The sequence below is a fragment of the Theropithecus gelada genome, chromosome 1 (assembly GCF_003255815.1).
Source record: "Theropithecus gelada isolate Dixy chromosome 1, Tgel_1.0, whole genome shotgun sequence".
Classification (NCBI taxonomy): Eukaryota; Metazoa; Chordata; class Mammalia; order Primates; family Cercopithecidae; genus Theropithecus; species Theropithecus gelada.
Window position 1 is genome coordinate 140,183,728 of NC_037668.1, and position 71,346 is coordinate 140,255,073.

The following is a 71,346-nucleotide window of genomic DNA, read 5'->3' on the forward strand; positions in this document are numbered from 1 at the left end:
TAAATGTGTTTTAAACAGATTTAATTGCATTGGGTACTGTGCTAAGTGTAGCACAAAGATTACAGTGATCCTCCCTTGATATAATACCTACAAGTGAATATTCTAAGACAGTCCCTGGAAAGGAAGACACATAGACAGTCCTACAGAATCCAGAATAGGTATCAGGATTAAAATAGACCAGCCATGGAAGAAAGAATCAAAGGGTGAGAGACAATGGTAAGTTCACATGCATGGGGCTTTTAGAGAGAGCAGGGATGGGTGTTCTTTGCCCCAGAAATGTAGACAAAACTTCCACAAGCTATATTCTCATTAGCCTGGGATGTCTCCAGCTGACAATGACAGTGGGATTACATCATATGAATTGTGTGTGGTGACCAGAAGTCAATGGCTAAGAGAACCAAGAGGCTGCTTGGGGACACTAATGGGTTTGGAGGGTGGAATCCAGAGACGTGGGTTAGAATTTCTGTTCCAGCCCCTGTTTGGTGGGTGTGTCGTACTGCAAGTTTGCTGACACAAGTCTCAGTTTCCTCATCCTGAAAGAGGGGGTGATGCCTATTTTGTTGAGTTGATTTGAGCCATAAATAAGGTAAGGACTGGTAAGTGACATATAACAGGGCCTCATTAGAAATGAGTCCCCTGCCCTCTCCTTCTTCTCCACCTCTATGATGCCAACTGTAGTTGCTACACACTTTTCCTAAAGGGTAGGGTGTAGTTTTGTTGATAGAGTGGGAGCAGTTGCTGGACAGACATGAAGTGCTAAACATTAACACTGATGGGCTGAGCCTTGTCTTATCCAGAAGGGAAGCAACATGGTAATTACATATTACCTAGATGGTACTTTCTGTTCCACAATTGAGCCCCCTGGCTGCCTCTGAGTGTAGACTTTGGGTGGGAGGTGGGGAAGAAGGCTGCCCTCTGGGACTGGCAGTTTTAGCAACCATGCCAAAACAAGCCATGCACCTGTGTTCCCTGCAGGCTTTAAAAAGAAACATTTAGTTACATATTCTGAATTAAGAGAGATGGTGGCAACCCAGGTGGAGAGAAGGGTATTTAAGCACAGCAGAGTCCCCACCATGGGGCTGTGGGCCTGTGGCAGACAGCAAGAGAGACACGGAAGATAGGCTTCCGCACCCCTCCAGCCGATGGGAACAGTCAGTGCCAGCAGAGGCTTTATCTCGTCTTGCCTCAGTCCGGCCTGTGGCAATTCAGTAACTGGAACGAGAGTTTACTACCTTCTGACCTTTAGGAGAATATATACGACACAGTTTCATGATTCACACATTCATTTACTTAATGGGGAGAGATACAAGGAGAAGTTAAATACACTTCCTGCCTTCAGGAGTGCAGATGCCCATAACATGGGAACGCAATGACAGATGTATGTGGGGACTGCCCTAGGAAGTTTTGCTAGGGATGAGCAAGAACAGGCCACTCTCAAAAGAAGGGGGAGGCATTCCAAGCAACAAGAGAGGAAAAGGCTTATCTGAGGACTCATCAGAAATTTAGTAGAACTGAGGGTGGAGGGGGTGGGAAAGAGAAGGCAGGTGTAGGAAAGAGAAAAGGGCGTTGAGCCTACCAGAAATCCCTTAGGGTGAGTTTTTGAAGGCCTTGTCTGTGACATGTTACGAAGTTTGGTTTTTTCCTGTAGATAAATATTTCAGGACTCCCTACATATCCAAACGCATTTTAGGCTAATTTTTAAAGACAGTTATTCATTAGCAAACATTAAAATAAATGTGAATAATAATCACGTCCTGAATAGTCCAAGGACCTTTAAGTTTTAGGGTTAATCCAGCAGGTTAGATTTTTCAGTTAGAATAGCATGGATGAAAAGACGGAGATATGTCTTTTATGTTTAAATGTGCACTATAGGATGATTCAAAGGATTTAGGTGGTTAGAGAAAAAACAACAAATGCATTAAAAAATTATCGACACATCTACTACTGAAAACACTCTTTCATCTATTTTTTTTTTTTTTTGAGACGGAGTCTCGCTCTGTAGCCCAGGCTGGAGTGCAGTGGCCGGATCTCAGCTCACTGCAAGCTCCGCCTCCCGGGTTCACGCCATTCTCCGGCCTCAGCCTCCCGAGTAGCTGGGACTACACGCGCCTGCCACCTCGCCCGGCTAGTTTTTTGTATTTCTTAGTAGAGACGGGGTTTCACTGTGTTAGCCAGGATGGTCTCGATCTCCTGACCTCGTGATCCGCCCGTCTCGGCCTCCCAAAGTGCTGGGATTACAGGCTTGAGCCACCGCGCCCGGCCTCTTTCATCTATTTATAGTTGACTAAAAATGGTGACTTAATGAACTGGAAATAAAATGATTACACTAAGGGTTATGATTGCCTGATATGTTCTAACATGTATTTAATCCTCACAATTAATTAATGTACCTTGTGCGGAATGGGTACACTTTTTTTTTTTTTTTGAGACAGAGTTTCACTCTTGTTGCCCAGGCTGGAGTGCAGTGGCAGGATCTTGGTTCACTGCAACCTCTGCTTCCCGGGTTCAAGCAATTCTTCTGCCTCAGTCTCCCGAGTAGCTGGGATTACACGCACATGCCACCATGCCTGGCTAATTTTTGTATTTTTAGTAGAGATGGGTTTCGCCATGTTAGCCAGGCTGGCCAAACTCCTGACCTCAAGTGATCTGCCTGCTTTGGCCTCCCACAGTGCTGGGATTACAGGTGTGAGCCACCGCGCCTGGCTAGAATGGGTACTTTTTATCCCCATTTTACAGATGAGGAAATCAGGATCTAGAGAACTTGCTGGATAAGGGCTGAGTGGCAGCACTGGAGCTTCAGACACTGCATTCCTGGCCCATTGTCACTTCCATGGTCACTTTCTGCCCTTTAGTTAAAGCAGGAGGATCTTTTGATAGATCAAATGATATTAATACCATTCTGATAGTTTTTTCCTATTATGAGCTGTTACTCCACCCCAGCCAGGCTGGTCTTCTCACTAATTTCTCCTTTTACTGAGTGTTGGAACAATCTTAGAATTGTCTCCCTCCCTCTCTCCACCTAATCAATCAATCACCAAATCAATCAATTAATTCAACAAATAATCACCTGTTATGTGCCAAGAACTATCAACAAAAGCAACATAGACCTGGTTTTGCTAGAATTATAACTTAGTAAATTCTGGTACTGAATTCTGTTCCTCTTTCCGGCTGGCAATAAGTAATGTAAATCAAGGTTGCATGTGCTTATGCATCTGACCTTGCTAATGCAGGTGCCTGCTCTAGAACCTATGATGGGAACATATGCTTTGGAGTCCAGAAGAACTTGGTTTGAAGCACAGCTTGCCACACACTGTGTGACCTTTCTGATTCTCAGTGTCCTCATTCGGTTTAAATGTCTTTTACCTTTAGTTTTCTTTATTATTATGTTTTAAAAAGTAAATTTCCTTAGAAGTTTTCAGAATACATTAATTCTACAGCCAGTAAAGGAATAGTTTTCCAAAGCAAGAAAACAGTTAATCTCATGATGCTCTGGCCAGAGTGGAGGAGACGGCTGCATGGTAGCAGCCACTCCCATGCCTGACAGCCCCCTTTCCCTACCCTCCTACCTCTTGGCAAGTATCTTCAGCCTGGCCAGCAGGTATGAACCATTAATCTAAGGCTCAACGTATTGTCGGTCCTTTGGGAAGACACTCAGGTGCTGCACAAGCTTCAAAACAGCTTTCTAGTATTTCTCTCTATAAATCAAGTAAGTGGTTTAAAGCCTCAGATAGGAAACCGTGAAGGAAAAGAAATCATTAAGGTCACCATGACCTGTCTTTTTGCCAGAGGTTCTCCAACTGGAGCCTGCTTCTATCAGAATCCTCTGGATAGCTGGATGGCTGAGCCCACTCCAAGCTTCAGGCTTCAGGAGCAGACCTGAGAAGCTGTATTCATTTCTTTCTCTCTCTCTTTCTCTCTTTCTTTCTTTTGTTTTGGTGGAGTTTTGCTCTATCGCCCAGGCTGGAGTGCAGTGGGACAATCTCGGCTCACTGCAACCTCTGCCTCCTAGGTTTAAGCGATTCTTCTGCCTCAGCCTCCTGAGTAGTTGGGATTACAGGCGTGCACTACCATGCCCGGCTAATTTTTGTATTTTTATTAGAGATAGGGTTTTGTCATGTTGGCCAGGCTGGTCTCGAATTCCTGACCTTAAGTGATCTGCCCGCCTCGGCCTCCTAAAGTACTGGGATTACAGGCGTGAGCCACTGTGCCCAGCCAGAAGTTGCATTTCTAAGAAGCTCCCAGGGGAAGCCGTGCTGCTGAGCAAGGACCATACCTTGAGAACTCCTGCACTTTGCTAATTGGTTTGGGAGGCAATGGAACCAGACTGCCTTGGGTAACTCTGGGGAAGTATTAACCTCCTCAGTTTCTTCAACTAGAAGATCACCTACCTGGGACAGTTTTTATGAGGGTAAATCAGTTAGAACACAGGGAGCACTCCGAGCAGCAACTGGGTGAGGTAAAAACTGAATAAATAAAGGTTATTTATCATTTTTATTACATCGTATCCTACTGCTGCTTTTTTCCCTCTATCGTCGTCATTAAAGCACACATATCCCACGTCTTCTAAGTTCCTCCACTGAAGCAGTATACTTAGCTTCATCTATTCAAATAGTTTCCCCTTTTAAATTATGTATTAAATAAATAAATATTTAATATTGAAAATGTTTAACTAGGCTGGATGTGGTGGTGCATGCCTGTAACCCCAGCTACTTGCGGCTGAGGTGAGAGGATTACTTGAATCCCGGAGGTGGAGGCTGTAGTGAGCCAAGATCGTGCCATTGTGCACCAGCCTGGGTGACAGAGGGAGACACCATCTCAAGAAAAAAAAAAAAAAGAAAGAAAAAGAAAATAAGAAGAGAGGATAAGTGCTGCAAATATACATACAGTATGCAGAAGTTTCAAATAATGTTAAAATCGCTATTGAGATGGACATAATTAATGCATCATGTTAATTGCGAGCTCCATTTCTGTGTGAATAGAAACCATACCAAACACCATCAATCGAAATGTGTTTTTATCAGACAACTTTTGAGGTACCTCTACCTTGTGAATAAAGGCTTTCTGCAGTTTGCAGCATACAGAAGTTTGTTCCTTATGTAACAGTACCAAAGGAATCCAGCTGGATCTCATGCCACGTGAAATTTTACCTACACCTCTTTCCTGAAAGAGATGTTTTAATCCTGGGAGCCAAGATCCTCTGGAGACCAGGGCCAAATAACTGCCACATTGGAATGCATTCCACTGGGGGTTCCTGTATTTCATATATGAAAGCTTCCTGGCCGCATGTGTGTTTTGGTTGGCTTTAGTCGCAGTACTGAAGGGTTTTGCTTTGCTTTCGTCATGTAAATGACGAAAGGGAAAGGGACTTCGCCACTCATGGCCTCGTTAACAACCATGGTGCCAAGATGTGGACCTTTAAGTGACTTTTAGTTTATAGATTCTGAAAACCCACAACTTGCTAGTTGTGAGTGACAAGCATCTTTCTGAGAACTTTCTGAGAATTCCCCACTTCCAAGTTTACACAGCCTTTTGTAGTCTTAAAAAAAGAAGAGAAAAATACCAAACAGTTCCTTTGTTGAGAAAGCAGCCTACATATAGATCTGATTTTTCATGGTATGTTTGAGTCCACGAAGTAGAAATGAACAAAAATTATTGCTTAGTTTGCCTGATGTCAAATCAGTTTTGTTTTAAAAATGTCTTTAGTAATTAGGTAAAATGTTAGCTAAGCTGACTTTAGTTAATTTACAAAGTTTTGACTTCATTTTGTTATGATGAGACTTTATAAACCTGATCTTTAAAATAAGCCTTTTACAATTTTTAAAAATTTAGTTTTTGAGACAGTTTCACTCTTCTTGCCCAGGCTGGGCGGAAGTGGCGTGATCTCAGCTCATTGCAACCTTCGCCTCCCTGGTTCAAGCAATTCTTCTGCTTCAGCCTCCTGAGTAGCTGGGACTACAGGTGCTCGCCACCATGCCCAGCTAATTTTTGTATTTTTAGTAGAGACGGGATTTCACCATGTTGGCCAAGTTGGTCTCGAACTCCTGACCTCAGGTGATCCAACCACCTCGGCCTCCCAAAGTGCTGGGATTATAGGCATGAGCCACCACGCCTGGCCAGGTGTTTTTTTTGTTTTTTGGAAACGAATCTTCTTTTATTTCACAAGTGGAAATCTTCCAGGAAATGTCTACCTCAAGGGAAATCCAGTGACATCTTGATTCTGGGTAGAACATATGAGAAACGAATAGTGTAGCACTGCTTGGCTATTTGGGATAGGATCTGTCTTAGGTCCCCATAAGCGCTTTTATTTCTTGTAATTTACTGCAAAACTCTATGAGGTAGGACTAATATTATCTTACGTTAAGGGTTAAGACAACTGAGACTTGAGGATTTGTCAAAAATAAAAGATTTTCTGACTTTGGAGTGCAATGTGCATTTCTGTTGCACAGATCTCCACCAAGGGCAAATTCGATGACAATGACAATTCGATGTCAGAACTTGTTCTCAGGAAAGGCTCTTATGAACTCATTCACACTGCATGTGAATGACTGAGAAAACTCGATGTATTCACTTTTTTTTTTTTTTTAATTTAAAGAAGTAAACCTGGGTGTTTTGTAGTTCTGAGTATGAGAGAACGAAAGCTGAAGCTTGGCTATAGATGAAAACTTCTATTCATTATTCCAATTTAACAGACAGTGCTTCCAAAATAGCAATTCACCTAAATATACCTAGTTAGGGTGTTAAGAAATACTTTGATTAAAACCACACTGCAAAATAGGGAACTTCAATGGACTGCTTTAAACTCTCGACCTCAGAGGAAGGAAATCAACTAACTGATAATGAAAACTAGCAGGAAAAAAAAAAAGTTTAGGATCCGTAACAGATTCGGAGTCAACAATGACATGATTCAGCATTTTGGGGTTCAATTAAAACCAGGCTTGTGGGTTGCCGGTCAAGTTGTGTTTCAGTGTGTAACGCATAAAACTTCTTGTTCCACGCTCCGCGGTGTTGGGGATTTTCTACTGCATCTCTACAGCATCTCGGGTAACAATCGAGCCCCTCCTCGCAGCGTGGGTCGTAGGAGTCCTCGGCCATTCTTCCTCCTCCCTCCCGCCGCCGGCCCCAGCATCCGTCCGGGTCCGCTTCTACGCAGGTTCAGCGGTCGCGGAGACAAAAGCGCCCCTGCTCGTCTTCGGTGCCGCTGCTTGGTCCAGGGGCTTCTGTGGGATTTTAAAACGCTGAGGAGGACACTCACAGTGTTTTACCGAGAAACGCTTTCGAGCTCGGATCTTTGGTGATCACTTTAAGAACGTATTAGTTTTCTTTGTAGCTTAAAAAGAAAAAATCTCGTTCGCCAAGCCACCTGGCACCCCAGACACTCTGCTGCGAGCGCCGGGAGGGAAAGGGCGGGAGCGCGCAGGCTCCGTGGGCTGCGAAGGCGCCTGGGCAGCCTAGATAAGGCAGCAGCAAACGCCAGGCGTCGTACCGCCCCACCAGGCTGAGTTTCCCGGCTTGCAGGCCTCCGCGCGGGGCGGGGCGGGGCGGACGCGCCACTGCGCGCGACCAATCGACAGCGCCGGGGATGATTCAAAAGGCCGAGGAGCCAATGGGAGCCCCGGGCGGCCTCGCCGGAGGGAAGGGAAGGCGAGGGGAGGGGAGAAGCGAGGCGAGGCGGGGCCGGTGAAGCGCGCGCCCGTCTTGCGGGACCGCCGGGCGCGAGAGCGCGGCCTGGCAGCGTCGCGCGCGCGGAACTGCCGCCGGGTTGCTGTGCGACTGTTCTCCCGGAGCCGTCCGTGTTGCCGCCGGAGCCTGGCGCAGGTGAGCGCTTCCACCCCCGTCCTGCTCCCAGCTCCCCGCGGCACGGCCTTCGAGGGGCCCCTGTGGGAGGAGGCCTGAGGCGGGCGCAGCGGCAGGGCCGGGGTCCCTGGGCGCGGGGCCTGGCGCGGCGGCCTTCCCCTCCTCTCCTCGCCTCCTCGTGTGCTCCCCTCCTCGCCCCCTCGCCTCTTCTGGTCCAGTCGGGTGGTCAGGGCGGCGGCGGGCAAGGCTGGAACTCGCCCAAGCCGGGCGCGCTGTGGAAATGCAGCTGCGGGTTTTAAACTGCGGACGTTTCCCTCCATGTTGGCGGCGCGGCGCTGCGGCGGTGGGGAGGGTTCGTGGGCGCCTTTGTCCCGCCCCGCCGCAGCCTGGTTCCCGGCCCCTCCGAGCGCCTGTCTGACAGATGAGCGGGCGGCCCCGTGGTCCTGCAGTAGCGAGGCTGACGGGGCACGGCGGCCTGGCAGGACGGGGAAGGGGCAGCGGCCGAGGTGGGCTTAGATTCGCGCTGCTTGTCACTGGCTTTGAGTCTTCGCGGTTTGGTGGTTCTCCAGGCGCACTGCAGGGCTGCTCGCTCCGATGCGTTGAATTCTTTCGCCCGGACAGTCTCAGAAAAACGGGTATTTAGGCGGGTATGCGTGCTCTTGCTAAAGCACGGTCCTGCTTTTTCACCTTTTTGAAGGTTCAGAAAAATGTTCTCCTAATGACAGCCAGCCTCGCACTGCCAGCAGCCTCAAGGGGCACTTAGTAAGCACTTGCTTTCGGAGGGCTTTGTTGCAGGCGCTTTCCCCGAGTGATTACGGGGCCCGGTCGGGTGTTCGGACGAGGGCGCGGTAGATACCGTGGGGCGCGCGTGGGCACCTGCAGCGAGAGGCGCGGCGCCTGGGCAATGCCAGGGTGGACAGGCCCCCGGGGACCTTGCACATAAACACGTGTAGATCTGTAGTTATGCATTGTAGTAACTGCTGTGTAGGACAAGATGGAGCTACGGAGAAGAGCAGAGGGATCCTAATTTAGACTAGGCAACAAGTCCAGTTTAAGTTTAGTTTCTCAGGGCTGCCTGGGAAGAGGGAGAACAACGAGCAGGAGGGGAATGATGAGCTGCCCAAGGGTGTTTATAGGGAAGAAGGCGCTTCTGCCTTTACAGCCAGGAAGGTGGCCTTTCTATTGCTTCATGAAGCAAAGGGCGTGGAACAAGGCCCAGGGTTCCTGTTTGCCTTTTGCCTAGTAGGGCTACCGGGGCTCAGGTGTGAAAAGGAAGCTGTCAAACTTCATTCAAGCGTCTTGCTCTATGCCTCGTTTATATGAATTTGGAGAAGTGAAGGAAAGATAGCCGGAGACCCCTGTAATGCTAATGAGTAGAGAACAGCAGCAAAAAATGGTTGTGTTCATAAACAGTAACATACTGGAGCTAGAATATGTGAGGATTGCAGTGCCAGTTGACTCTGAAGTTAGCGGGCATCTGGTTTAATAGAGTAAAGCCTGAGGGTCTCCGTGTTTTTCCTGTTTATCGCAATGAGGACATTGTGTTCAGTGAACAAAATTTTTCTTTACAAACGCACTTGTCTAAAACATCTCTTGTAAGAAAAGCCTGTGTGTATCTTGACTCCTGTAGGTGAGTGCATAGTGACATGCACAAATGTGGGACTTTTGTGTGCCATCCTGGCTATTTCACTCCTGTGGGGGAGTAGATTAGGATGTGATTGCACTGTATCCTCACGTTTGACAATGGTGTGTGGATCTTGTGCAAAGTGGGGGTGCACATCATATTGCTGCCTTCATCTTTTGGAGCATTTACGTTTAAGATAATGATCTTCTAAGAAGAATGCTGGTTCATGTTGTTTTTCAAGCAAATCCTAATTCTTCTTTTAAAAAATTAAGCTTTAGAGACCTAACAGGTATCCACCATATGCATTAATTTGTTTAACCCAAAATATTTAATAACAATCTTTTTGGCACTGGCCTGCGTTTATATTACACAGACACTGTGTATGTGGTGTGTAAGTGCAATGGAAAGATGCCCGTAAATAAGTTTTTTTTTTTTTTGAGACGGAGTCTGGCTCTGTCACCCAGGCTGGAGTGCAGTGGCGCGATCTCGGCTCACTGCAAGCTCCGCCTCTCGGGTTTACGCCATTCTCCTGCCTCAGCCTCCCGAGTAGCTGGGACTACAGGCGCCCGCCACCTCTCCCGGCTAGTTTTTTGTATTTTTAAGTAGAGACGGGGTTTCACTGTGTTAGCCAGGATGGTCTCGATCTCCTGACCTCGTGATCCGCCCGTCTCGGCCTCCCAAAGTGCTGGGATTACAGGCTTGAGCCACCGCGCCCGGCCAAGCCCGTAAATAAATTTTTAAGAACACGCAAAAACTGTTCAAGGGTCTTTTAAAACCTCAAGTAGCCCCTGCGTCCTGAAGGGCTTGTATTTCAAAAGTTTATAAAGCGTTGTTTGCAACTTGAGCATCTTCCTGTAGGAAGACATAATTGCCTTCTTTTAACCCTGGCTGACCAGTGTAGGAGAGCTAGTAGTAAGAGTGGTTTGATTTTGGGGGGTCTAGGGAGGGGAAGGGGCTCAAGAGAAGAGAGAGGGAGGGTACATTTCCTTCCTCTTTCTTTGTACTTGAAGGCTCTGAGTTAAATGTTGAAATAGGCAAAGTTGGATGTTGTCACCTTCCGTTTTTATGCCCCTCCTCATGCAGAGGTGTTCACTACCCCCCTGCTCCCTAAGTGCCCCTCAGGTGACTCAGCCAGGCCTGACTTCATCCAGAAAACTTGTGGGCTCCTCCCCACTACTCCAAGCCCAAACCCATTCATTACCCCAGTGATGCCATCTCAGGTAGGTGTAGGGAAGAAAGCTGGCTCTCTTACCTGAGGTGTTAATTGACTGACATCCTCTAATCACCAGATAACTACTTGTGTTTTCTTTCATCTACCAACCTAGCTGCCATCTCTGTAAACTAGTAGAGCTTGTTAAGTTTTTTCTCAGACGATTAACAGTGAAAAAAGGTGATGCTTAGGAAAGGCCTTCCCCACCCTGCCTCCCCCCCGACCCTCCCACTACTTCCTTGGAGTAGGTAATTCAACTTTCTCCTTAATTCCAGAGTCTTCAAAGGTTCATAAATGTTGCTTTTATTGTATCATCAGCTCTTAACAGGAGCTAGTGAGGAATGTACATTGATATGCTTGGACAATACATCAGGAAGTGCTTAGTTGGTGAAATGAAGGTGCTTTGGGGGAGAGCTCCTATCTGTACTACTGGCTGCCCCTTGAACTTGGCCCCAGCTAGTTTATGCAGTACTGGGGAAGGTTGGCAGCCCTGGTTTTGTTGTGTGGAAATATGAATCCGCTGGTCAGCGGATGGAGTGGCATTACTGTCTGGCAGCTGGAAGTACCCAGCTATCAATTGATATTTCAGAAAGGGTGGCAGACAGGCCTCACGTAAGTGGCAGTTCTTGCAGATAGATTGTGGATTCTTGGAGTATTGTGGGACTTTGTGGGCCATGTTTTGAAACAGAGGAAAAGAATCTTATAATTGGGGGTTGATGTCTGCTGTAGACTTGAGAGAGGTGAGCTTGGATGAAGGCAAGGTACACCCTGACTTAGGTGGGTGGTTGGCAGAGTTACTTGGTATGCATTTGTACTTTAGCTGCAAGAGTTGAAAGCTAAATAACCCCCAAATTTATTCATTACAGACTTGGAATTATTTTTCTTACTGTTGGTGGGTTATAGTCATGTTAATTGTACATCCTTGATTTTCCCAGTCTGTTTTATAGTTTACTGTTTTTAATAAAGTCAATTTGTTAAAAATACAATTAAATGCATTTTTAAAGCCATTGTAAGTTGTGATGCAAATTTGCAAATGAGAAAATGTGTCCTTTGTGAGATTGTGCCTCATTTTTTGATTAACAAGAACTATGATCATGTAGGTGGGTAACATTTTACGTAGTGCAAACTTATGGCGCCTATATACATTGTTATAATTAATCTTTAGTGTCACTTACATAGATACCGCGGTGGCTAAATCATCTTCTAAAATGATTCCAAATGAGATTGAATGTAGCCTTTCTGGCCCTAAATCCTGACCAGTCAATTCTGGAAAGTTGCATTTTAGTGATCAGCCTGTGGAAAAAGACAAATACATAAATGTATATGTATTGACTCAAATTTTTTTTCTTTAAAACTATTCAGGCTAATTATAGAAAATGCCAAGTAGGAAATTTGCCGATGGTGAAGTGGTAAGAGGTCGATGGCCTGGGAGTTCACTTTACTATGAAGTAGAAATTCTGAGCCACGACAGCACCTCCCAGCTTTACACTGTAAAGTATAAAGATGGAACAGAGCTTGAATTGAAAGAGAATGATATTAAGGTAAGTGTTCCTTTGGCTTGTCAGAGTATGTTTACCATAAGTGGGAAATAACTCTTAAGTACAGTTTCTAAGCTTAGGATAGTCAGTTCAGCTTGGTGTGGAGGCAGAGGGTTGAGCTCTTGCTTTGGGTCACATACCGTTTTTGACTCTTGGAATGTATGAATGAGGCATAGTGCCTTGTTCTCAAGAAGCTCACACTTATTGGGAAAGACAGCCATTTGCATCTGTTGGTCCCCTGGGTTTACTGCTTTCTGTGCCTGGAGTTTGTTATGGGTGGTGTTGAGTATATCAAGGGTTAGAGAAGATCCCTGGGCTTCAGGGGAGGCTTTCAGAGGCAGTGACACCTGAGCCAAGTGCTGAGAACAAATAGGAAAAACTCAGCTGATAATGGGGCTGCTTCTGCAGAGAGTGCAGTATGCCAAAGTTGGGGGTCTGGGGACACCGTCAGCTAAGTGCTGGAAGGGAGTGGTAGGGGAGGGCTAAGCAGGAGCCAGGCTGGAGGGGCTTTTATATTCCATGCCCAAGGGTTTGGGCTTCATCCTGAACACCAAGGATTTAATAAGGAGAGTGACATTAATTAGATTCGAGTCTAGCCCAGGGCTTTTCAACCTGTCAGGTGAGTGTCTGGGTTTTAAGATATCTGATCCATAGTATACAAGCATTTATGTAAAATGCCATAAAAATGAATTACTAGAAAAATAAAGACATGCAAAATAAAAGCCTCACAGTTTTACTGTCAGATTCGATAGATGTGAGATTACTTTGTCAAAATGCTATAAACATTTCTATATGCCTATTTCTTGATTTTGGTACTTGCGCAGATTAGTAACAAGCATTTCTAGGACCCATGGCCGAGGACGACACTTTGAGTGCTCTAGACCAGGAATAAAGCAACAGATAGTAAATATTTTAGGCTTTATGGGAGCAACTCCAGGCAGTATGGAAGGGAGCAGACATTGCAGTGTTCCAATACAACTATGGATACTGAAATTAGAATTTTGGATAATTTTCACGTCAGGAAATACTATTCTTTTGATTTTGTTTGTAATTATTTAAGGATGTAAAAGCCATTCTTAGTAGGAAGGCCACACAAAAAATGGGGTGAGGGACTTGGCCTGGGGCATATTTTGTCTACATCCCTAGAAGCAACATAAGGAGATTTGGAGTAGGTGGGGACACGGTGAAACAGTTCCCAGTCATCCAAGCTCATGTTTTATTTTCAAGATTTGCTTATGTGTTTTGTTCAGAGTGAAACTGTGGTATTATTATTTTTTTGTCTGTGTGCTAATTTCTTTTGTCTTATCCTCTTAGTTTTAATCCATGTTAATTATTACCCTTCTTGCATATGGTGTTGGAAATAAGTACAGCTAATTGGTTTAGATTCATTCATTTCATGGAAATACCTTCGAAGAACAAGAATGGAAAGGCTGCATTTGTCTCATGAAAGGTGGATCATTATGAAAGCATTTTCTGCTGGCTTCATCTGATCCATTCTTAGATCCTAAGATTTCCCATGATGATTTTAGAGTTAATGGTAGCAGTTCTTGCCTTTGTTATCCTCTTCTAGTTTGGGTTTGTCTGTATGTGTTATGATTTGTGGTAAAGGTCTTTGCCTTCTTCTCCCTTTCTAGCCTTTAACTTCCTTTAGGCAAAGGAAAGGTGGCTCAACTTCTAGTTCCCCTTCCAGACGCCGAGGGAGTCGATCAAGGTCACGCTCCAGATCCCCTGGTCGACCACCTAAAAGTGCCCGCCGATCTGCTTCTGCTTCCCACCAGGCCAACATTAAGGAAGCAAGGAGGGAAGTGGAAGTTAAATTGACTCCGCTGATTCTGGTACTTGTGTTTATCCTTATACAGCCTTTTGTCTTCCCCTTTATGTATGTATTTACTCGAATTACTTGCAGTTAATAATATTAAAATGTCAGTGAAGTATCAAATCTAAGGCGATGACTTTGGAAGATTTCATAAAAAACAAATGTTTGGAATAGAAAGTTTTAAATATCAATGGAAAAGAATGTCCTTGAGTTACCAGAAATGCTGTTTAATATTTTAGTTTTTAAAAAAGCAGTGTTCAAATTTGAAATAGATGGAGCTTGTAGATTGAACTGAGTAAGGTTTTTACAATGTATGAAAGTTCATATCATGTATGAAATGGTAAGACAAAACCCGTATTACAGAAACATTCTTACTCTTAGTATCATTATACTTGATCACTTTACCTAGTCAAAGATGATGATTTTAGTGGAATTACTTTCAAGGTGTAAGCTTTGAAATATCAGGGTGCATGGAGCCTGTAAATCTTGTCCAAAGAGTATTTAGATAGTAGACGAAAGAGTAAGTATTTTAAGTAAAAAGAATAAAAGTAATCTTCTATTCACTTAATGTTAACCTCTTTTCTGGATAGAATGCACACAGACTTTTAATAAACTTTAAAAGCTGGATTATGTACATACTGTTCTGTAGTCAACTTTAAGAGATTTTAAAATATTGGGGATAACCTTTCAGAGCGTATTTTTCTACATCATTTTTGTTGTATTCTATAGTTATGGATATATAGTAAATTGTATAGATGTAACTTAATCGTTAAAGTCAGCTCCCTCATTGATAGACATTTAGTGTTTTTCCTTCCATATTTTCACTATTACAAACAAGTATTTTTATATAACATCTGATTATTTCCTTAGGTGCAAGTGGAACTGCTAGGTCAGCTATATGGTGCAGATCTGAGGCTTTTAATACATATTGCCAGATTGCGTCAAGAACGTTTATAGTAGTATCAGTGTATGAATGCCCAGTTTCTCATTCTGAGTATTATAATTTTTTTTTTTTTTTTGGGCGAATGTGGCTGTCAGACATTTTCAACTTACTGTTCTAACTTACATTTTGAATTTGGACATTTTAACTATTAGTGGCTCTCTACTACCCAGGGACTCCAGGAACAGATGCTGTTAATATTTAAAATATTAAAATGACTGCTGTATTTTTATAGTGTAATCTTATGGTCCTGGTGTCACAAGAACAACAGACTGGCTTTGCTTCTTACTAGTAGAGCCTTGAGCCTACTCTATATTGCACAAGTGCCCACTATTTCTTAATTTTCCATTGTTGGCTGTTTTGGAGCAGTGAATGTCTTTTTGAATGTCTTTTGTTTTTTATCCAGTTAATGAACTAATTTACCAATTTTTACTTTATCTGCCTTTTGTAGTAAATACCCATACAGTCTATCAATGAAATTATAACATTCAGTCTAATTACATGAAAGATGAAAGATTTTTTTATTTTTTTGAGGCAAAGTTTCATTCTTGTTGCCCAGGCTGGAGTGCAATGGTGCAGTCTTGGCTCACTGCAACCTCTGTCTCTGGGTTCCAGAGATTTTCCTGCCTCAGCCTCCCTAGTAGCTGGAATTACAGGTGCCTGCCACCATGCGTGGCTAATGTTTTTATATTTTTATTAGAGACGGTTTCACCATGTTGGCCAGGTTGGTCTTGAACTCCTGAGCTCAGGTGATCTACCCGCCTGGGCCTCCCAAAGTGCTTGGGATTACAGGTGTGAGCCACTGTGCCGGCCAGATAAAATATTTTATGTAGAAATCTACATTATAAGATCCAGTATTTCAGAGACTGGGGAATTCTAGTCAGTTTTATTCCTCTTCATTTTTAACAAAATGAGGGTTAAATTCTTCAGAATTAAGGCTGTGAAAAATCGGTTTTATTGCTTGATTTCAAAATAGTAAGTTTTTATCATCATGTTTCTTTTGAATAAGTTACAGTTCTTTTGATTAAATGTTTATATTCTTCAATTTAGAAGCCATTTGGAAATAGTATCAGCAGATATAACGGGGAGTCCGAGCACACTGAAAGAAATGACGTACCTCATAAAAATACACAGGTGGGAAAGTGTTCACTCTCATCTTGGTTGATTTTTTTTTGGGTTAAAAGTGACTCTCCCTCGAGAAGCACATTGAAAATTATAATATTTTATAACCTGTTCTAAAATTCTGTCCTTAAATTAAGACTGAATATAATTTCACAAATTTATTCTAATTAGTATACAGCTGTACTGAGATGCTGAAATAGTTAATGCAGTAGCATTAGTGGTAATTGTTCACTACAGATATTTAATTTTTAAATTTTTCATTTAGGAAAAATTCAATTTGTCACAAGAAAGCAGTTACATATCTACACAGTATAGCCTTCGTCCAAGAAGAGAAGAAGTCAAATTAAAAGAAATAGATTCTAAGGAAGAAAAATTCATTGCAAAAGAACTGGCAGTGAGAACTTTTGAAGTGACCCCCATCCGGGCAAAGGATTTGGAGTTTGGAGGAGTACCTGGTAGGCCTCAGAGCTGGGCCCAGAGAGGGCAGGTGGGGTGGGCTAGGGGTGGTTGCCACAAGGTGAATTGGAAAGGCCTCTCTGAAGACATCTGAGGCAGGCAAGGTGGGAATTTGTGGAAGAGTCTTCCAGAGAAGGAGCAGTGGGTGCAAAGGCCTGAGGTGAGGGTATTTTGGGGGGATTATGGAGTAGAAATGATGCCATTGTAGCTGTGTTTAAAAGTTTTAGCAGTCTGTTCAGAGGATTTGGGCACAGAAGTACAAAGAAGTGATGAAGGTTGATCTGGGAGTTTGTATAGCATAGATGGTTACCTATCAGGGAGAGAGAGCTCTGCTGATAATCAGACCTGAGGCGGCAGGGCCTAGTAGCCTGGAAGTCAGCTGCCTGCATAAAATGGGATCCCAAGGCTGCCCTACCTGCTAGGCAGGTTGATTGTAAGGGTCAAAGATCTGAAGTGTGCAGAGTTTTGGAGTTATTAAGTGGGTGGAACTGATGAAATTTTATGAGCTAGTAAAAGAAAAGACTTCTTGTCTGAATGGCTCAAAATCCTGCATGGCTTAATTGCTTTGTATTTTGTTACAACCTTTGGCTAGCTGGTCTATTACAGATACTGTCCAGCATCACTTAAAATCTGCACACATTACATGAACGTGACACTATTTTAGTTGTTAGAAACTTAGGAATATAAAGCTTTTTGTTACGATTAGGCTGATAATTTTTAGATATTCTGATCTTCAGTTTGCTGGAGTTTCAACACATTTGCTCCTTAGTGGTTGGAGGTCAAATGTTTTAGAGTTTGGTTTCTGAGGTGGGTGTAGCTATTCAGTGTTGGACCCCTGTTTGTTTGTTTGTTTGTTCTTTTCTTTTTTTTTTTTAAAACTACTTTGATGCCCATGGTTGCCTGGCCACCAGAGCTGACAGGTAGAGATGGGAGTTTTTGATGGTACATTAGAAATTGGTTTCAGACAGCTAGCCATATATGAGTTCTGATCTTAAAAAAACTAACATGACAGCACTTTGGGAGGCCAAGATGGGCGGATCATGAGGTCAGGAGATTGAGACCATCCTGGCTAACACGGTGAAACCCTGTCTCTACTCAAAAAAAAAATACAAAAAACTAGCTGAGCGAGGTAGCAGGCATCTGTAGTCCTAGCTACTCGGGAGGCTGAGGCAGGAGAATGGCGTAAACCCGGGAGGCGGAGCTTGCAGTGAGCTGAGATCCGGCCACTGCACTCCAGCCTGGGCGACAGAGCGAGACTCTGTCAAAAAAAAAAAAAAAAAAAAAAAAAAAAAACACCAAAAAACTAACATGATGCTTAAATGAATAAACCAGATTGAAATTTGAGCCTCAAATGTTCATGAATTGTTTGCAGGTGTGTTTCTCATCATGTTTGGCCTGCCTGTGTTCCTCTTCCTGTTGCTGTTGATATGTAAACAGAAAGATCCCAGTCTTCTGAATTTCCCTCCTCCTTTGCCAGCTTTGTATGAGTTATGGGAAACCAGAGTATTTGGGGTCTACCTCCTGTGGATTTTGATTCAAGTCCTGTTCTACCTACTGCCAATTGGAAAGGTACGTTTATGGTAATTCTGTTTTGTTTTAATAGGATGAGGTCTCGCTATATTGCCCAGGTGGGTCTCCAACTTCTGGGCTCAAGTGATCCTCTTGCCACAGCCTCCTGAGTCACTGGGACCACAGGCGTGTGCCATGCTGCCCAGCCTTACAGTAGTTCAGAGGTTAGAGGCTGCTGTTGGTCAAAACTCCCAAAACTTAGTTCATGAAGCCATTTCTCTTGTGCTGTCTATATAACACTTGCTTATTAAGAGGAGCTTAAAAAAATCTGATTGAGATTTCTTGTGTAACTTTTCAAACCAAATGGAAAAGAATAGGCTGTTTTGCAAAGCAGCCTGACTCTCAGTGGAGATTGCTGTGGAAAAAAAATTCACTCTCAGTATGCGTTATTTCAGATGCAGCCTTTTAAATGATTAATTGATAGGCTGCTGGGCTCGATGGACTTTAGTCTACATCTTTTACTTTAAAAAAGTATGAAAAGTTTCTAATTTTCATCTCTTGTTGTCAAATGTTTCAAACGGTTTCAAATGTTGTCAAATGGTTTCAGATGTTCTTGTTGTCAAGAACATTTTATGTTGTTTTCAGATTCCTGCAATATCTTTAAAATTTGTCTCTCCATTGCTAAGTGTAGTTTTTTCTTCTTTCAGTAGAATCCTTTACTTGGATATATTTAAAGAAACATGAGATTACCTAAGTAATAAATCATTTATTTAAAGATCTTATTCTTAGGGCTTTGCAAGTTTGCCAATTGTCTGTAAACCAAAGGATCACTTTTACTGGTGAATGCCAGTAATAGGAGGGTAGAGCTGCAGGCTTAATACTGTGGAGTGAGACCATAACTTTAGTGGCCCTAGCAAGGATTTTTGTGATAAAGACCTTCAGTCATTTTTACGTTAAGGCTCTACAGTTAAATTCAGATTCATTCAGGGTAAGGTGATTTCAGAGTATCAAGGAAAGCAGTTTTGTGTTTAAAGTCATATATGTATATACTCATAGACTAAAGTGACTAAAAGCATATATATTAAAATATATTAATATTATACTGTCATCCCTTGATATCTTTGGGGAGTGGTTCCAGGACCTCCTGTACATACCAAAATCTGAGGATGCTCAAGTCCCTGATAAGAAATGGTGTAGTATTTGCATATAACCTGTGTACATCCTCCTTGTATACTTTGTTACCTCTAGGTTACTTACAATACCTAATACAACATAGGTGCCATGTAAATAGTTACTATACTGTATTAGGGAATAATGACAAGAAAAAGAAGTCTGTACATATTCAGTGCAGATGCAATTTTTTCCCAAATATTTTGGATCTGTGGTTGGTTGAATCCGTCGATGTGGATCTCACGGATACGGAGGGCTGACTGTATATTTGGATCTGTATATTCACAGATTAAAGCCCAACACAGCATTTACTAGACACCTTTAATAGATAAGGATCATCTGAAATTAGCATGTGGGATTTTACTAATCCTGCGATCTCAAACAGCTTTTACATTTCTCCTGGGAGAGGAGGAATACTGGCTAGTGAAATCTGTAGCTAATGATAGGATAAAGTAGGTTAGCCAAGAGCAAATGATACTATATTTATATTTTACAGTTTGAAATGAATTGCTACATTTCTGAATAGTTATTTTGTGGGGTAAAATGTGACTACATTGAGCAAGTGGACTTTTTACTCAGCCAGTTCAGTTGGGTACCATGCTGAATGCTGTGGGTGATGCCGAATGAAGAGAGGAGATGGTTCTGATGCATGATGCATGCTCACAGTCTCTCTCTTTTTTTTTTCTTGAGACAGTGTCTTGCCCTGTCGCCCAGGCTGGCATGCAGTGGCACAATCTGCAACCTCCTCCTCCTGGGCTGAAGTCATCTTCCCACCTCAGACTCCCGAGTAGCTGGGACCACAGGCGCGTGCCACCAGGCGTGGCTAATTTTTGTATTTTGTATTTTGGTAGAGAGGGGATTTCGCCATGTTGCCCAGGCTTGTCTTCAACTCCTGGACTCAAGTGATCCTCCCACCTTGACCTCTCAAAGTGCTGGGATTACAGGCACGAGTCACCACACCTGGCCTCTCACAATCTCTTATTGCAGATAAAAGAATCACATGAAATGGTTAAATAACTGACTGGGCAATATATGTATAATATATAGCAGAGCAAGTAAGCATATGAGTACGCGCCATCAAATAGCACTTGGGTCAGAGTAGAGTGGGTCAACAGGGTAGAGCCCAGTTGAAAAGGACCCCACAAATGGAAGACAGTGGAATCATACTGTTACTTTGTAAGTGTTGGGCAGCCATTGGTAGGTGTTTGAGCTAGGGGTCCACTAGATACAAAGGTATTTAAGCCCATTTAGTCTTGAGGTGGTACACAGGAGTGTTGCCGGGAGCGTGGCTGTTGCAGTTGCTGGGTCCTACACTAGGAAGTCATTACTGAATTTGTATTTAAGATAAATTCCTGAAGGTGGAATTGCATCATTAAAAGGCTTGCCACTAGGGTTTTTGAAATATATTACAAAATTTCCCTATTACAAGATATCTTCCTTCTTGGGTGTGTTGAAAATTAAGTGATATTAGAAGATATATATGTATGTGTATATATATGTATATATGATGGTGATGTGCTTTGTAAATTTGTAAATTTTTTTTCTTTTAAGGTTGTAGAAGGAACGCCTCTTATTGATGGAAGAAGACTCAAGTATAGATTAAATGGTGATTTTCTTTTTTTAAGACTCAAATTGATGATTTGATAGCTTAAACTTCTAAGTGTTAAACTGTTAAAGCTGATTAGACCAGAGTAGTAAGTGGTAAATTATCTCTTGGTAGTCGGAAGGGCAACTGTTTATACCTGTAGCCAACATGTATAAATTATGCCATGTAAAGTAACATAGCCTCTTAGTCACTCTTGTCCACTCTCCAGTTTTATTTTCTTAGTAGTGTTCATCACTGTTAGAAATCATTGCACTTGTCTAAGATTTTATCACCCTGAGGTGTTACACGGATGCGGGCATTCAGGCCACTCCTGCTATTGAGCTGCTCTTGCCCTCGCTCATGTCCTCTGGGCTGTCCCTTGAATATTCGTCACACACTCTTCCTGGGCCTTTGCCTGGAAAACTTACCCCCAAATGTCTGACACCTGCATCTTCACCTCCATCTCGTCTCTGCTGAGAGAAACCTTCAGGTCCTTTTCTCTCCCCTTCTCTGTTTTATTTTTCTGTCTGACATTTATGCTTCCACATATCAGTGTATTTGTCTCTTCATTAGGATGTCTCCACTAGAATGTGGCTTTATAGGCTAGGACTTGGCTGTGTTCATTGTGACGTGCTTCGTGCCAGGAAAATGGGCACATAGTGGGTGCTCATTCATATGTGAGGGCTGGATGGATGAGTTGTGAGCTCACTGAGCAGCTCAATAAATGGGTAGACCTTGCTCCCTCTGGGTCCAGCACCTGGCACTATAAGAGCATATGCTGAGTGCATCAGTCCAGCTTTGCCGTTTGAAGACTTTGGCAAAGTACAGATCTATTTTGTAGTCATCCTTGAATGATTTTCCATTTGACGAGATGGAGTAGAGTGTTTTCCTTTTCTTGAGAATTACATTATATATTTTAATGGTTGAACTTTTTATCCTTTCAATTCTTCATTTTCTAACTTTGGATCTTTGTTTAGAAACTTACCCAGCATCTACTCTGTCTGCAATCACTCTCCTGGGTTCTAAAAGGGAAGCCAAAGATAGTTTAGACACCTTCTGCCGTTTAGTGCCAGTCACGTGACAAGGCATCTGACCTAGCTCCAGCATCTGACCCCTGATGGATGCTTAATACTTGTCGTTGGTATTGTTAGACTTTTTGTTGCTTTTACCAAATTCTTTGCTGATAGAGCGAGTTTTAGAACCTTTGGCACCCTCCCTCCCTCTGGTGGTTCACTTGCCACACCAGGGAAGGTGAGTCTGGGGCGAGGTGGGTTGTTGACTTTGCTGCCGGGACCTTTGATTTCAGTGTTTTGTGTGTTTCTCTGCAGGCACCGATTCTTTTCTAAGTAGTCTTGTGTTACATTTTCACTTCCCTCTGAGGGGTGTGGTACATACAGAGACTGAGCACAGTGCTTGGACATGGAGCTCTTGTAGCCAGTGGGGGAGTGGCTGGCCAAGTTGCTTGATCCTTTTTAAAAATGTCCTCATCTAATTACTCGGGTTCAAGTATTGAGGTTTCTTTTCATGAATTTTACCATTATTAACTAAGGAGATTCCTAAGACATTTTGGATGATTATTTTTAATCCACGTGGACTAGAGAGCAAAAGACTGCTTCATCTAACCATTCTTTTTTAAAATATACATTTTATGAAAGGTAAATGAATATCTTTAAAAGTCAGAATTTAAAATTAGAAGTTATTATTTGGAGTATTTGTGGAAAATGTGGATTCAGATCAGTTGAGACAACTATTTTATTTTACAAAAGGTTTGGTTTTAGAATTCTCAAATAAATAACAGCTACTTCTTTTTTGCGTTTGACCATTTATCCTAATGTGATTTGATGACTTTTTAGGAGCACAGCTCTTTCAGGCACTCAGCTCCCTTGAAAGCAAAACTATTTCTTTCTTTTTTTTTCTTTCTTTTTTTTTTTTTGAGACAGAGTCTTGCTCTGTTGCCCAGGCTGGAGTGCAGTGGCGTGATCTCGGCTTACTGCAACCTCTTCCTCCCGGGTTCATGCCATTCTCATGCTCAGCCTCCCGAGTAGCTGGGACTACAGGCGCCTGCCACCATGCCTGGCTAATTTTTTTTGTATTTTTAGTAAAGACAGGGTTTGACCGTGTTAGCCAGGATGGTCTCGATCTCCTGACCTCGTGATCCGCCCGCCTCGGCCTCCCAAAGTGCTGGGATTACAGGCATGAGCCACCGCGCCCAGCCACAAAACTATTTTTTTAGCCAAAAGGAAAAATTGAATCTCCCAGTGAGCCTTTCTGTGTGGCAGCAGGACTAGCCTGGAACGAGAGTTCTTTGGAGCCTCACAGGGTGGGTGCTTTTTAACTTGGCATTGCCCGTGAATGTGCCCACCTGCTGTCCCTACCCCATGGGTACTCACAGTCCTGCCTGGCCTCCAGCATTTGTGTTGTGGCGTCTTCTCTGCGGGTGGCATCTTAAGAACTCTGTTCTGGATGATAGAGTTTAACTAGAATCTTTTGAAACCATTATTGACAAGTATAAATATTTATAATTTTGTAACTACTAACCTAGCTCAGTGCCTGGCCCCTGGTGAGTGCATAATACCCTCCCTTTAGGTAATGGCATTAGACTTTAAAATGTGTGTTTGGCTCAGCTCTGTTAATAATTAGCCATTTGACTTTGTGCCTGAGAGTTTGGATTGTGGGAATTTTCAGGTTGCACTTCTTGTCAGTTTTCCCTTAATTAAAAGCAAATAATGACCATTTGAACTGAAGAAGAATCAATATGTTAAACTATTTGGAAAGTTCTACAAGAGATAATGGTATGTATATTGAAGATTATACCTCAGGACATTGCTTATTTGCATATTTGTGTGTATTTAGTCTGAATAATGATATTAAGACTTTAAAAATGAACGTTGTATTGTTTCATAATGGCGTACGTCTCCTGTGAGCCTTGGGTTAACATAAATTTTCCCCTTCCTTTTTTTTTTTTTTTTTTTTTTTTAAAGGATTCTATGCTTTTATCCTGACATCTGCAGTCATCGGAGCATCTCTCTTCCAGGGCGTAGAGTTTCATTATGTGTACAGTCATTTTCTTCAGTTTGCACTTGGGGCCACTGTTTTTTGTGTGGTCTTGAGTGTGTATCTCTACATGCGCTCTTTGAAAGCACCCCAGAATGACCTGTCGCCTGCCAGCTCTGGTGAGCAGTGATGAATCGCGTGTTGGATGAATGCGTCCTAGAGCCCTCCAGCAGCCATTTCCAGATTTGAGTAGATTGCTTTTTTTCTAACTTCATTTTTTGGGAAATGAAGAGAAGAAAAAATGAAAAGATGAAGAAAAAAGTTAAAGAGATATGAATTTAAAAGAAGAAAATGTTTTTGTTTTTCCTTCATACTTTCTTATTCATTTCTTTTTTTTGCAGTTGCTTGATGACAGTAAGACGTTTAGTAAACTTACAGGCGTTTTGACTTATGACAAATATTATTTCTTTGTCCAAAATAGTAAATACTCTTTAAAAAGCAAAAACAAAACAACAGAGGTTGCTGGCTGGGCGAGGTGGCTCACACCTGTAATCCCAGTACTTTGGGAGGCCAAGGCAGGCAGATCACTTGAGATCAGGAGTTTGAGACCAGCCTGGCCAATATGGTGAAACCGCGTCTCTACTAAAAATACAAAAATCAGCTGGGCGTGGTGGCACATGCCTGTAATGCCAGCTACTCGGGAGGCTTAGGCAGGAGAATCACTTGAGCATGGGAGGCGGACGTTGCAGTGAGCTGAGACTGTGGCACTGCACTCTAGCCTGGGCCACAGAGCGAGGCTCCATCTCAAAACAAAAGACAAAAGAAACGAGAGGTTACAAATTGGTTGATGCTGAGCTAAAGTATTTTAAAAAATGTCGCCTATCTAAAAAAATTGTGAGTGTAAAGTCCTTTGGGGGGCCCCCATGATTTTGGTTGTTTTTTAAGAAACCTGGGGTATCTGGGTCCCCGGCTCCACAAAGGCTGTAGTAACTGCCCTTTCAGTTGGGCAGGCGTCTCCCCTAGTCTGTGCCGTCCCGTCTACCTCTCATCACCAGAGCTCTGCTCAGGCACTTGCAGGCAGTTGAATTGTGAGCCTGGATAGTGGGCAGCAGTGCAGTTTTAAAGCCTCCTGACTGGGTTTGGAACACTGTTTGGGTAAACACTTTTCCCTTCTCAGGAAATGCTGTCTATGATTTCTTCATTGGCCGTGAATTAAACCCTCGAATTGGTACTTTTGATCTCAAATACTTTTGTGAATTGCGCCCCGGATTGATTGGATGGGTATGTCTTTTTTTTTTTCTTTCTAAATTTCAATTCAATAGGTCTAATTAATTGCTAGAAAGAAATGTAGACCATTTAAAAATAAGCAGTGGGTGGTATATTTTTAGGGATAATTATGGCTTTCCATAAATCTATCAAAATATTTTCTTGTAAATATTTTCCAGAGGTTTAAGATATGACAAGTATCTTTTCTTTGCTTTATTATCAGTTTATATTTATATAGGAAAGTGATAGTGTGGATGCATTTTCCTCTTTTTTAAAACCTTATTTTTACCTAGTTTTAGGCTTGGAGTTGCAGATATATAGCAAAGAGTTCCCTTCCACCCTTCACTCTATTTCTCACAACGTTAACCTCAGAGGAAACCAGTGTGTAATGATGAAGAACTGCAGATTAACATAGCGACAGCATTAGTTACCGAGTCCGCAGGCCTCAGTTGAGTTCACCAGTCTTTCCGCTGTTGTCCTTTTTCTGTTCCAGGAACCTCGACAGGACTCTACGATGCATTTGGTTGTTACGTCTTCTGAGTCTTCTCTAGTCTAATAGTTGTTTAGGCTTTCCTTGTCTCTCATGACCTTGATACTTTTTGGAAAGTACTGGTTGGTTATTTTGTAAGAGTGTCCCTCAGTTTGGGTCATTCCAGTGTTCTCTTTGATTGGGGTGAAGTTATGCACTGTGACAGGAACACAGAAATGATAACTGTGTCCTTAGTGCATTGGGTCCAGGGGCCCATGGTGCTGAGATGTCTTATTCTTGGTGGCGGGTAGGTGTTAAGGTGGCATCTGCCAGGTGTCTCAGCTGTGAAGCTCACTCATGCCTTTGTAGTGCTAAGATCCCTGGGGAGGTGCTTTGAGGCTATATACTTTCCCCTTTTATTTCAGGTGGTTATTAACTTGGTGATGCTTTTGGCTGAAATGAAAATACAAGACCGTGCTATTCCATCCTTGGCCATGATTTTGGTTAATAGTTTCCAGCTTCTCTATGTGGTGGACGCTCTCTGGAATGAGGTAATTACTTTTAAGAGCCGAGGCCTTGGAGTCAGATGGCTTTGAGTGGGTGAGTGACCTGTCAGAGCGTCGGCTTCTTGCACACAAAGTGAGGGGAGCACGGCCTGCCTCCAAGGCTGCTTGTGAGGACGATGAGGCCATCCATGCGAAGCTGAGGAGGGAGCGCTGACAGGTGGGAAGTTTCTAGGCATTTGGGAGTGCTTTGGTGTTTATCAGCTGATCTTGTGTTTAAAAGTAATATTCTCAATATAAGATTGGTGGATCTTGGGTTTGTTTTTGTGGGCGGTGGTAATTATGGTATCACATGAAAATGGATGGATTATTACCAAATTAGAATGGTGTTTCTTGGATTGTCAAGAGTCACCTGGTTTTTAAATAATGGGGGAGGTGTTTTATTGTTAGTATTTTAAAATACAAAGACTAGCTCTAATTAGATGAAAGTAAAATCAGAAATCAAGATGCATTGAGGAAGCCAGTTGAAATAAGGCTAAGTTTTCATCTCGTGTCTTTTTTCGTACATTGATTAGTCTTTCTGCTAGTTGAAGACTGGTAAATGTTTTGTTTGTTTTCTCTGTCTCAACCAGCATATTCCTTTAAAAATTTTTTTCTTCCTCAGGCTTATTTTACAAGTATTTTATCATATTTACTGTTATCTTTGTAATCATCTCCAAATTCCACGTCTAGTTTTCTTTCCATATTAAAAACAAATCTGGCAGCTGTACATCATAAAGTTCCAAAACAAGTTTTAATGACAGTGTGTTGAGACAGTCTGCTGACATTTTGAGAGAAGACCTTTTCTCTTTGAGCCTGGAACATTAAAAAAAAAAGTGTATTATTTGGCCATCATTACTATATATCTCCCCCACCCCTGCCGGCTGGTCTTTAATTGTGGCCTTCTATGCAAAATTGCAGAGAATATTGAGTCAGAACAACTTCGCAAGTTTGATATTGGTGTTTGATGATCTTCTTGTTATTTAGGAAGATTAGGGTCACTTTGAGGTAAACCTCAATTACAAGTGGTGGGATTAGTGCTATCCGCTAATTACGGGTTCCTGTTGCCCTCCTACCACTTCACAGACCGTGGCTCAGAGCCTGGGAAGCTGTGAAGGTGTTGATAGCACTTCAAATTGACTTTAAAAATTCCAAGTCGATCCAAAATTAAACATGTTTTTGAAATTAAAAAACAACTCTTTTGTAAATGCACTTACTATTACCAGTGTAGCTTTGTTTGCTGTTATAGAATGAATCGCCAAAAGAGCGTATAGGTAACAGTTTGCAAATCAAATGATATTTCACTGTTTTGCTCACCTCAGGCTTCTTTAAAACTTCCTTTCTAGTAGTTTTCCATTGATAAGTGATCATTTTGTCTGGTTTCATCTGTTAATAGCTTTCTGCCATGTTGTGGTCTTCACTTTTTAATTGGCTTAGAAGTTCATATTTTCTATAGGTTTAGCCAAACACTGACCTCTGTTAAAAGAAAATTTTTTTGCATTTTAAGGCAAAATTAACATAGCCCAGGGGTAGAAAACTAGAGTTAGGAAATTGTTTTCTCTCTGTTCTCAGTATCTCAGCCAGATGATGATAATCTTCTTGAGGAAGTATTGTATTTTATGATTTCTGTAGCATTCTGGCATGCCACTGGGCAATTAGCAGATGCTTAATAACTTTTTTGTTAGGTCACTTGATAGAAATCCCTCGTATTCACGAATGTGCTATACCTTAAGAAAATGGAGACTACCAGTTTAAATATGTATGACCCTTCCTCTGAGTCCAGCCTGTGAAAACCTTGGGGCTCAGGAGCTGGTGGGGCTAAGGTCCTCCCCCTGACCTGGCACCGGGTGCTTACCCTTTGCCCTTTCACTGCTACTCACCACACCTGCTTTTATCTGCTCCCTCCATTTTGTCACCTTTATCCTCTTTTGGACCAGGAATCAGATCACAGGCCTTGAGAGAGAAGAATAAGACACTCTCGGGGACAGAAAGTTAAAACACCATGTGTCCTCACTTACATGTGAGAGCTAAAAAAGTTGATGTCATAGAAGTACAAAGTAGAACGAACAGAGGATGTGGGAAGGTGGGAAGGGTAGGGAGAAGGGAAAGATAGGGAGGGAGAGGTTTGCTAAAGGATATAAAATTACCACTTGATAAGAGGAGTAAGTTCTAAGTTCTAGTATTCTGTACTGCTGTAGGATGACTATAGTTAACAGTGATACATAGTTGCAAATAGCTAGAAGGATATTGAATATTCCTAACACAAAGAAATAGTGTGTTTGAGATGATGGATATGCTAATTATCCGGATTGGATTACTATATATTACATATATGGCAGCATCACTGTGTACCCCATAAATATGTACAATTATTACATGTCAATTTGTTTTAAAGAGAATAAAGAACTCTGGTAACTAAAGAGTATAAGCCTAAGGAGGTAGATTTTGTGGGATTGGTTTTTCTGTTCCATATGACATCTGTTTTTCTGTTCCATGGCCTATTTGCTTTCTTTTCTGGAAAAAATCCTATTTGGAGGTACCACTCTTTTACTTTAACCTAGAACTTTGATTCTCCAACAAAGCTTATACTGGCTAATTTTTCTTTTTCTTTTCTTTCTTTCTTTTTCTTTTTTTTTTTTTTTTTGGAGACAGAGTCTTGCTCTGTCGTCCAGGCTGAAGTGCAGTGATGCAATCTCAGCTCACCACAACCTCCGCCTCCTGGGTTCAAGTGATTCTCCTGCCTCAGCCTCCTGAGTAGCTGGGACTACATGCACCCGCCACCATGCTTGGCTAATTTTTTTTTTTTTTTTTTTTTGTATTTTTAGTAGAGACAGGGTTTCACTATGTTGGCCAGTTTGGTCTCGAACTCTTGACCTTGTGATCCACCCGCCTCAGCCTCCCAAAGTGCTGGGATTACAGGTGTGAGCCACCGCGCCCGGCCTATACTGGCTAATTTTTCAACATCAGTGGTCTGTACTGAGGTTCCAGGTAGTTTGGAGATTCCCTCAGGCCAGACCTTCAGAGTGTTGACCTTAGCGGTATGTCTGTATTCTAGAGTCTGGCCTGCCCCTTATCCTGGTCCAGAGGCGAACTGGCTCACGCTAAGCAAATCACCGGGGAGTAATGCACTTTTATTAATTTGCATGAGAAGTGAAGCTGTCAGTTCACCATGTTGCCAGGCAGCTTAATTTCTTCTGTGGAAAATCTACATGAAAAGCCAGATTATGATCAGAAATTAGATTGGTGCATGTGGAATTGAAACAAAAAGAGTTGGTGATCATATTCCTTCAGCAAACATATTTTGAACACTTCTCTCCATGGCGGACACTGTGCTAGTTACTGGGGTGGCAAAGGTAAAAACACACAGCCTCTGTCTTTTAGAGGCTTTTAGTATAGTGGAGAGTGACTAGACAAGTACAGTAACCCAATTGCTGTAGCCTACTGGTGGGTGGTGACATCTGAGAAGTGCCCAGGTCTGAGCCCTACTGGTGGGTGGTGACATCTGAGAAGTGCCCAGGTTGGAGGAGGGGTTGCCAGCAGAGGGGAGGGCCTGGGCATGGGAAATGCTTTAGAGATCTGTTATCTCGGGAACATGAGCGAGAGGCTAGCGTGACAGGAGAATGTGACGGCAGAAAGACCTAGCAGGCCAGCGGAACCAAATCTCTCTCCCGTTTAACAAAAAAATGTTGGTTGTGGACCTGCCCATAGCACTTTATACATTTGCCTGTAAACTAGTACTTTATTTGAATACTTTAAACATAGAAGCTCTTTCTCCCTTTCCCCTGTCTGTATCCTTATAGGAAGCGTTGTTGACGACCATGGACATCATCCATGATGGATTTGGATTCATGCTGGCTTTTGGAGATTTGGTGTGGGTTCCGTTTATTTACAGCTTCCAAGCCTTTTACTTAGTCAGTCATCCAAACGAAGTGTCTTGGCCAATGGCTTCTCTAATTATTGTTCTGAAACGTGAGTATTAATTTTAGTCTCAGTTTAATTTATTAAATATTATGTACTGAGGCTTTTATGCTTTGATGTCTGCATATTTGAAACATGCCATTTTGAATGGTCAGCATTAGCTCAATTCGAAGCCATTTATGATGAGTAATAAAAAGTCTGCATTTTGCAAAGAGAATGGATGGTTCGTACCTGGGTTCTCAGTAGTACTTGAAACAGATTATTTTAAACGAACCACCTTGCTTTTAAATTTAATAAATTTAAGTTGGTTAAATTTGTTTTTGGTAACCTTACGTTTTTTCTCTTGAGTGCCTGCTTTTTCTGGTAGGCATCTTATAAAGAAGATTGATCTTGCCTTCATAGAGCTTGCGTTCTAGCAGGAGAAATAAGACATGAGTGAGCACCAAGAGGGGCTTAGATGATGGGTGTTTAAGGTAGAGAACTTCTCTCTGGGGAGCTTTAGTGTGAACTTTTTGGAGGATATGGTGTTTGATTTGAGTTTTAGAGGGTAAAATGGTATGGAGAGATCCAAAAGTCAGGCACTGGAACAGCTCAGCAGGGGTGTATGGTGGGGAAGTGTGAGATGAGGTTGGGAAAGACGGAGAAGTCCAGTTTGGCTGCAGTTGCAGTTCACCAGGGTCAGTCATGTATTTTACTTCAGGATGAATTTTCTTTGTCCTTACCCTGTTCATTAAACCCTTAAACACTTGTACTAGAGGTTGGGTAGGGAAAATTAGCAGTGAACTTCAAATATAGATAGTTTTGCTACACTAGTTAGTATCTGTGGTAGAAGAAGAAATTCTAACCATTGGTTAAAATTAAGATTTATTTTCACCAGTGATTTGGTTGTCCATGTCCATTTTATGATTCAAGACAGTATATTTTATAGTTCAGCTAAAAATGGGGGATGTCTTAGTCTGTTTTGTGCTGCTCAAACAGAATAGCTGAGACTGGGTAATTTGTCATGAAATTTATTTGGCTCATGGTTCTGGAGGCCAGGAAGTCAGAGAGCATGGTGCTGGAATCTGGCAAGACCCCTTCTGCTGCAGCATCCCAGGGTGGAAGGTGGAAGGACAAGAGAGAGGGAGGGAGGGCAGGAGAGAGTGAGGAAGAGCAAGAGAGGCTGAACATACTTTTATAACAAACCCACTCGAGATACTGAGCCCACTCCTGTGATAGCGACATTAATCTGTCCATAAGGGCAGAACCCTCATGACCTAACCATCTCTTGAAGGTGCTACTGTCAACTCTGTTGCATTGAGGATTAAGTTTCCAACACGTGTACTTTGGAGGACACATTCAAACCAAAGCAGGAAGTGAGGCTATTCTCTTACTAGTTTATTGAGGATGGACTAGATAATAGTTAAATGTCATTGATACATTGATTTTTGACATTCTGAAATTTGGATAAAATTAGGAACTTGTAGACTTACAATGGGATTCAGCATGTATTTAAAGTTCAGGATGTTCTGGTGCTGATTCTAAGCTAGTGTTTGATTAATAAAATGATTGTGCCATGGCCAGTAGGTATCATAACTAACAGATGATATAGCCTGTAATTTTGATTATACCGAACTCTAGTATTGATTTTATTGTAATGTAGGCTGTCTTAGATTTTATCTCTTTCATGGATGTAACTATATTTGTTTTGACTTCAGAGTGTTCGCTAGGTGGATGATTAAAGTAGTGTGATAGATTTTGGAAGGGTTACCATCTTTTTACATAGTGAGATTTAGAGTTTTTGAGTTGTTCTTAAGAATCAGGCCAGGTGTGGTGGCTCATGCCTGTAATCCCAGCATTTTGGAAGGCTGAAGCAGGAGGATCTCTTGAGCCTAGGAGTCTGCTTTGGAAATTTCCTCAGAGCATAGAGATAATTTTTAAGAGAAATTACAGATGCTATTAAGCATTAGAGTATAACTAAGTTATTAACATAGGAAAATATTTTAAAATTGCAGTTTGTGGTTATGTAATCTTCCGTGGTGCAAATTCTCAGAAAAATGCATTCCGGAAAAATCCCAGTGATCCAAAGCTTGCACGTAAGTACTGATTTATGTTTATATTATATATATTACGTGAAGGTTTTCTTTTTGTCTCGACATCATTAAAAATGTACTTTTATTTTTATATAGATTTAAAAACCATTCATACTTCAACGGGAAAAAATCTTCTAGTTTCTGGATGGTGGGGCTTTGTTCGCCACCCCAATTACTTGGGTGATCTCATCATGGCCTTGGCGTGGTCCCTTCCATGTGGTAAGCATTTCAGAAGAGTGCTAGTTTGACCCTTTTAGCCACTGGAAAGATGTGTGTGTGTGTCCTTTGTGTGGGACAGTGTGGCCAAGGTGGGTGTGAGTCTTTTTGTCGCCCTTTTCTACTGTGAGGTTGGCCTCTGTAGAAGCTCTTCTGGCTTCTGAGGGGAATTGGGAATTCACAGAGCCTGAAGTTTTACTTTAAGCCTAAAAGCAAAATTTTAAGTTTTCAATTGTGCCTGATAGCTTTTTTCTAAGTAGAATATATAGAAATTAATTCAGCTTCTTAGTTCATGATTCAGTGTACATAGATTGGGAAAAACTGGTTTTTAAGAAGAGAAGGAGATTCTGTTTTTCTTTTTGTGTGTCTGGCCTCATGGGGAGCTGGGGAAGCAGGGGAGCAGGGGTAGCTGTGGGAGCTGGAGGTGCTTGGGGAGCTGGGGTATCAGGGGGAGCTGGAGGTACTGGTGGAGCCGGGGGATTTGGGGGAACTGAGAGAACAGGGGGATCTTGGGAAGCTGGGGGACCTCGGGGAGTTGGTGGAGCTGGGGGAGTTGGTGGAGCTGGGGGAGCTGGGGGAGCAGGGGGATCCAGGGGAGCTGGTGGAGGTTGGGGAGCTGGCCCATGCCTGCTACCTGTTTGGTGGCCTGGCCTGTAGTGGAGGACAGCAGTTTTTCTCTTCGCTGGGGGAAGAAGGGTGAGAAATGGAGAGATTTGTATTAACTATGAGGACAGATGTTTTGATTGTGATGGATTGTTAGAATGGATTCACCAGTCTTTGAGTAGCTTCTAATTTAGATACGACCTTCTGCCACTTCCCAGTGGGATTTTACAGACTGGTTTAATTGTTCTCCTCATTATTAGAGAAAATGGAGTACCTTGTGGTTCATTTTTAGAGAATTTGGGGAAAAGCAGGAAAAAATACGTTGTAGTGATAATAAAAATATCTAATACTATGTACCGTTATTATCCACAGGTTTTAATCACATTCTGCCCTATTTCTATGTGATTTATTTCACCATGTTGCTTGTCCACCGAGAAGCTCGTGACGAGTACCACTGTAAAAAGAAATACGGCGTGGCTTGGGAAAAGTACTGTCAGCGTGTGCCCTACCGTATATTTCCATACATCTACTAATGCTCTTCTGGCTTATCTACAAAATGCTCCTGCAATTCCAGCTGCCATTTGCAAAAACGAGGAAAAAATCCCAAACTTTCTTTTGTTGCACTGACAGGATCTGTAAATTTTTTTTTCTTTTTGAACCAGGACTATAGAGCCAAGTAGTTGATCTTTTAATATAGCTGTGTTTACTTTTATTAAATTATAATTAACATAGGAAAAATACAAGTAAGGATGTGAGAATTTGCATTTTAATGGGAAATTTTCAACCCTTAAAAATCTGAAAACAGAAGACAGTCTTAATATAAATGTACTGTGAAGAATACTATTGATGTTTATGGTTTCTGATTACTTTTCAAATTTTGATGTTTTTTGGCCAGTTGGCTTTTCTTAAATGAAAACACTGTTCCATTTAAAGTACATTTATGTTTTATTCAGTAAGAAAATAGAATTTTCATTTGTTTTTCTTTAAATCCTTTACTAGTTATATAATTTGAAAGCAAAAAGAAGGGCCTATATTAAATGCTGAAAGTGCAGAGCGATGAGATTATTAGCAGACACTGTTTAAGGGAGACCATTTGTAGCAGTTGGCTTAACCTCAGCTTCTAAAACTACATTTGAAAATGTAAATACATAGCTTAGTTTTATGTAATATATGGTGACTTCAGATTTTTTTGTACAGTATTTTGAATGTGAGATGATTGTCAGGACTGTCTTTTTAACAAAACATTTTCAGTATTTTAAATAAAGTTTTGTAAAGTAATGTGAATTAAAAATTTTGGAACAATTAGAATTCATTCACTATTGTATAGAAGATGCTGTTAAAACATAGGAAGGGTATTTTTCTTGATCCAAAGTTTGTGAATTTGGCTTTGCTACCTCAATTGCAGGTGTTTGTTTGCCTTTATAAACTGTTGCAAATAGAAAAAAAATAGAATAAGTATATATTTTTGGAGTAACATCAATATTTAAACATTTTTACACAGATTGGTGTTTGAAAATTTGCCATGTCAGGCTAATATTTTTATATATTTTTGACTTTTTAAAAGTTCATCAGTGTTTTTGCTACTGTTAAGCTCATGCAGTTTATACTGTATTTTTTATATATCCTTTATATTTACAAAACTTTACTCCCTGTAAAGGAGTGCTATCTTAAAAACAACTTAAGGGGTTAAAGTCGTTTCTTTTAGTTTAATAGATGTGCATAAGGTAGCTTTAGCAATTAAATTCTAGTGAAGTTGATATGGTCTCATTTTTAATTGTCCTATAATGGAACAGTAGCAAATTCACTAAACTTTTGTGTTCAAAGTTAAATTGTTCTTAGTACTTTAAATGTAGGGGAATGTAATAAACATAGTGTGTATGTTTGGGTTTTAATTACACATTTTATATATGAGCCATTTAGATATGCAGTGTTAATTCTACACTGCATGAAGTGTATGTAACTTAGCTTATGTTAATGCAATCATGAAGTTGGTTTGCTCTAGCATCCTGTAGTCTTTAAACATTCTTTTAGCGAAATTGTCATTGTTTTATCAGTGCTAATGTGTGCAAGCAGTTTTTTTATTTTGCTTTTATCCTGGCATCAGAAAGTGATGTCCCAGCGTTTTCTGTACTAGATTGCACCAAGGAAGCTTTTGGGGAGGAAGGAAGGACATTAAATTCTTTCCCTGGTAATGAAAAGAGCCCGTTATCAATACAGTGCTGCAATTTCTGGATATCAGCTACAATTTGTTTTTAATTTTGTTTTCAACATGTTTATTTGGTAAATTTTATAATGAAGTTTTAAGTTGAAAATAAAATGTAGCAACATTTTGATCACTTTGGAGCCTTTTTTTCCCCCCCCTTCTTGCTTGAAACTCTGGGATTTTTGGGACCAAGATAGGAGCCCTTAGATTCCCACCCCCACCCAGCCTCCTGTTTTGCTAGGATCATCTGTTTGGGACCCTGGCCAACTGCTGTTTATTTTAAGACTCAGAATGTTGGAACTCAAAGGGGTTAGTTGGGAGTCCTAACTCCCAGAAAATGGTCATGTGTTTAGTATTTGCTGTTTGAGAAAATACAGAAATGCTAAAACTATTGTAGATTCAGTCATACTTTCGAATGCATTTGTATGAATCACAGAAGCATCTGTGCATCTGAAAGACAGTACATGTGTGAGAGACACACACATGTACTATGCCTGCTGACCATGCTTTAGTGCTCGTTTGGATTTCCAGTTGACTCTAATCCTGAATTGTGAGATGAGATCAGACAGCTTCGTGTCTCAGTTCTTCCTGCTGGGACATTACATTGCGACATTACATTGCAAAATGTAGATATGTCAGAATATGCACCAATACCAAGCATATGATATATATTTTGGTCTTTAGTTTTGCACTGTTTGGAGCAAATGATGAAGTATAGGCTTTTAACAAAAGATACAAGGTGGAGTGTTTCTAGGTGCAATTTACTTAAAGGTAGATGGTACAGTTTCCTGGACACAATTAAATACATGTTTTGTTCATGGCTGTTAAAGAGTCTAGTGCTGGGGACAAGTCCCACCTTTTCTACCCCCCTTACTATGGAGAGAAGAATCTTCATTTGTGTACACGTGGGTTATGCTTTCTGCCCATGGACCATTGCCATGATAAAGTGACAGTGAGATGTGGCTTCAAATGCTAGCTCTGCTCCCTCTTAGCAATGTGTGTGTGGGCAATTAATCTCTGAGCACTGGTTTCCTCATGTATAAAATCTGGCTGATACGTCCACATAGTATAGAGGGGCCTGAGGATGGTACAGGAATTATTAGTGCTCAACATAGTGCTCAGTTATGATAGCCATTATTAGTAGAGTAACATTCTTCCTATAGAAACATTGAACTTACCAAATTCTCAGGATTTGGCTTTTAGTAGGCAAAGAGGTCTAGTGAAGTCAGAACCATATTGCACTTTTTTATTTTTTAAAAAAGAGGTGGGGTCTGGCTCTGTTTGCCAGGCTGGAGTACAGTGGCATGATCATAGCTCAATGCAGCCTCAACCTCCTGGGCTCAAGCCATCCTCCTACCTCAGACTCTTGAGTAGCTGGGACTAAAGGTGCCTCATCATGCCTGGCTAATTTTTTAAACAGTTTTTGTAAAGAGGGTCTCATTATGTTGTCAAGGCTGGTCTTGAATTCCTGGCCTTAAGTGATCATCTTGCCTTGGCCTCCCAAAGTGCTGGGATTACAGACACGAGCCACTGTACCCAGCCAGACTGCAATTTTTTTTCCTTTTTTCTTTGAGACAAGAATCTTGCTCTGTCACCTAGGCTGGAGTGCACAGTCTCAGCTCACAGCAACCTCTGCCTCCCAGGCTCAAGTGATTTTCATGCCTCAGCCTCCTGAGCTGGGATTGCAGACCTGCACCACCACGTCCAGCCAATTTGTGTATCTTTAGTAGAGATGGGTTTCGTCGTGGTGTTGTAGGCTGGTTTCGAAGTACTGACCTCAGGTGATCCACCCGCCTTGGCCTCCCAAAGTGGTGGGATTACAGGCGTGAGTCACCATGCCTGGCCCAGACTGCATTTCTTTAAAGAAGAAGGCCCTTCTCTTTAGTTTCAGAAGTCTGCAGCTAGGTCAGCAGTGGAGTATTCTGTGTTTACTTAGAGAAGCCAGGGGAAGCATTCCAAAGATCTCTTCTACATGTGTGTATTTATTTTATTGTATATAATTTTATAAATCATTTTTACCAAAAAGTTCATAAAGGCATGCCCTGATATCCTGTCAGGTGCTGTGCTTTTTACTGTTAGGAGAGTCAAATTTGCTGTATTGCGGGTTGTGCTGACCTGTACTAGAGCCCAACCACAGGGACATTGCACGGTCAAGTCTTAGGTACTTAGGATAAAACGCAGCTGCAAGATTCCCCTCTGGGTTGAAGTTTTCATGTACAAATGAAATAAAGACTGCACCTGTTCAGTCTGGCTAAACACACAAATACTTTATAAAGGGTGTTGACTACACGTGAATGTCTTGAAACATGTAAGTCTGGTTAGAGTCAAAAATTAAAATGGTTTGGTATGGACATTTATTTTTCATTCTTCTCACAAAGCAATGCAACCCGCATTGTGATCCAGTGACTAGGAGGTTTCTTCGTTGATAAATACACTGATGTTAAAAAGTTTATTGGTAAACCAGTAGTTGCTAAAATTCTTGACCTCTCAGGTGTCTGGTAAACTGGGCATTCAAAAGTATAGCATTCTGAATCTGTCTGGTTGGAAGCATTTGGTGTTTCGGTAGAAATCTTAAAAAAAAAAAAAAAAAAATCCTGTAGTCAAATTGTGTAGTTCAAGTGAATCAGTAGCTCACATTTTTGTATGCTATAGGCTTGGGGGATTTGTTATGAATTAGATACATTTAAGGTTAAATGGTTAATGTAACAGACTGTGGAAATTATACCTGGAGAATTTAAAGAGTATAATGACTTTATAGTACATATTATTGAGAACATGGGATGTAAGTATAGCATCTACTTTAGATTTTAGTAACATTTTGGGGGATTTAAAATCTTTGTTGTCTGAGTATATTATCACATCTCCCTTGTGAAATTGTAGGGAATGGGAATAAGAGTAGTTTGTATATTACTGAAGGAACGCTCAGAGGTTTAGGATTTCAGGATAATAGCAGGGTGGTTACCTTTGTTGGCAAAAAGTGTATGTCGGGAAAATCACAGCACATCTCCAGAGGCAGCGAGTCTTCCAGTATCTTTTGTTCGCGATTCCATCTTGCCCCCTCGATGAATAAACCAAAAATGTAAACTCCAGTGTGAGAGGAATCCAAGCCCTAAGAAGGAAGAGAGGTGGTGTCAGGGGTCCCCAGGAGAAGCAGCGACCAACCAGAGGCTCCGTCCGGAACTGAGCCGATGCATCCAGAGGGGCTCGTCCTGCCTAAGGCATGTTGCCCCAAGTTCTAAGGTGAATGCTTCATTTTTTTTTTCCTATTCTGAGTGCTTTAAAAACGTTATAGGCTTAGGTGTATCTATATAATCATCCTGAACTGAAATATATGTATTTTTTCCATGACGCCCTTCCTCAGCATGAAGACAAATACCTTCAAACACAATAAAGATGCAAATTTCTACAACTGTAATTGTGTAGCCTAGCTTTTTAGGAGAGAGCAAGAACAGTTACAAAAGGTGACAGAGTACACTGTGTTCAAACGTCACTTACCTTTACCATAGTGGCCACAACTACTGTCAAGGCTCTAGAAATGTAAAAAAGGTAGAAGAGGGTTTTTTTTTTTTTTTTTTTGGATGCGGAGTCTTGCTCTGTTGCCCAGGCGGGAGTGCAATGGTGCGATCTTGGCTCACTGCAACCTCCGCCTCCTTGGTTTTGGTGGTTCTCCTCAGCCTCCCGAGTAGCTGGGATTACAGGAGCACACCACCAAACCCACCTAAGTTTTTGTATTTTTAGTAGAGATGGGTTTCACCATGTTGGCCAGGCTGGTCTCGAACTCCTGACCTCAAGTGATCCGTCCCCCTTGGCCTCCCAAAGTGCTGGGATTATAGGTGTGAGCCACCACACCTGGCCAGGTTCCATATATTTTTGAATGATACAGGTTAAATAGATGATTACATTTTAATGATAAAGGGTTAAGTAAAATGAGTTTCTGATGAGGTCTGCGAAGTAGAAAATTTAGTTGCCTGCAGCTCCAATTCCAGGTGACTCCAGGTGTGCCTAAGGTGGGCCTGTGAAGCCACATGCTCTCCTACAGGTGTGCTGGAGGGATGCCCAGCCTGGAGGAGCTGGCGGCCAAGTACCTGGCCACCCTGGAGGGCTCTGCCATCTCCTCTGATGGGGCAGGTCTCTGAAGAGAAGGGGTGGGCACCGCTGTCCTGAGCTCCCCCTTGATGCAGCCTGGGCCAGCTTGTTGACACAGGGGTGGCAGTGTGGAAGAGCCTGTGCTGTGCCTGGTGACGCCTTCTGTGTTGTCCACTCTGGAATGTGACTACCTGGAGGTGCAAGCTGAACTCATATTAAGCACTTCCTATTTTGGCTTATTCTATAAAAGAATTTTGGCTGGGTGCGGTGGCTCATGCCAGTAATCCCAGCACTTTGGGAGGCTGAGGCGGGCAGATCACGAGGTCAGGAGATCGCGACCATCCTGGCTAACACGGTGAAACACCGTCTCTACTAAAAATATAAAAAATTGGCCAGGCGTGGTGGTGGGCACCTGTAGTCCCAGCTACTCGGGAGGCTGAAGCAGGAGAATGGCGTGAACCCGGGAGGTGGAGGTTGCAGTGAGCTGAGATGGCGCCACTGCACTCCAGCCTGGGTGACAGAGTGAGACTCCATCTCAAAGAAAAAAAAAAAGAATTTTACTGGGAATTGCTTTGTATAATGATTTTTACTTCTCTTCCCCTTAACTTATATAAATGCAGATTTTCCTGTGCTGCATTTGTTCTAGTGTTGTCCTTTCCTAACCATCTTGGAAGAAGTTAATCTAACGCATTTGACAACGTCACTTCCATTTATACTTGGCGTAACTTGGTCATAGCTTACATAGGTTTTTCCTCTGAAAAACCTAAACTGTAGGTAATTTGTAAACAGCCCCTTTTGGAGTGATTTAACTCTTCAAAGAGCCACTCAGAATAAATGAAAGTAATCTTACTTCAACTCAGTGGAAGCTGGTTCTTTGTATAAAGCAGAGATAACTGAGAACATCTGATTAGATGGATAGAGGCAAAAAGTAAAGTTAGGCGGGCAGTCCATACTCCTGCACTCCCCCTGTGAGTCATAAGTAAAGGCCCTGGTGCACATCTGCCTCTTGTAGCCTTTTCATGTCTAATGGGTTATGTAGGAAGAGGTTAGGCTATGGGTGTAGAGTCAGCTAGACTTGGGTTCAAAGCTTACGATCTGCCTCTTGGAACCTTAGTTTCCTGACCTACAGAATGAGGATAATTTGTGAGGATTAAATAATGCAGGTAAAGAGCTTAGCACATAGTACTCAGTCATTGTGGGCTAGTAAGCATCAGTGCCATCATTATCAGGCAGATTGGGATCTTCTGGAGGGCAGGAGCTTTCTTTTGTTCATCTCAGTATTTCCAACAGTCAGAGCAGTTTTGGACCCATACTTTCAAGTGAATGAATTAATAAACAGTTGGGTAAACCTCAAGTCGAAAACACATCTGAACCTGAGCTTTCTTCCACGTCAGTACTCTTGCCAAGCGGTCACCTGATTTCTCCTAAAGCTCCAGTGACAGGCCACTCCCTGTCTATAAAAGGACACTCCACCATCATCATCAATTTAGATCAACTGCATGTGTCTTCTCCTTGGGGCTCCCCCTGGTTGGAGTTCTAGCAGAATTAGAGTCTAGTTCTTCATGTATCACCCTTTTCAATATTTCTTTTTCTCCTCAGTCTTTTGCCTTGTAGGACAAACTCTCCCAGTTCCATCCTTCTTCTGACATGTTTCTAACATTCACTAATTCTGGGTAGTCTCGGAATCATCTTCAGTGCAGTCTGATGAGTGCTGAGGAGAGGAAGACCAGGACTGGACCAAGAGGCCAAACAGCATGAGTGTCCACCACCTCCTCCCACCCCAAATCCCAGAATGCATCTATAAAAGCACTGGAAAACGAGAAGTATCCCCAGTGGACCAGAAACTGTGAGATCCCTAAAGACAGAAGGCAGACAGGATTAGAATAAGGAAACCACCATTAATAATATGCACAATAAAAACTAAAAACATCACCCTCTTCAAGCCCCCCCCACCCCAGTCCTATAGAATAATATCACATAAAATATTGATACAAAAATCTTGAAAAAATATTACAATTAAGATGATTCAACCTTAGGATCTTTTAATATATCATATTGATAAAAGTGATAAATTATGTGATAATCTCCATAAACCCTGAAAAGCTCTCTCATCACATTTAGCTTCCATTCTTCATTAAAAAAATTCCTAATATAGGAATCATACCTTATAACAAAGTATACTCCAGATAGTTCTATGTAATCCACTATGTTAATGAGATAAAGGATAAAAATGATCTGATTATTTCAATAGAAACAGGCCCAGGCATATAGAATTATTTGATCTATGACAAAGTTGAAGTAGGGAAAGGGCCATTTCAATGAAAAATAAATGGTGCTGAGTCAGTTGGGTACCCATATGGAACCAAAAGAACTTTGATCTCACCTCACACCATACACAACTCAATTCTACTTCTTTTTTTTTTTTTTTTTTTTTTTTTTGAGACAGAGTCTCACTCTGTCGCCCAGGCTGGAGTACAGTGGCACAATCTTGGCTCACTGCAACATCCGCCTCCCAAGTTCAAGTGATACTCCTGCCTCAGCCTCCCAAGTAGCTGGGATTACACGTGCACACCACCAAACCCGGCTAATGTTTTGTATTTTTAGTAGAGATGAGGTTTCGCCATGTTGGCCAGGCTGGTCTCGAACTCCTGACCTCAGGTGATCTGCCTGCCTCGACCTCCCAAAGTGCTGGGATTACAGGTGTGAGCCACCATGCCTGGCCTTCAATTATATATAGATCATAGAAAATGAGAGGTAAAGCAATATAGTTTCTAGAAGGTAACAGGAGAATATTTTCATGAACTTAGTTTAGGGTAGGCAAAGATTTCTTAAACAGAACATGAAAAAGCATTAACCCTAAATAAAAGATGGAGACACTGGACTTCGTTACAACAAAAAAGTTTTTGTTAATCAAAAGACACCATTAAGAAAGTGATTTGGACAGTCACATAGTGGGAGAAGATGCTTTCAACACATTCAACACATGTATCTGATAGCATATGTTCAGAATATAGAAGAATTTCTATAAATCAATAAGACAAAAGCAGTTCACAGTCTTGAACAGAAACTTCACAAAAGAGGAGATCCAAATATCAATAGTCATTTTAAAAGGTGCCCAACTTCATTAATCATCAAGGAAATGCAAATTAAAATCATAAAGATACATCACTGCAGCTGGGCGCGGTGACTCACGCCTGTGATCCCAGCACTTTGGGAGGCTGAGGCAGGCGGATCATGAGGTCAGGAGATCGAGACCATCCTGGCTAACACGGTGAAACCCTGTCTCCACTAAAAATACAAAAAAATTAGCCGGGTTTGGTGGCGGGCACCTGTAGTACCAGCTACTCAGGAGGCTGAGGCAGGAGAATGGCATGAACCCAGGAGGTGGAGCTTGCCAGCCTGGGCAACAGAGCAAGACTCCATCTCTCAAAAAAACAAAAAAAGATATATCACCGCACGTCCACTAAAAATACCAAGTAAATGTTGGCAGGGCTATGGAGCAATCTTCTACATTACTGGTGGGCTTGTGGATTGGTACAACCACGTTGAAAAACCATTTGGCAGTATCTACACCAAAGCTAAACATAAATATATGGCTATGTATGACCCTCAATTTATTTAATCATGAGCTCCATAACAACATTTGTGTCAGTGACAGACCACATATACCAGGCTGGTCCTATAAGATTATGATGGAGCTGAAAAATTCCTATTGCCTAGTGATGATGTAGAGCAATGCATCTATGAATTTCCATGTGTAGAAGTGTTTGGGTACACAAATTACTTACCATTGTGTTACACTGCCTGCAGTGTTCAATACAGTAACATGCTGTACAGGTCTGTAGCCTGGCAGCAACAGGCTATCCCATCTAGCCTAGGTAAGCAGTAGGCTATGCCATGTAGGTTTGTGGAAATACATTCTTAACAATGCATTTCTCAGAACATATCCCCATTGTTAAGTGGTACATGATTGTATTTATTTATTTATTATTATTTTTTTCAATTCTTTTGGTTATAGCCAACCTACTGGGTGTAAAATGGTATTTCATTATTATTTTGATTTGCATTTCTCTGACTAAAAATATTGAGCATCCTTTCACATTCTTTTTTTTTTTTTTTTTTTAAATCTTTAAACCAACCTCTCCCAACCCTGTCCCCTCTTCCTCTCCAGCATTAGTCCTGGAGCAGAAAAATAGATTCCCAGAACAAATTGGAATTTAGAAAATGACAACCGTGGCCCTTCAAATCAGTGGGGACAGTGGTGTGAATGGCAGGGCTGGGGGGTGTGGTGCATCTGGCTCACTGGTGCTGTGTACTCTGCTCCAGCCCAAGCCGCCTCCATGGGTCCCACTTGCTGCACTGCTGAGGGCCGGGTAGGTGCAGGTTTCCACTTGGCACCTGCTTGAGCTCTGGAATAAGCCAGTTGGTGGGGGCAGGCATTTCAGCCAAGAGCAGCTAGGACAGGTTTGCCCCCTGATTTAAAATATCACCTTTTAATCCTGACCTCAGCAGCATTCTGTCTTCATTTATAATAGGGGATACTTAGAAAGTCTGTTGATTACATTAACTTAAATCTTTTATTCACGATTTATAATCTTTTTTTCCTCCCGCCTCAAGGAAGAGGAGTGGGAGACATGAAGTCTGAGGGCATTTGGACTTGAAGCAGGGCTGTACCTTGTCGATCTGCCTCTCTTGTGCCTGGAACATGGTAAGTGCTGAATAAAGGTTTGTAGAGGGCATAATTGATTGAATAAATGAATGAATGAATGATTACCCTTTCTAATCTTTGAATATTCCAGTACCTTAAATGCTCTCCTGACTATATTGAGTTTCTTTGGCATAAATACGGAGAACTTCTCATCCTTGTCAGTGGTGTCGGAAATCACATGGTGGGTGAAGGTGAGGGTATCCACAGAGATTCCTCGGGACCTCCCATAGTCTTGAAGCACAGCAGCAAGAAAGGCTTTGGAGAAGAACACACACCATCAAGTTCCTTGTGAGTCTCAGGGCCTCCTGCTGGGGTTAGCAACAATGATGTCTCATGGCGAAGGAAGGGAAGAGTGGAGGAAAAAGAGAGAACAAAAGAGATGGGCTGGGCGGGAGCAGAGGGCCAGTTCACCCACCCTCTTAGGCCTTGTTGACTTTGGTCTGGCCAGCTGCAGGAGCCTCCTGGTGAACGGGGGCTGTTTTTCAAGGCCAGCACCCCTCCTGTATTCATTGTGGGGATAGACAGGCTGTAAATTCTGAGACCCTCTCTATTTCTGAGCCAATCTTGGCTGATGATCATACCTCATCCTCTCAGCAACAAAGATGGGACCCGGGGCAACTACAAGACCAAGTGTGTCAGAGTCTTCCTCAAGAAATGACATATGAACACTGGGAAAAGGGAGGTTCTGTTGCCTCTAGGGTTGCTGAGGTGCTTGTGGCCATGATTCCCCCTGGGTGCATGGAGAAAGGCTACCTGCAGTAGGAAAAAAATGAGAACATCTCGAACTCACCATGCCTGTCACTACAATCCCCATCAGCCTGCTCCTCTCCCTGTGCTCTGTATTTCAGTGAATGATGCCAGCAGCCACCCAGCTTTCCAAGCCAGAGACTTACGAGTCATGCTTAACCTCCTTCTCCCCTCTACCCCTGTCCTTCCAAACACAGAGTCCAGTTGGTTCTGCTTCCTAAATGCCCCCTACTCCCCGCTTCTGCTCACTACCACTACCCTACTCTGATCACCACCAGCTCTTGCCTGGAGAATAAAGCAGACTCCTTATTTTATTTATTTTTTGACGAGACAGGGTCTTGCACTGTTGCCCAGGCTGGAGTACAGTGGCGCGATCATGGCTCACTGCAGCCTCGACCTCCTGGGCTCAAGCAATCCTCCTGTCTCAGCCTCCTGAGTAGCCGAGATTACAGGTGTGCACCACCACACCTGGCTAATTTGCAGACTCCTTAAATGACCAGGACCCAGTCTTGTTCTTCTCCAATGTACCCCTGCCCTTCTTCCTTCCTGTAGCTGCTGGATCATAACCTCTCTGGCCTGAAACACTTCAGGCCATCCTGTGGATGCAGTCAACTCTCTCAGTGTGTCTTACACAGCCCTGGGGACCAGCCGTGCCCAACTTTGCAGCTGCACCATTCTCCCTTTTGTGGTCTTTTGTTTTGGCCATAATGAACATTTGGTTTCTCCTAGTGCAAATGGTGTTTTCTCTAGTAAGAATGCTGTCCCTGCTTAGTCCAGTCATTGAAACACTCAACTTTTTAAGTCAGGCTGAGTTCAAATCTTGACTCAGTCACCTATTAGTTTCCCCCACTCCCCTCCAGAATCATTTCACTCAGTAGTGGAGTGACCTTGGATGAGACTCTCAACTTTTTGCTAGTGATATGACTTGGGGCAAATTTCTTAACTTCTCTGTGCTAAGGTTTTCTCTCTGAAAACAGGGATAGTTACAGTAACAACCTCATAAGATTGCCATGAGAATTAAATGTCTTATCCCTTTTATACAAAATCCTCAGAACAGTGCATGGCACCCAGTAAATACCAAGTAAGCTCCACGAATTATTCTCTTCCTCCTCTGTTCGCACCTGGATAATACTTAATTGGTAGCAAGTTTCAAGACTCATCCTAGACGTTATTTCCTTAGTGGGCTTCCCTGGTTCTTAGTGAAGGTTCCCCTGTTTTATGCTCCACAAGTACTGATCCATTCATATATTCTATTCAGAATGCCATTCATTCATTCTTCAAATATTTATTGAGAGCTTTGTGTGTGTGTGTGTGTGTGTGTGCACTGGGGACTGTATCAGGTGCTAGGGACACCACAGAACTGAAAACAGACCTGGTTCTTGCCTTCATGGAGCTCACAGCCCAGTGTCGCCCCTTTACAACTCTCTTTCCATCCCCCAACCACACATCGTTGGAATGCACTCCGGTTCATGTCTGCCTTCCCTGCTGGACGTTTGTGCTGAGCAGGTCGGGCCTAGGTCCCAGCAAACATTCAGTCATCAAATCTTGTTACAGAAATAAATGAATGAATGGCTGAAGCTCAGAGTCAATCTTGTGAAGCTGCCCATCTCCGCCCCTTTGTCATGGCCTTTGGAGGGGCTGGGTGCTAGTGTTGACCTTTGACATCACAGGAGCAGTGGCCAAGAGATGAGACAGTGACCTGTCAAGGCGCAGGTGAAATCTGATAGGGGTGGGTGGATTTGGCATGTGAGGAGGTTGGGGTGAGGGAAGGAAGTGGGTGGGGAGGGAGAAGAGACTGCTCTAGTCCACACTAGAGACCCAGACACCTGTGGAGGCGCAGGTGTTGTCATCCTAAAGGGGAGGGTGAAAGGGTGAGTGACAGAGGGGCTGAGTGCAGACTTGTCTGGGCCAGGTGTGGAGCTGACCTTGGTTCTAATGCTCACCTTGTGGAAAGAAGAAAGCTGGGAGCCAGTATCTTGAAGGAAATCCCTCAAGGAAATTGTTCTCTGACTCCTCAGGGTGTTTGCGTTTTTGGCTAGATGATGGAATAGACTGCTTCCAAATTGTGACAAATCTCATATACCTAGTGGAAGGCAGACCACAGGTTGGGGGGTTAAGGTCATAATAATTGCACAGCTTTGGGTGATGTGGGCCATTTCCTCCAGTCCCTCCCCTCCCAGGGCCCTTCTTTTACTTTTCATTTCAACTCCCCCAATGCAGGACTTTTATCAGGTCCTTGAATGGAAGCCAGCTATGATTTTAAGCTCATGAGGGAAAAGGGGGACCACAAAGGCTGCAAGGCCACAGATTTGGGTAACAAGAGATGTCATTATTATAGTGGGAATCCTGCATGCGCCTTGCGGAATCTCGTTTGTTGTTTCTGAGGCACAGACTTCTCCCAAAGGATATAAAGAAATGTGGGTCAGATGTCTGCAGTGCTGCTGCTACACTTATAGTTAAACGGTGTAGGAGGCAGCCTGGCACAGACTTTGGAACCAGTTCTAGGTTTGAATCTCAATACTTTCATGTTCTAGTTGTGAAGCCTTGGGCATTTCATGTCCTTGGACTCAGTTTCCTCATCTCTAAAATGGGGATGATGATAATGATAGCACCTACTTCACATCACAGGGCTGCTGTGAGAACTGAGTGGACTGCTGTGAGTAAAGCTCCTAGAGAAATGCTCCATATCCTGTGAGGCACTTGCTAGATGTCGCTACTCTAATGCTTCTCCAGCTATTTTTATTGTAACTACAAACACATTTAAAAATTACATGTGGCTAGGCGCGGTGGCTCATGCCCGTAATCCTGCACTTTGGGAGGCCAAGGCAGATGGATCACTTGAGGTCAGGAGTTCAAAACCAGCCTGGCCAACATGGTGAAACCCCGTCACTACTAAAAATACAAAAAATGAGCTGGGCATGGCGGCAGGTGCCTGTAATCCCAGCTACTAGGGAGGCTGAGGTAGGAGAATCGTTTGAACCCAGGAGGCGGAGGTTGCAGTGAGCCGAGATTGTGCCACTGCATTACATGTAACTAATTATTTCCTTTCACATTTCACCCTGTGCATTTCTCAGGAAAGAGAAATGTACTATGTTGTAGTCATAACTCTGTCTCTTGGAGTGGAGGGAGTTCACTCAAGACTCAACATTATTAGGTCCCCACTTTCTCAGCTCAAACAGAAGACAAGAATCCCGCCCTTGCTTAATTCACATGTAACTGTGACAACCCAAGGAGACCAGGCATGGGAAATGATGTCATCAACCTTTGGGCTTTAAGCAAAAATGAGGAAGAAATGTAAAGCAGCTTTCATCCATACCGACGCTGTATTGCAGTATAAGCCACTTTGGCCCAAGTATTGAAGAAATTCAGTCGCTGGATGAGATCATCAATCCAGGAACTCAGTGGCTTACATGATCTGTAGGCGTGTTTCTGTTGGGATGTAAAGACAGTCACATCATTTTTTTCCCTTGTCTTTGGGGTCATTAGGAACATTTCTGCAAACCTTGGTAATAGACTCAAGTGCCAGGCAGAAATAACTTCGCAGGAGAATGTCATTTTCCAACTGAAAGCACATAATGAAAAGTCTAAACCTTATTACCAGGGCAAAACAACATTATCTTAACAGTGTTTTGGATAAAACGCCTGGAAGCTTCCATCCTGGCTGAAGGCTTTTATCACTCTTCTCAAATCTTTTCATTTTCTCACCTTCTTTCCTCCTCTCTGGGGAGATTACCTTCACATGCTATTAGGTATGAGCAATTTCAGCTTCCTGGCCTTCCCCTATACAAAGTTCTATAAATCCCACCCACTGTCTACTCCCTTACCTACCTTTGCCTTCCAGTTCTAAGCCTAGCTGCCCCTGCCCTTGCCCCTGTGGATTCAGCTTTCCATTCTCTAGCCCTGTTTATTAATGCTCCCTTCCATCTTAACTACACAAACCACCCAACACTCAATCCTACCTGTTTGTTGCAAGTGGGGAGGAGGAGACCCTTGCAGCCCTCTAGCCTATTTCTCCCTTTGTTTACTGTCCCCTCTTCTGGAGTCTTCATTAGAAATCACAAGCGACCTTCATTTTCCATCTTCAAGCCTCACTCCCCGCACTATACCCTCTGCAGCTTTTGACGGACCTCATTGCTTCCTCCTGCTCTCTCCCCTAGGCTTCTGTGACTAGACTCCATCCTGGCTTTCTCTTGAATTCTCCAACTACTTCTTTTTACGTCCCATTCATTGGCACCTCTTCTTCCCTCCCTCGAGGCTGGTGTTGCCTGGAATCCTTTCAGCCCTCTTCTCTTGCTACTTTATATTCCCTCTCCCAGATTGAATCCATGGCTCTGTCTAGGTTGGCGACACCAAGCGCTCGCTTTGCAGCCCGTGCTCTTGTCCCATTGCTTTTCTTATTTATTTATTTATTTATTTATTATTATACTTTAAGTTCTAGGGTACATGTGCACAACGTGCAGGTTTGTTACATACGTATACATGTGCCATGTTGGTGTGCTGCACCCGTTAAGTCGTCATTTACATTAGGTATGTTTCCTAATGCTATCCCTCCCCGCTCCGGTCTCTCCACAATAGGCCCCGGTGTGTGAGGTTCCCCTTCCTGTGTCCAAGTGTTCTCATTGCTCAATTCCTGCCTATGAGTGAGAACATGCGGTGTTTGGTTTTCTGTCCTTGTGATAGTTTGCTCAGAATGATGGTTTCCAGCTTCATCCATGTCCCTACAAAGGACATGAACTCATCCTTTTTTTATGGCTGCATAGTATTCCATGGTGAATATGTGCCACATTTTTTAATCCAGTCTATCACTGATGGACATTTGGGTTGGTTCTAAGACTTTGCTATTGTGAATAGTGCCACAATAAACAAATGTGTGCATGTGTCTTTGTATTACAGCAGCATGCTTTATAATCCTTTGGGTATATGCCCAGTAATGGGATGGCTGGGTGAAATGGTATTTCTAGTTCTAGATCCTCGAGGAATCGCCACACTATCTTCCACAATGGTTGAACTAGTTTACAGTCCCACCAACAGTGTAAAAGCATTCCTATTTCTCCACATCCTCTCCAGCACCTGCTGTTTCCTGACTTTTTAATGATTGCCATTCTAACTGGTGTGAGATGGTATCTCATTGTGGTTTTGATTTGCATTTCTCTGATGGCTAGTGATGATGAGCATTTTTTCATGTGTCTGTTGGCTGCATAAATGTCTTCTTTTGAGAAGCGTCTGTTCTTTGACCACTGTTTGATGGGGTTTTTGATTTTTTCTTGTAAATTTGTTTAAGTTCTTCGTAGATTCTGGATATTAGCCCTTTGTCAGATGGGTAGATTGTAAAAATTTTCTCCCATTCTGTAGGTTGCCTGTTCACTCTGATGATAGCTTCTTTTGCTGTGCAGAAGCTCTTTAGTTTAATTAGATCCCATTTGTCAATTTTGGCTTCTGTTGCCATTGCGTTTGGTGTTTTAGTCATGAACTCCTTGCCCATGCCTATGTCCTGAATGGTATTGCCTAGGTTTTCTTCTAGGGTTTTTATGGTTTTAGGTCTAACATTTAAGTCTTTAATCGATCTTGAATTAATTTTTATATAAGGTGTAAGGAAGGGATCCAGTTTCAGCTTTCTACATATGGCTAGCCAGTTTTCCCAGCACCATTTATTAAATAGGGAATCCTTTCCCCATTTCTTGTTTTTGTCAGGTTTGTCAAAGATCAGATGGTTGTGGATGTGTGGTATTACTTCTGGGGGCTCTATTCTGTTCCATTGGTCTATATCTCTGTTTTGGTTCCCGTACCATGCTGTTTTGGTTACTGTAGTCTTGTAGTATACTTTGAAGTTAGGTAGCATAATGCTTCCAGCTTTGTTCTTTTGGCTATGATTGTCTTGGCAATGCGTGTTCTTTTTTGGTTCCATATGAACTTTAAAGTAGTTTTTTCCAGTTCTGTGAAGAAAGTCATTGGTAGCTTGATGGGGATGGCATTGAATCTATAAATCACCTTGGGCAGTATGGCCATTTTCACAATATTGTTTCTTTCTATCCATGAGCATGGAATGTTCTTCCATTTGTGTCCTCTTTTATTTCATTGAGCAGTGGTTTGTAGTTCTCCTTGAAGAGGTCCTTCACATTCCTTGTAAGTTGGATTCCTAGGTATTTTATTCTCTTTGAAGCAATTGTGAATGGGAGTTCACTCATGATTTGGCTCTCTGTTTGTCTGTTATTGGTGTATAAGAATGCTTGTGATTTTTGCACATTGATTTTGTATCCTGAGATTTTGCTGAATTTGCTTACGAGCTTAAGAAAATTTTGGGCTGAGATGATGGGGTTTTCTAAATATACAATTGTGTCATCTGCAAACAGGGACAATTTGACTTGCTCTTTTCCTAACTGAATACCCTTTATTTCTTTCTCTTGCTTGATTGCCGTGGCCAGAACTTCCAAGACTATGTTGAATAGTAGTGGTGAGAGAGGGCATCCCTGTCTTGTGCCAGTTTTCAAAGGGAATGCTTCCAGTTTTTGCCCATTCAGTATGATATTGGCTGTGGGTTTGTCATAAATAACTCTTATTATTTTGAGATAGGTCCCATCAATACCAAGTTTATTGAGTGTTTTTAGCATGAAGCGCTGTTGAATTTTTTTGAAGAACTTTTCTGTATCGATTGAGATAATCATGTGGTTTTTGTCTTTGGTTCTGTTTACATGATGGATTACATTTATTGATTTGTGTATGTTGAACCAGTCTTGCATCCCAGGGATGAAGCCAACTTGATCATGGTAGGTAAGCTTTTTGATGTGCTACTGGATTCGGTTTGCCAGTATTTTACTGAGGATTTTTGCACCGATGTTCATCGGGGATATTGGTCTAAAATTCTCTTTTTTCATTGTGTCTCTGCCAGGCTTCAGTACTAGGATGATGTTGGCCTCATAAAATGAGTTAGGGAGGATTCCCTCTTTTTCTATTGATTGGAATAGTTTCAGAAGGAATGGTACCAGCTCCTCCTTGTACCTCTGGTAGGATTCGGTTGTGAATCTGTCTGGTCCTGGACTTTTTTTGGTTGGAAGGCTATTAATTATTGACTCAATTTCAGAACCAGTTATTGGTCTATTCAGGGATTCAACTTCTTCTTGGTTTAGTCTTGGGAGGGTATATGTGTCCAGGAATTTATCCATTTCTTCTAGATTTTCTAGTTTATTTGCATAGAGGTGTTTATAGTATTCTCTGATGGTAGTTTGTATTTCTGTGGGATCAGTGGTGATGTCCCCTTTATTATTTTTTATTGTGTGTATTTGATTCTTCTCTCTTTTCTTCTTTATTAGTCTTGCTAGTAGTCTATCGATTTTGTTTATCTTTTCAAAAAACCAGGTCCTGGATTCATTGATTTTTTGAAGGGTTTTTTGTGTCTCTATCTCCTTCAGTTCTGCTCTGATCTTAGTTCCCACACAACAGTAATGGGAGACTTTAACACCCCACTGTCAACATTAAGACAGATCAATGAGACAGAAAGTTAACAAGGACACCCAGGAGTTGACCTCAGCGCTGCACCAAGCAGACCTAATAGACATCTACAGAACTCTCCACCCCAAATCAACAGAATATACATTCTTCTCGGCACCACATCGCACTTATTCCAAAATTGACCACATAGTTGGAAGTAAAGCACTCCTCAGCAAATGTACAAGAACAGAAATGATAACAAACTGTCTCTCAGACCACAGTGCAATCAAACTAGAACTCAGGACTAAGAAACTCAATCAAAACCGCTCAACTACATGGAAACTGAACAACCTGCTCCTGAGTGACTACTGGGTACATAACGAAATGAAGGCAGAAATAAAGATGTTCTTCGAAACCAATGAGAACAAAGACACAACATACCAGAATCTCTGGGACACATTTAAAGCAGTGTGTAGAGGGAAATTTATAGCACTAAATGTCCACAAGAGAAAGCAGGAAAGATCTAAAATTGGCACCCTAACATCACAATTAAAAGAACTAGAGAAGCAAGAGCAAACACATTCAAAAGCTAGCAGAAGGCAAGAAATAACTAAGATCAGTCTCGTTGCTTTTCAATAGCTCCACTTGAGAGCCCCTCTAGCTCCTCACACTTTCCATGTCCAAAATAGGATTTCTTCATCTGTTCCTTACACAGCACGTCTTTCTGCTCACCCTGTCTCTGAATGCACTAGTTCCTACCCATTTGTCCAAGCCGGACATTCCTACCTGACTCATCTTACCTCTTGTCACTCTGTCAAGTGAGCAATGGTCTCAGCCACATGTGACTGTACTTAGAGTGTACCAACTCAGCTGTGTTCTTTCAGCCTTACTTTGCACTTGTAGAGTCCTAGCTGTTTCACCACGGGGCTTGCTAAGAATGTAATAAGGCCTCTCTGCTTTTTAGTTTCCATATCTGTAAAATAAGGTCATTGGAGTGGGCGTTCCCTAAGAGCCTTTCAAGCTCTGAAGTCCTATGATTCTGGATGTGTTTCTACATCTCAATTTTTCATCACAGCTTATATTCAGTTTTAAGGAGTTATAATTGTTATTATTTCCTCTTGTCTGTCTTCATGTTTTCTCATAGGTTTTAAAATACTTCATTGAGACGTAACTCATATGCCATACAACTTACTTATTTAAAGGGTACAACAGTGTACAAGTTAATGGTTTTTCATATAGTCACTGAGTTGTGCAACTACCACTGTAGTCAATTGTAGAACGTTTTCATGACTCCAAAAGAAAACCCTCTCAGCATCCATTCTCCAATTCTCTGTCACCCGCAAACCGAGGCAACCAATAATCTACTTTCTGTCACTATGGATTTGTCTATTCTGGACATTTCCTGTAAATGAAATCATATAATATATGGTCTTTTGTGATGGTCTTCTTACACTTAGCACAGAAGAACTACTGTTTTCAAGGTTTATCCATATGGTAGCCTGTGTCAGTACTTCATTCGTTTTGCTGGCTGAATAATATTTCATTATAGGGACATATCATATTTTATCCATTCATCAGACAATGGACATTTGAATTGTCTTCACCTTTTGCGTATTATAAATAATGCTGCCATGAGCATTCATGTGCAAGTTTTTGTGTGGACTTCATTTATTTATTTATTTATTTATTTTTTGAGACGGAGTCTCCCTCTGTTGCCCAGGCTGGAGTGCAACCTGAAGAGGTTGGTTCACTCCAACCTCTGCCTTCTGGGTTCAAGCAATTCTCCTCCCTTAGCCTCACAAGTAGCTGAGATTACAGGCACCCACCACCATGCCTGGCCATTTATTATTATTATTATTATTATTATTATTATTGTTATTATTATTTTTAGTAGAGACGGGTTTCACCATGTTGGCCAGGCTGGTCTCGAACTCTTGACCTCAGGTGATCCACTGCCTTGGCCTTCCAGAGTGCTGGGATTACAAGCATGAGGCCCCATGCCAGACCTGGATTTATATTTTAATTTCTCTTGAGTATATTCCTAGGAGTGAAATTGCTGGGCTAAATGGTAAATCTGTTTAACTTTTTGAGGAACTACTGGACTATTTCCAAAGTAGCTGCACCATTTTTCATTCCCATGAGTGATGCATGAGGGTTCCAATTTCTCTCAATGCTTGTTTTTGTGTATTTTTAATTATCTCCATCTTAGTAGGTGTGAAGTCGTATCTCATTGCAGCTTTGATTTGGATTTCCCCAAAAGCAAATGATGTTGAACATCTTTTCACATGTCTACACAGGTTTTTAATCTGGTATAGGATTCAGGGTTCTGGAAAAGGCCAGTGCTAATCCTAAGGGGAGAAGTTCATTTCTGGAGAAATAGTGTTTGTGTCCAACATCAAGCTTGTTAATTTCCTACTCTGTGCTGCCAGATCTTCTATGGCTTATAATTCCTGGTCTAATAAATTTTGTGTTTTTATAATTTGGTCTTCTGTTTAAGACCACAACCCAGCAATTTCTTCATCATTTTGTTTAGCTTTGTTTCTATTTTAAAAGCAATATAACTTAACACTTATAGTAATACCAAGAGTGCACCTACTTCGACATGAACTGCCATGATACATAGTTCACACACACAGAGAGTGAGAACTACATGACGGTGCCGCCTGTGGCTAACGGTGACTGTTAAGAGGCACTCCAACCAACTTCAGAGATGTGAAAATATGAAAAAGTATGTCAGCATCTTTTAAGAGTTACATATTTCATCACTTAGATGCACCATTTACCTTCACCATTCCCTTGAGCTTGGACATTTATTTCAAGCAAGCAAGAAAATAGGAAATAATAATAATTGCTTACCTGCCACAATGTAGGCACTCTCATATTAAGAAAAGAGTTAAGTATTTCCTCCAATTCTTGGGTGAGGATGATCTCTCCTTTTATAGCAAGTTGAAGATCTTTTAAGGATTTATGTATGACAAATAATAACTTATCAAATCGTTTAATTTCTTGCCTCAAAAAGGTTAGCAAGACACAATGGATAAGGGGGTCATGATCTGGATTTTAAAAAGAGATAAAATTTTGATATTTTATAGATTAAAAAGAGGCTTTACATGGAGAGACTTAGGCTTTGAAAGTTAAGGGAATTTCATGTATCTTGACCAGGGGTTGATAAACGTTTTCTGTAGAAGGTCAGATAGCACACATTGTAGGGTATGGGGACCATACGACCTCTGAAAGCTACTCGACTCTCCCCTTGCGGTGTGGGTGCAGCCACACTGTATACTGGTATAACCACACTATCTACTATGTGTGGATGCATAGACAATATGTCATGAGTAAGTGTGGCTGAGTTCCAGTAAGTTTTATTTATGGGCACTCAAATTTGAATTTCACATAACATTTATGTGTCACAAACTATATTTCTTCTTTTGATTTTTTTTCAACCATTAAAAAAATGCAAAAGCCATTTTAGTTCATAGGCTGTACAAAAACAAATGCTGGGCTGGACTTGGCCTGTGAGTCCTAATTTGCCGACCTTTGATTGAGACTCAACAATAATACTGTTTTGATAGACTATTGCTCAATATTTGGTTCCCAAATAAACTTCTGCAAAGGGATAAAATATGGGTATTAAAATTTAACTGGGAAAATTATCATAGTCCAGCAATTTAGCCCCTTAGAGCTGGGTTTGGAGCCATCTCTGAGCAACCAGGCTTCCTCTGTCTTCCTGGGCCTGCCCTGATTCCCCTTAGCTTCTGAGTCAAGTGGTCTTTCAGCAGAAGGTCCATCTAAACCTCTGCTGTTCCAGAAGGCAGATAGGCAGAAAGACCAGGCACCTAAGAGCTCTTGAGAATCTCCCAAGCAGAGTTGCTGCTTTCTGGTTTGCTACACTTATTATTTCTTCACTTTTGATTTCAGTGCCACACGCTACCCACCCCCAAATAAAGCATGATTTTCTTCTGTGCTCTCTGTTTTTCAACTTGGAGAGAGGAGGCAGAGACTGAATTTTCCATCTTATCTCAGTCTTTTCATTTCTATGGAATTTTTGTCCTATCTTTACCTTACTCCTGATGCCAGAGTAAGTTTACCTTACTCCTGATGCCTTACTCCTGTCCCATGCTCACCTTCGAGATTTTTAGAAAGAGACTCCCAAATGGAGCTTGACATCATGCTCTTCAATGTGCTTGGAGTTCCAACAGCACTTTCTTCTTTCTCCACTGTCAGTGGCAGCCGCTTTAGCAAGTCGGATAGAATTTCCATCACCAGTTCATCCTTACTCTGCTCAGGTCTGCAAAAGAAACCAAGAAAAGAATGAGACACAGAACAGGAAGGGGGAGATGGGGAGAGATTTGTTAAAGGATTCAAGATTACTGGTAGACAGGAGGGATAAGTTTAGTGTTCTATACCACTGTAGGATGACTATAGTTAACAAAAATAGATTATACATCTTCAACTAGCTAGAAGAGAGGATACTGAAAGTTCTCAACACAAAGGATAAATGTTTGAGATGATGGACATGTGAACTGCCCTGATCTGATCACTACACATTGTATGTATTGAAACATCACTATGTACCCCAGAAATATGTACAATTATTATGTCAATTAAAAAATAAAAATTGGCCGGGCGCAGTGGCTCATGCCTGTGATACCTGCATTTTGGGAGGCCGAGGTAGGCAGATCACTTGAGGTCAGGAGTTTGAGACCAGCCTGGCCAACATGGTAAAACCCTGTCTGTACTAAAAATACAAAAATTAGCCAGGTATGGTGGGCACCTGTAGTCCGAGCTACTCAGGATGCTGAGGCGTAAGAATCACTTGAACTCGGGAGGCGGAGGTTGCAATGAGCCAAGGTCGTGCCACTGCACTCCAGCCTACGTGACAGGGCAAGACTCTATCTCAGAAAAAAAAAAAAAAAAAGAAAAGGAAAGGAAAATAAAAGAAATCAAGACAATGACAAGCTACAGATCTATCTAATGTTAGAGGGCCCTCTGCTTAAATTCCATCTGAAGATAAACGTATCTTCACAGAACCGCAAAACTATACTATGGTATAGTTACAGAGACCATGGAATTCATTTTACAGATGAGAAACTGTCCAATATATTTTAGACATTTGCAAGGAAATCTGTATTATAAAAGCTTTGTTAGGATTTCTTTGTAAAATAATCATCTGAATGCATCTGCAAGACAATGAAAAAGAGGAGGCAACTAAACAGAGCATGCTGAAGTAGCTGCATGGAGGATTCCACTGCTTGCCCCATTCCTGTGTTGACATGAAGGGCTTCTTAATCACACAGTCCGTGGGTGGTGACAGGGGGAGTGTGTGTCCAGGCCTAGGTGAGGCTGCAATACTACACAAAACCACTAAACACTAGGGCTGGAAGAGCTCTTTGGAATCCTTTTAAAGATGATGAAACCAGGGCCCAGGAAAGAGGGAGGACTTCCTTAGTTAGTGGATGAGTAGGAAATGGGGCACATCTCTTTCGAATTCCCTCTCTCTGTTGTTCTGTTTACTAGTAGGGACTGATTTTTCTTTTTCTTTTCTTTTTTTTTGAGACAGAGTTTTGCTCTATCGCCCCGGCTGGAGTGCAGTGGTTCAATCTCGGCTCACAGCAACCTCTGCCTCCCGGGTTCAAGCAATTCTCTGCCTCAGCCCCCGAGTAGCTGGGATTATAGGTGCCCACCACCATGCCGGCTAATTTTTTTGTATTTTTAGTAGAGACGGGGTTTCACCATCTTGGCCAGGCTTATCTTGAACTCCTGACCTCATGATCCACCTGTCTCGGCCTTGCAAAGTGCTGGGATTACAGGTGTGAGCTACCGTGCCCGGCCAGGACTAATTTTTTAACAAACACTCCAGGTTTCACAGTCAAATGAATGTCATCCTTCAAGATAAGCAATAACCTTAAAGCTGTCATGAAGTATTTAGTCTAACAGTGCTGCTTTGGTACCAGTTTACAGAACACTAGAGGTCACATGGCTCCTTACTTTGTCATCATACTGTTTTGACTTTAAAGTTAATTTTCTCCATAGAATTCAATCCAGGTGGCTTCAAATAATTCAAAAGGTCAAAAGGTGTCAAAAATCAAACTTACCTTCAGAAGGCAAAGATTTGCTACCACTAAGGAAATTACATTGAATATGATAGATTTTTGAATTAAGTCCCACAGACAAGTCTCTAATAAGCAAAGGCAGCAAGATTGGGATAATTATAGCCTCTCAAAGTGACCAAAGGGACATTAACAAACATATCTAGTATGTTTATGAAAAGCATTTCCTTATAATATGTTGATATCGTAAATATTTGTAATGTTTAAGAGAATTGGGCCTTGTAATACCTTGTGTTAGACTGGGGTCAGTCTTGTGACCCCGATTAAAAGAGATAATTGAGAAACTGATTTATGATTTTAGGTTGAAATCTCATTAGATTGATATATAATATTAGGGAATAAGAGAATTTAAGATTCACCACATTTATTTGATTATTAGATTTATAAAAGTTACTCAAAGATTTGAGAAGGTCTGGCAGACAAATTGAAGTACATTAACTTTATAATGAATATTAATATATTTGAAAATGTTTGATTAAGTTTATAAATGGGAGCAAACATTCAAATATCTTTTAAAAGTGTTAAAATTTGTTAGACGTACAAATTGAAAAATTAGAACTTAAATACATAAGGAACTAACTGAAGTATAATTTAGTTTCTTTACCATGTAGACTATACTTTTCTACATATCTCTTCAAATGAATTTTTTTTTTTGAGACAGGGTCTCAGCCTCCCAAGTTCTGGGACTACAGGTGCTCACCACTACACTTGGCTAATTTTTGTATTATTTGTAGAGACGGGGTTTCACCATGTTGCTCAGGCTGGTCTGGAACTCCTGAGCTCAAGCAATCTTTCCCCCTCAGCCTCCCAAGGTGCTGGGATATAGGCGTGAACCGCCAGACCCAGCCTGATAATTTTTGACCAACAGTTTTTCTTAGCGAGTTCTTACCTGATCCTGAGGTTGGCAGTGGTAGTTTTTGGTTGCATGGCAATCAGATTTTCAATAAACTCTTCACCTTGGGTCTCCCAGCAGCTCCTGATGGCCTCTGGGTGTATTCCTAAGACCTCGGGAGGGTCGTCATCAGGTAAGGACTGGATAATGTGTATGTAGTCCTTTATGCTTGCAGATCCTGGAACTGGCTGACATATCTGAAAATTTAACCATTTTGTTAGCTTTTTTCTTCAATCCTGCTACTTCTGAACACTTTGTTAGTTTTTGCCAGAATAAGATATCTACTTTCAGTAATGCTTGAAGGCAATATTTTCCCATGAAATTTTATACCGAAGGCTTTTTTATTGCATGTTGTATATTCTAGACACTGTAGAAAGCAACATCTGGGACTACTGTATTGTAATGTGCATATGATATGCATGTATAACTTTCTTGTTGGGAAAAGAGAGAAAGAAAAAAAAAACACTTTAAAGGTGAGGGTGATTCTGACCACCCATAGATAATGAATGCAATTAAGGCTTGAACAAATCATTTTACTTTAGTAAAACCTATAGAAGGAATGTGAGAATGATCTTAAGAATAACTGATCACTGACCAAGAAGAGAAATGCATTGTTCATATAGTCAGGAAAGTGGGTAATGGTGGCTTTCTTGATATCATTAAGTAAAATGTTGAAGAATTAATAAAGGTCAGAGGGAAAAATCAAATAACAGTCACTGATAAAAAAAATTACCTGCAGAAGAAGCAAGATTATGGCAAAAAACAGGAATAGTTGGCAAGCTGAAACTGTCATAAAATTCCCAGTGTTTTAAAGCAACTGAACAGTTGAAATATAAATTTCAAAATACATTTCTGTCATGTGATATAATTCTGCCAATGCAATTGTATACTGTATGTTACAGTATACCTTATTCTCTTAGTGCATACTTAATGTAATAGTGTGTACGAAACCATGCACATTGTATTCTTTGGGCAATTTAAAGAACCCTAAACTTTTTTTTTTTTTTTTTTTTTTTGAGATGGAGTCTTACTCTATCACCCAGGCTGGAGTGCAGTGGCATGATCTCGGTTCACTTCAACCTCTGCTTCACAAATTCAAGTGATTCTCATGCCTCAGCCTCCCAAGTAGCTGGGATTACAGGCATGAGTCACCATGCCTGGCTAATTTTTGTATTTTTAGTATAGATGGGGTCTCACCATATTGGCCAGGCTGGTCTCGAACTCCTGACTTCAAGTGATCTACTCTCCTCGGCCTCCCAAAGTGCTAGGATTATAGGTATGAGCCACCACACTTGGCCAAAGAACCCTAAATTTAACTAAAATGTTATTTGAAACAGTTTTTTCTTCTTTTTTTTCAGACAGGATCTTGCTCTGTTGCCCAGGATGGAATGCAGTGGTGTGATCATGGCTCACTGCAATCTCCACCTCCCGGGTTCAGATGATTCTCAGGCCTCAGTCTCTTAAGTAGCTGGGACTACAGGTGCACACCATCACACCTGGCTAATTTTTGTATTTTTAGTAGAGATGAGGGTTTCACCATGTTGACCAGGCTGCTCTCGAACTCTTGGCTTCAAGTGGTCCACCTGCCTCAGCTTCCCAAAGTGCTGGGATTACAGGCATGAGCCACTGCATCCGGCCTTAAGACGTTTGTTTGTTTGTTTGTTTAGATGGAAATCTTAAAAAAAAAAAAGCTCTCATAGATTTTTCTTCCTTAGCAAATAGTGCATAAACGACATAATTTAATGCCTTCTTGTTGACTCAGGGTCATCAACATAGACCATTGCTATCCATTCTATAGATGCCTTACGAATGAATCTCCCTAAAATATTTTTACTATTTTCTTTATCTATCCATATCCTCAAGACCCCAGACAGACAACCTGGATATGACCTCTCTTTCTCTTGATTATACCAGCTCACAATGATCACCCACAGCTGTCGTCTTCCTTTTCATCTTCCATTCACCTCTCTTATCCAAATTCCCACCCATCAAAGTTTATGTCAAGTCCAACCCTCCACAGTCTAAGGTCAGAGGTCTGTAGGATTCTTTCCTCTGCTAGCAGCCACTCAACAGGCACACACAGTTGCTGGTGTCTAATATGGAGTTTTCTGCTCCACAAATGTGAAGGTTTGGATAGAGGATAAAAACTGAGGGGGAGAAGAGGGGATAAAGAACAAGAGATGTGGGATTTCTGTAAACTGACAACAGCATCTATTCCCTATGGTTATTTTGAGCATTAAATGAGAAACATATATCAAGTGACTGGCATGGAATCGTTGATTTATAAATGTTAGCTCTCTTGTGCTTTGTATCTTACACTTTGGGTTCTCAGAGGACATGAACTATTTTTAAATCATTCTTTTTGTTTACTGCCCTGCACAATGTTATATTTAATACAGTCATGGGTAAATTACTTTTATAATACTGAAAGCTAATAAAAACCTTTAAAAATGAACATCAAAATTCATTTAAATATGTATTTTAAATAATGCAACAATGTTTACTTTAAAATTATTGAGAAATGCAAGAAGATTAATTCTTTTCCTACCCCATCACTGGAGAAACTGAAGTCATCTTTCAGCACTTCAGGATTACAAAATTTGTAGAGCAGGGTCTTCAAGCATCGCTTGTCCCAATTATCAATTACCCGGCCACCGTAAATCACTTCTCCAATCAGGTAGCGCAGTGCTTGCCATGAAATACTGGGCTGTCCTCTCAGGGAATTTTCCAACACCTTAATGGCAACCTTTAGAAAACCCATGAGTCTTTATTATTTCGATATGTGTTTCCAGCTTACTCACTCTGACTTTTTAACATAAAATCAACTCTCAAACAGCTACATATATTTTCTTTTTAAAAAATTTATAGAAATAGGCTAGGCACAGTGGCTCACGCCTGTAATCCCAGCACTTTGGGAGGCCAAGGCAGGCGCATCATTTGAGGTCAGGAGTTTGAGACCAGCCTGACCAACATGGTGAAACCCCATCTCTACTAAAAATACAAAAATTAGCTGGGCGTGGTGGCGGGTGCCTGTAATCTTAGCTACTTGGGAGGCTGAGGCAGGAGAATAACTTGAACCCAGGACATAGGGGGTCACAGTCAGCTGAGATCATGCTACTGCACTCCAGCCTGGGTGACAGAGCGAGACTCCGTCTCAAAAGAAGAAGAAGAAGAAGAAGAAGAAGAAGAAGAAGAAAAAAAAATATATAGACAAATACTATATTTTATTATATATATTTCATTTGTCTTACTAGAATAGTTTATATTTACTAGAATAGAGTGTGTGTGTGTGTATATATATAAAAATATATATATATAGTAAAACACAAATATTGAGACATACACCTTTTTTTTTGAGACAGGGTCTCACTTTGTTGCCCAGGCTGGAGTACAGTGGCCTGATCTTGGCTCACTGCATCCTTGACCTCTCCAGCTAAAGCGAACCTCCCACCTCAGCTTTTTTCCTCAGCCTCCCTGCCTGGCTAATTTTTGTATTTTTTTGTAGAGAGGGGCTTTCGCCATGTTGCCCAGGCTGGTCTTGAACTCCTGGGCTCAAGTGATCCGTCTGCCTTGGCCTCCCAAAGTGCTGAGATTACAGGCGTGAGGCACGGGCCTGCGCTGGTACATTCACATTTATCCACTAGTTCTTTTTGGTTATTGTTGAATAGGCATTGAGCTATTTAATTGCTGTTATTTGTTTGAATAGGCAAAGCAGGCACGTGGTACCGAATTCAAAAAGCGCAAAAAGGTAAACAAGATAAAGTAAGATTTCTTCCACTCCCGACTTTAGCCGTCAGATCCTCTCCCTTGAGGGCACCATTGACAGAATTCTTGTGTATTCTTACAGAGACGTTCTATTTGCACATAGGTTGACTTCTTCTCTTCTCTCTCCGTCCTTCGCTTCCCCTCTCCCTTCTTTCTATCCTCCTTAGGCTCTTCAACTATTTCTCAACTCCGCCTCCCTTTCCTCTCCCCTTTCCTTCCTTCCCTCTGTCCCTCCTTTCCTTCCTCCCTTCCTTCCTCCCTTCCTTTTTCCCTTCCTCCCTCCCTTCCTCCCTCCCTTCCTCCCTTCTTTCTTTTCTTTCTTGACGGAGTCTCGCTCTGTCGCCCAGGCTGGAGTACAGTGGCGCGATCTCAGCTCACTGCAACCTCCACCTCCTGGGTTCAAGCGGTTCTCCTGCCTCAGCCTCCCGAGTAGCTGGGACTACAGGCGCCCGCCACCTCGCCCGGACGGGGTTTCGCCGTGTTAGCCAGGATGGTCTCGATCTCCTGAACTTGTGATCCGGCGGCCTTGGCCTCCCAAAGTGCTGGGATTACAGGCGTGAGCCACTGCGCCCGGCCCTCCTCTCCCCCTTTCTTTCTGTTTTCCTGTCTTTTCCCCGCCACAAATACTAGTTTAGCATACACACTGTGCTGCAATTGGACAATATATTTCGGTTATTAATGTTCAGTGGCTGTAACAATTCATATTTACACTAACAGTGTGTGAAGGAATTTCTTTGTCACTGTTCTCTCATCCCTGCCACTAACAGGAAATGTTGGTTTATTTAATTTTTGCCAGTCTCATGGGCGGTACATTTGCTGTTAGTTTAATTTGTATTTCACCTAGTACTGGTTATTTTGAGCATCTTGTCTTATGTCCGTTGGTCATTTAAATACAATTCTCTGTACACCGCCTATTTTTCCTTTGGCTTGTTTGTCTTTTTCTTGTTAATAGATAAGAGCTCTTTGTATATCACAGATATTAACTCTCTGTCAGTCATTTTCGTTATCCTAAATCTGGCGTTTGTCCATTAACTTTATTTTGCCACCATTTGCCATATAAAAGTTTTTTGTAATTAAATATGCCTATCTCTTCTTTTATGGTTCTGGGTTTTCAATTAGGGTTACTTGTTCCCAACTCCAAGATTGTATATGTAATCTCCTAGATTTATTTTGGTTATTTATATTGTTACACATTTAAATTTTATTCCATTCTGGAATTTATTTTTATATAGGATATAAGATAAAGGAACCAGTAATTTTCTTCCAACTGGATGGCCAGTCATGCCAGTATCATTTACTTTTTGAAAATTCCTTTTTCCTGAGTTGAAATATTGCCTGTGTCAAATGTTAAAATCTCATAAAAACTTAGATTTCTGCACTCTCAACTATGTCTCACCGATTTATTGTCTACTTCTCTGCCAAACAATCTTGATTTTAGTATAGTGGATTTTTACCATGTTTTCATATCTGGTGAAGGAAAACCCCTTCAGGATTTTTCTTTTTTGTACATTTCTAGCTTATTCTTCAGCATCTGTTCTTCCATATGAATTTTATTAATTCCAAAACTTCTCTAATAGGATTTTAATTGGAACTGCAGTATATTTGATTATTAATTTTGGAAGAATTGATAGTTAGGATATGGGAAGTCTTCCCATAAAGAACATTGATGCATTTATTTAGGGGAGGCAGGATTAAAAAATGAACTGTGGAATCAGACTTCCAGTTATTACCTATGTAACTTGGGCAGGTTTCTTAGGTGGCCTGTGCCTCTATATCCCTATCTGTAAAATGAGGATAATTAGTGTTCTTACCTCATAATGTTGTTGTGGGAATTAAATAATTCGGATAAAGCAATCCAAATATTTTAAGCTCTCAACAAATGTTATGCCTCTCTTTTCTCTTTAATTTATGCTATTCCTTATTTAGGACCCATACGTTTCATGTTAAATTTATTCCTCAGTATTTAAATATTTTCATCACTGCTGGGAAAGTAACGTTTTGCCTACTTCCATTCCTGGGTGTTTATTACCAGGGAGGCTTTATTGATCTTTACATCTTTACATTTTTATCCAGTTACTTTACAAAATTCTCTAATTACTAGATTTTGTTTTACTAGTATCTTAGGTTTTCTAGATGTACAATTATATAATCAATAAAAAGATAGTTTTTTCTCTTTTTACAATGTTAATATGAATTATTATAATTTTCTTATCTCTGCATTTACTAGAAATTCTAAGACACTGTTGAATTACAGTGGTAATAATGGGCATCCTTATCTAATTCTTGATTTTATTTGAAACAATTTCAGTGTTTGACTATGTGGAACATGTGGACATTGTTGTTTTTAGGTAGTCTTTTTCATATTTAAGTGGTTTCTTTTAATCCTCTTACTTTAGGTTTTTACTAGAAATGGCTCCAAAATTCATAACAAATGCCTCTTCTACATCTACTGAGATGATCATATAAATTAGGATTACAAATTTCCAGTTACTGGGTCATTCTTGCATTAGTGGAATAAAACCAACTTGGTTACAGTGTATTACTCTTTTGTTTCATTGCTGAAATCAACTTATGTTTTATGTAGAATCTTTACATCTCATGTCCTGAGTGAAATTAATCTACAGTTCTTATGCATATTATTAATATCTTTATCAGGCATTCATATTAACATTATGTTGCTTCATAAAATAAACTGGGGAGATTGTGATCTTTTACTAAGGTCTAGAATATATAATATTAATACTATCTATTTCTTAACGTTCAGAGTGAATTAAGCTGTAAAACCATCTCATTCTAGTGTCATTTGCAATGTCTTTTGTGGCAATTGGTCTAACCAAAATTTCAGTTTCTCTTTGAGTCAATTTTGATAATTCGTATTTTCTAGGAAATCATTAGCTTCATCTAGATTTTCAAATTTTATGTCTTATCAAAATCCAATTTTTTATAGCTGTAAGATTTAAAAAATGTATGAAAAGAATTTTAAAAATCCAATTTCAAAATTTATAAAGAATTTCTTTATTAGCTTTTATTTTCTTTTGTTTTCTAATTTCTTAAGATGGATATTTATTTCCCGTATGTTTTCTTTAATAGTGGAGACATTTAAGGCCAAACATTTTTTTTTCCTAACTACAGCTTTTGTTCTGTCATGTGATTTTTGGTCTGAAGTAGTCTCATTTCCACTGTGTTTGAGATATTTGTGATTCTATTTATTTTTAATTTTTGAGACAGGGTGTCGCTCTGTCACCCAGGCTGAAGTGCAGTGGCCCAAACACGGCTTACTGCAGCCTCAACCTCCTGGGCTCAAGTGGTCCTCCTGCCTCAGCCTCCCAAGTGCCTGGGAGTACAGGCGTGCCACCTGGCTTTTTTTTTTTTTTTTCCAGACAGGGCTTTCTATGTTGCACAGCCTGTGATTGCCCCTGTTTTTGTTTGTTTGTTTGTTTTTTGTTTTTGAGACAGAATTTCATTCTGTCGCCCAGGCTGGAGTGCAGTGCTGCGATCTCAGCTCACCGCAACCTCTACCTCCTGGGTTCAAGCAATTCTCCTGCCTCCTGAGTAGCTGGGATTACAGGCATGTGCCACCATGCCTGGCTAATTTTTATTTTTAGTAGAGATGGGGTTACTCTATGTTGGTCAGGCTGGTTTCGAACTCCCGACCTTAGGTGATCCAACCGCCTCGGCCTCCCAAAGCTCTCGGATTACAGGCATGAGCCACTGCGCGGGTTTCATCATGTTGACCAGGCTGGTCTTGAACTCCTGACCTCAGGTGATCCACCCACCTTACCCTCCCAAAGTGCTGAGATTACAGCTGTGAGCCACCGAGCCTGGCTGATTTCTCTTTTAATATCCTATTTGATAAAAGGTTATCTGGAGTTATGTTTCTTAATATCTAAGTTGTTAAGATTTTTAGGGGTCAAATTTTTATTATATTAAATTGTGTTCAGATAATGTGGCCCATAAAATCATTAAAAGTTTTTCTTCGTGGCCATGCTCATGATTGAGTTGTGTAACAGTTCCTTGGATATCTGAAAAAATATGTACTCTTTATTAGAGGGATGCTAGTCTCTTGATCCATCTGTTAATCAAATTTATTGACTGCATTATTCTATTCTTTGTCTTATTTTTGTTTATTAGAGCTGTACAATCCTGATCGTGGTTTTTTGAAATTTCCCACAATAATTGCATATACATATATACATATATATGTACATGTATACCTGGGTATATATATGTATGTGTATACATATATGCTACAATATGCTGTTGTCTGAAGAATATAGCACTCTCAGTCATTACATTCTGACTGATATTAATATTGCCATTTCTGCTTTCTTCTGTTATTTTCTTGATAGTTTCAAAATTTCTTCATTAATTTCACTTTTTCTTATAAATTGCATATTCCTGGGTTTTGTTTTGTAACCCGATTTAATAGTCTTGCCTTTTATTGAGAGAATGCAGTCCATTTACACTCAATATAATGACTGATAACATTCCTTCCATATTGCTTTATGTTATTATTTTGCTTTGATTTTTCTCTCCCTTTTATTTTGATATCTTGATCAAATTGTTATTTATTTTCCTTTTTTTTCTTTGTTAATTTAGACATTATACTGTTTCTATTAAAGGTGACTTTTCTTTTCTTTGAATTCATTTTCTTATTTAAATAAAAATATCAATTATTTACAGTAGACACCAACATGTCTAATATATGGTTCAAATATTTCCCCCTAATATATTATTTGCCTTTTGATTGAGCTTTGAATAAGGCCTTGACAGAAGGGTGCTTGAGCTTATACTTTTAAATCAATATCCCAAATGCAGTGTTTTATGTTGTATTCCTGGTTAGGTACAGAAGTATTATGTCTGACAGGCAGTTGAACTTGCAGTAAATATGAAAGCCTCTTTTCAAAACTGAAAAAAGCCTAATAGAAACATATAGAAGACAAAGAAGGCTACCCATCTAGAGTGGGTTTAGGTTATAAATATCCAGAGGCAGAATCAAGATTTTCCTCAGAAAGTTTTTTTTTTTTTAAATTGCTGTCATATGTATAAATGAATGGGTAATCAAGGGTGTAATGTTGTACGCTGGAAGCACAATTGCAAGAAAGTTAACCTGGGAAAAATTTAAGCAGATGCTACCACGTGTTTATTTTAGCAATAAAGAAATCACCCTGCAATAAACAACAAACAGAAGGTTCTATATAGAGAATAGTAAAGAAAGACAATTGAGCTAAAATTTTTCCCCAAACAATGGGTCAATGGAATCCCTCTTGCTTTAAATGAGTAAGTCATACTAACAAACAAACATTTTTTATAGTAAATTATGTCTGTCAGGCACTCTTCTATGTGCCTGACATGTCTAATATATGGTTCAAATGTTCCCCCCTAATATATTATTTGCCTTTTGATTGAGCTTTGTATTTCCATTAACAAGTTTGCCTATAATTATATAATGATCCTCTGGAGTCAGTACTGACATTTGGTCTCCCCCAGTTTGCTTTCTTTGGCCAAGGAAACTAAGACTCTGAGAGGTTAGTTTGCCCAATAGATTACATACTTGTACAGCTGTAAGTTGTGGAGCTGCAATTTAATTCAGAAAAACTGGCATCAAAGACCGTGTTTCTTTTTTTTATTTTTTGAGGTGGAGTCTCGCTCTGTCGCCCAGGCTGGAGTGCAGTGGCGCGATCTCGGCTCACTGCAAGCTCCGCCTCCCAGGTTCAGGCCATTCTCCTGCCTCAGCCTCCCGAGTAGCTGGGACTACAGGTGCCCGCCACCACATCCAGCTAATTTTTTGTATTTTTAGTAGAGACGGGGTTTCACCATGTTAGCCAGGATGGTCTCCATCTCCTGACCTCGTGACCCGCCCGCCTTGGCCTCCCAAAGTGCTGGGATTACAGGCGTGAGTCACCGCGCCCGGCCCACAGACCATGTTTCTAAACGTTAGCCCTTATTGCCTAGTTATAGAGTTCATTTTCTTACCACCATGTAAAACACTTAGTATTTGTGTAGGCACATAGTAGGCTCTCAATTTGTATCTTATTGTTATTTATTTGTTGTTTGTTTTGAAGAGACTACACTTACCCCCAAGTCTGAAGAATTAAATTTGTAAGCAATATTCCAGCCCAATATTCCATAACTTTTTCTTTCGTTGATCACAGCATTGAAAAAACATAGGCTAAATAAAAGTTTTTTCCACCATTGTCCACAGTCAGGATTTTCAAATATCTCTTCTGTTACCTCTCCACTCCCAGTACATCCAAATGTCTGAAGTAAATTACTTTTCAATCCCTGGGGAGATTCCATGGCAATCTTGAAAACAGATGTGAGTAAAATGGCATGTGAGGACAGATGCAGGCACTGGTCTATAGGGCACTTGTCTTTCGACAACACTGGTAAAAGAACTGGGCAAGAATGTAACTATTTTCAAGACTCACTGGCAAATCCAAAATCTCGTGTTATTCTTTTGCCATGTAAAAACGTCTCTAAAAGGATTGTCCCAGATTTTCTATTGCTCCAATTCGTATTTTGAAATGGGAAGTATAATGTTGTGATTAAAAGCACTCTTATTTGCTCAGAGCATAGGGCTTGGGATTTTAGGAACTTTGAAAATGAAGAGTTATGGGAGCCTAAACTTATGTGTCAATGGCAGTTATGAGGCTGTAACAGGACGCAGGCTGCATGGCCTATGCAAGGCAGCAGATACAGGGGGTCCCAAATCATGGGAAACAACACGAACTGAATCAACAGCAGCATCAGCACTAACTGAACCATCAGGAGAACAATTAACTGGGTATGTTACTAATTTCTTTGGTTGCACTGAAAGTCCATTTGGTTGACTTCTTAACTAGAATAATGGAAATGATGCGAGACTGAGGGTGAGGTGGGGAGGGAATCAATTGGAGGGCTTTTTTGAGTATGTGGCTGTTAAGTCTGAAATTGTGAAGGGTCTGAAATGTTACCCTCCTTGCACAGTTTATATATAAACACACACATACACACATAAGTTGTATGGATATCTATATATGATATATAAATGTATGTATATATGGCATAGAGCTGTGTGTGTGTGTGTGTGTGTGTGTGTGTGTGTGTGTGAACATGAGATTTCTGGATCAGGGATCAGATTCCCATGTCCTGTGTGTGCATAGTGGGATTTGTACCATAAGAGGGGGACTCAAATTATGAAACTTGGAGCTTACAGAATGGCTGGCAAAGCAGCCTTTCCTCTTCTCAGAGATAGAGAAAGAGAAACAAGACTTTTGCTTTGGAATGTAAACAAATCTTCTCCGGGAAAGAGGAGGTCTCTAGGTTTTTATAACCCCTGGAGTGTAAGCAAATGGCTCTCTTTTATCACCCTGAGAAGGTAAGTGGCTCCAGGAGGCAGAAGACAAGCTTCTCTGACTCTGTCACCCTTAGAATGAGAGCAAATGGCTCTGTGCACAGTAGAGGAGATATACTCTATTTTCCAAGGCATGTCTGCCTTTCAAACATCCTTTAATTCAGGTTGCCAGCAATTGTTGCTTAGAAAGCCCTAATTGTGCAGAAATGAGAAAATATTTATAGAGCACTGTTTCCCGATTGCTATGATTGATTCTTTAAAGAACTCATTCTCATATATCTAAAAGTAGGTGTCTGTCCACTCCCTTAAGGAACTATATCTGAAGGGGAAAGTGAGTGGAAGGAGGGCAGAGAGAGAGAGAGAGAGAGAACGAGAGTTAGTTTTGATTTTTAGTGACAGCATACTATTTTATCACACAAATGCATCATAATTTATTTGGCCTTTTCCTAGAAGTGGACTATGATTAAATTGTATGAAATTTATAAACACTATCTATATACTGTGAAATTACCTTCCTTTCTGGATTAATATCTCCCAGATATTACCTTGTCAGCATTATGTGAGAGTAGTTATTTCATCATATCCTTAAAAACACTAACTATATCATAGTTATAATCTTAGCCAATTTAATGCAATTTTTGATTTGTATTTTTCTGATACCTAGGGGCTGAACTTTTATTTTTAAAATATGTTTATTGACCTTTTGTGTCCTTTGCCCATTTTGTATGGAATGTTAATGTTTTTCTGACTTATTTGTAGGTGCTCTTTTAATGTATCAAGAAAATTATCATCTCGTATAAATAACGGCATATGAAAAACTCCCATAAAGTTTTATGTATGCACTAATTATAGCCACATTTGAAATGCTGATGGAGACTTAAAGTGGAAGTGGAGCGATGGACTACTTGGGATGAAATATTCCCTGAAGCGCTATCTCTGTTCCTCTCTGACACCCTTCATTCCCCTACCTCCACCCCCCAATCCCCCTCTCCTGACCAAAGATACAAGGCTGTCTGAGAGCTTGGTCTGCTGGTCTCTGGGAGATAAGTGGAATCTTTCGAGTCTCAGACTAAGAGCTGTGGGTTTCTCCAGTCCCTGTTCTGTCTGCCCCAGGAGCTGGGTTGTTGGGAAGTGGTTCAGTACTGTCAGTTTGGGTAGGTACATACAGGAGATGGGCAGAGCTGGGAAGCAATGTGGCAGGAAGTTTCTTAGGCTGCATTGGGGCTCTAT

The 71,346-nt window shown here is 41.3% G+C and overlaps 2 protein-coding genes across 4 annotated transcripts in view; one reads left to right on the forward strand and one right to left on the reverse strand.

The window, feature by feature from the left end:
• Positions 1–6,846: 6,846 nt before the first annotated feature.
• LBR (lamin B receptor) lies at positions 6,847–35,180 on the forward strand. 3 transcript variants are annotated; one of them, XM_025387551.1, is made up of 14 exons: positions 6,847–7,067; positions 11,991–12,169; positions 13,801–14,001; positions 15,973–16,056; positions 16,310–16,499; positions 17,873–18,069; positions 20,731–20,785; positions 23,746–23,937; positions 24,936–25,039; positions 25,919–26,044; positions 29,836–30,004; positions 31,948–32,028; positions 32,122–32,244; positions 33,217–35,180. In XM_025387551.1, exons 2-14 carry the CDS (start codon positions 12,005–12,007, stop codon positions 33,375–33,377), a joined length of 1,848 nt encoding a protein of 615 aa, XP_025243336.1. In that variant the 5' UTR covers positions 6,847–7,067; positions 11,991–12,004; the 3' UTR covers positions 33,378–35,180. The 3 variants fall into 3 exon arrangements, with proteins under 3 accessions (XP_025243336.1, XP_025243325.1, XP_025243347.1); XM_025387540.1 differs by lacking the exon at positions 6,847–7,067 and adding an exon at positions 7,656–7,815; XM_025387562.1 differs by lacking the exon at positions 6,847–7,067 and adding an exon at positions 7,869–8,429.
• Positions 35,181–37,378: 2,198 nt separating this feature from the next.
• DNAH14 (dynein axonemal heavy chain 14) overlaps positions 37,379–71,346 on the reverse strand; it is a 507,005-nt gene continuing 473,037 nt past the window's right edge. Inside the window, exons 76-85 of the mRNA XM_025393377.1 lie at positions 68,859–69,086; positions 61,572–61,761; positions 59,013–59,193; positions 56,138–56,301; positions 54,870–55,066; positions 47,905–48,017; positions 46,532–46,671; positions 43,936–44,096; positions 38,010–38,156; positions 37,379–37,617 (exon numbers count right to left, since the gene is read on the reverse strand). Of these exons, the coding sequence (XP_025249162.1) occupies positions 37,402–37,617; positions 38,010–38,156; positions 43,936–44,096; positions 46,532–46,671; positions 47,905–48,017; positions 54,870–55,066; positions 56,138–56,301; positions 59,013–59,193; positions 61,572–61,761; positions 68,859–69,086 (1,737 nt within the window). The 3' untranslated portion in view covers positions 37,379–37,401. The remainder of the gene's footprint in view (positions 37,618–38,009; positions 38,157–43,935; positions 44,097–46,531; positions 46,672–47,904; positions 48,018–54,869; positions 55,067–56,137; positions 56,302–59,012; positions 59,194–61,571; positions 61,762–68,858; positions 69,087–71,346) is intronic.

Excerpts from the sequence above, each read along its gene's own strand:
- LBR (XM_025387551.1), top strand. The coding sequence starts at position 12,005 with ATGCCAAGTAGGAAATTTGCCGATGGTGAAGTGGTAAGAGGTCGATGG. Across the intron at positions 14,002-15,972 it reads AATTGACTCCGCTGATTCTG|AAGCCATTTGGAAATAGTAT; the intron begins GTACTTGTGTTT and ends TCTTCAATTTAG. Across the intron at positions 16,057-16,309 it reads TACCTCATAAAAATACACAG|GAAAAATTCAATTTGTCACA; the intron begins GTGGGAAAGTGT and ends TTTTTCATTTAG.